This window comes from Mesoplodon mirus, assembly GCF_964341445.2.
Source record: "Mesoplodon mirus genome assembly, chromosome: 7".
Taxonomy (NCBI): domain Eukaryota; kingdom Metazoa; phylum Chordata; class Mammalia; order Artiodactyla; family Ziphiidae; genus Mesoplodon; species Mesoplodon mirus.
Window position 1 is genome coordinate 29,330,981 of NC_138983.1, and position 72,089 is coordinate 29,403,069.

Sequence of the window (72,089 nt, forward strand, 5' to 3'; positions counted from 1 at the left end):
TTCTAAGTACAAGGCCTGATGTCTTTGACCTGCAGCTTCCTATCCCAGTTGCTGAGTGATTCAATCCAAAATGGATGGTATATTATCATCTTATCATACCTATGAAAGGGGCCCTAAGCTTGTCTTGCTGAATTAAACCTGTATTAAGCCTGATCATTTGAATCCCTCAGGTCAGCTTAGGAGTACTTTTATAGTCAATGAACTGCAACTTTCCCCTAACTACTGCATCTGCCATATTTGGACAGTCTGAATGAAATGTGTCTTCGTTTTTCTGATTATATTCCAGTTCATAAAATCTTGACTTTTCCCCTGAACAATGTGTTTGACTGGCACTTTGACAACTCCTCCAGCCATGGTCAGCTTTTTCCTGATTGCTGTGTAGAACGGTGTTATTGTTATTATTATTTTAAAGTGTAGGCCATAGGATAATACAGAATCTCCTAGACTGATTAATATAAGTGCACAATTCAGTACTCTGATGTACACTCATGAAATCATAATCTCTGTAGGTAGGACCCTGGACTTTGCAAGTAAACAAGCTTTCACAGTTTACAAAAGTTTGAGAAATAAAAAAAAAAAACTCTTTTCTTTTTTTGTTATCTGTATGAAATGATAGATGTTAACTAAACTTAACTGTGATAATCATTTCACAATATAGGTAAGTCAAATCATTATACTGTACACCTTAAACTTACACAGGGCTTTTTGTCATTTATATCTCAATAAACCTGGAAAAAAAGTTTGAGAAACACTACACTAAAGCTTGAGAAATACTACTATGGCTTGTACATCTGACACTGAGAGATGTACCCAAATCAAGATGTAATTATTTTAATAACAGCTTTATTGAGATATAATTCACTTACCATAAAGTGTACCCTTTTAAATAGTTTGATTCAGTGGTCTAATTATATTCAAGATATGATCTTGAGGGTTTTTTTTTTTAATGGTTCATTGTCCTGGAGACTTCTACAAGAGTATCTTCATATATAGTATAGACCCCTTTAAATCTAATGGATGAGTTTACCATATCTATGAACATTTAGATTGCTGATTATTCATGTTGCAGTCTAAGTTTACTGCTAGGAATATTTCCTTGGACACATGATCCATGATCACAGACTTTTTTTCTTCTAAACTAGGTTTCTTCTGAAGAACTACCAGGCCTGATAGTCAACCCCACTGAGAATATTTCACATTAGATTGTTTTGTGATAGCCTTTCTAGAATAACAGATAAATGTTGGAATGAATGCACGGTTAGCTTGGTAGAAAGGATGGGGTCATACTAATAAATGAGAAACTGACGTTTACATTGGGTTTGGTAGAAAATAGAAACCCACTGGGAAATCAATAAAATAATATGAAGGAATACATTGTGGATGTTTGTGTAAAATTGAACTGGTAGGGTTAACCAGGTGGGTCAGAGAGAAGCAAGCTTAATATCAAGAGATCTGAAAAGAAGGATATTGAACTGAACCAGGAGCTAGATGATGAGGGCATGGGTCTGAGTACTATCAGTGAGAATGGAAAGGCAATACTGCTAAGATTTGTTGAATAAATGGAGCTGAAAAGGTTAAACTGCATAATACCCTGGCTTGGTGGCTGAGACACTCATAATGCTGCTAAGAGTGGTAACAAAGTTGATGGAGGAGCTGATCAAGAGGAATGAAAGCTCTAAGCCCTGTACCTGACACCTGAGCCCAAGTTGCCATTGTCATTTTTCAACTACAAAGTGTGATTGATGCTAGGATGCAGAAGTAAAAGAGGGCGATTACTGGATGTTGGGGTGAGGTACATAATGCTATGTTGTTTGAGCAAATAATATCATTTCTGGAAAACAACAAGATGAATGGCGCTAGTGTGCATCCATCAAATGAGTCATATTAGGCGTTTATCCAGTATTTTGTACAGGGCATACTCTCTCCAAAGAGACTCAGTTTCATCTTCTACACCACATTTCACCCTAATACCTTTGTTTGCCAATCCTCTTTCCAGTATGGAGTTATGGGTAAAAATATTTCTAATTCAGGACACTTGGTTAAAAATATCCAAAAACAATTTTGTGGAAACTAATATTGCTCACAATACTTGATTCTCTCACATGTCTTCACAAAAAACATATGACTAGTTTTAGCCAATGAAGCATGAGCAGGCATACGTGTAACATTCTAGACCAAAGTACTTAAGAAGAATGTGTTACTTCATGCAGTTTCTTCCCCTTTGGCAGTGATTGTTCAGGCCACATGATGGATCAGCCTGGAGCCTTGAGTCACTGCATGGAGAAGAATTTCCTTTGAGAGTTGCCTGCTCCAAATCAGAGTTTGTGTGAGTGAGAAATAAATCTTTCTTCTGTTGGGCATTTACTCGTTACCACAGTCTTGCTTATATATTCTGCCTGATATACTAAATCAGGGTGGATTGTGGGGAAAAAAATGAATGCATAACCTAAAACTCCAGAGGTAAATGACTTTAGAAATAGCTGGACTGATGATACCTCATCTTGGTTTTACATTTCTCTATGTTGACTCCATTCCTAGACGGTCTCTCTCCCCAAAGTATCTCCAGTTTCTTACTCATAGTTTAGCAATCCAGTAAAAAAAAAAAAGAAAAAAGGATTTTGAAAAATTCCAATATCTCCCTCACTCTTAAACAAACAAATGAACAAACCTGGAATTGAATATCATTGTATTGGCTTGGCTCATGTATTTATATCTCTATCCATGAATATGAATCATGACCAGAGATTTAATGTGTTATGATTGACCTGTCCAGGGACCAGAAGGTATGGTTAGTCCCACTCAAATCATACAGACTAACAATGAGTGAGGAGTGGTTCCTTAAAATGAAATAGGATTGCTATTATTAAAGAAGGGTAAATTGATGCTGGGAAGCAAAAAAAGTTCACATTAATTTATATATTTTTCAGTACAGACATTATCTCCTTAATAGCTCTAAGCAGTATTGTACAGGTATGGCCTGTTGAGTGCCTCCTTAGTTAATATTTCCTGATGGAATAAGGTCCCTTAGTTTATTTATTTATTTATTTTATTAGTTTCTGCTTTATAACAAAGTGAATCAGTCATATATATACATCTGTTCCCACATCCCTTCCCTCATGCATCTCCCTCCCTCCCACCCTCCCTATCCCACCCTTCCAGGCGGTCACAAAGCACCGAGCTGATCTCCCTGTGCTCTGCGGCTGCTTCCCACTATCTATCTACCTTACGTTTGGTAGTGTATATATGTCCATGCCTCTCTTTGGCTTTGTCACAGCTTACCCTTCCCCCTCCCCATATCCTCAAGTCCATTCTCAAGTAGGTCTGTGTCTTTATTCCCGTTTTACCCCTAGGTTCTTCATGACATTTTTTTTTTAATTCCATATATATGTGTTAGCATACAGTATTTGTCTTTCTCTTTCTGACTTACTTCACTCTGTATGACAGACTCTAGGTCTATCCACCTCATTACAAATAGCTCAGTTTCGTTTCTTTTTATGGCTGAGTAATATTCCATTGTATATATGTGGCACATCTTCTTTATCCATTCATCCGATGATGGACACTTAGGTTGTTTCCAGCTCCAGGCTATTGTGAATAGAGCTGCAATGAACATTTTGGTACATGTCTCTTTTTGAATTACGGTTTTCTCAGGGTATATGCCTAGTAGTGGGATTGCTGGGTCATATGGTAGTTCTATTTTTAGTTTTTTAAGGAACCTCCATACTGTTCTCCATAGTGGCTGTACCAATTCACATTCCCACCAGCAGTGCAAGAGTGTACCCTTTTCTCCACACTCTCTCCAGCATTTATTGTTTCTAGATTTCTTGATGATGGCCATTCTGACTGGTGTGAGATGATATCTCATTGTAGTTTTGATTTGCATTTCTCTAATGATTAATGATGTTGAGCATTCTTTCATGTGTTTGTTGGCAGTCTGTATATCTTCTTTGGAGAAATGCCTATTTAAGTCTTCTGCCCATTTTTGGATTGGGTTGTTTGTTTTTTTGCTATTGAGCTGCATGAGCTGTTTATAAATTTTGGAGATTAATCCTTTGTCAGTTGCTTCATTTGCAAATATTTTCTCCCATTCTGAGGGTTGTCTTTTGGTCTTGTGTATGGTTTCCTTTGCTGTGCAAAAGCTTTGAAGTTTCATTAGGTCCCATTTGTTTATCTTTGTTTTTATTTCCATTTCTCTAGGAGGTGGGTCCAAAAGGATCTTGCTGTGATTTATGTCATAGAGTGTTCTGCCTATGTTTTCCTCTAAGAGTTTGATAGTTTCTGGCCTTACATTTAGGCCTTTAATCCATTTTGAGCTTATTTTTGTGTATGGTGTTAGGGAATGATCTAATCTCATACTTTTACATGTCCCTGTCCAGTTTTCCCAGCACCACTTATTGAAGAGGCTGTCCTTTCTCCATTGTACATTCCTGCCTCCTTTATCAAAGATAAGTTGACCATATGTGCGTGGGTTTATCTCTGGGCTTTCTATCCTGTACCATTGATCTATCTTTCTGTTTTTATGCCAGTACCACACTGTCTTGATTACTGTAGCTTTGTAGTATAGTCTGAAGTCAGGGAGCCTGATTCCTCCAGCTCCATTTTTCGTTCTCAAGATTGCTTTGGCTATTCGGGGTCTTTTGTTTTTCCAAACAAACTTTGAAATTTTTTGTTCTAGTTCTGTGAAAAATGCCAGTGGTAGTTTGATAGGGATTGCATTGAATCTGTAGATTGCTTTGGGTAGTAGAGTCATTTTCACAATATTGAATCTTCCAATCCAGGAGCATGGTATATCTCTCCATCTATTTGTATCATCTTTAATTTCTTTCATCAGTGTCTTATAATTTTCTGCGTACAGGTCTTTTGTCTCCTTAGGTAGCTTTATTCCTAGATATTTTATTCATTTTGTTGCAATGGTAAGTGGGAGTGATTTCTTGATTTCATTTTCAGATTTTTCATCATTAGTGTACAGGAATGCCAGAGATTTCTGTGCATTAATTTTGTATCCTGCTACTTTACCAAAGTCATTGATTAGCTCTAGTAGTTTTCTGGTAGCATCTTTAGGATTCTCTATGTATAGTATCATGTCATCTGCAAACAGTGACAGTTTTACTTCTTCTTTTCTGATTTGGATTCCTTTTATTTTCTTTTCTTCTCTGATTGCTGTGGCTAAAACTTCCAAAACTAGGTTGAATAAGAGTGGTGAGAGTGGGCAGCCTTGTCTTGTTCCTGATCTTAGTGGAAATGGTTTCAGTTTTTGACCATTGAGGACAATGTTGGCTGTGGGTTTGTCATATATGGCCTTTATTATGTTGAGGAAAGTTCCCTCTATGCCTACTTTCTGGAGGGTTTTTATCATAAATAGGTGTTGAATTTTGTTGAAAGCTTTCTCTGCATCTATTGAGATGATCATATGATTTTTCTCCTTCAACTTGTTAATATGGTGTATCACATTGATTGATTTGCATATATTGAAGAATCCTTGCATTCCTGGAATAAACCCCACTTGATCATGGTGTATGATCCTTTTAATGTGCTGTTGGATTCTGTTTGCTAGTATTTTGTTGAGAATTTTTGGATCTATGTTCATCAGTGATATTGGCCTGTAGTTTTCTTTCTTTGTGACATCCATGTCTGGTTTTGGTATGAGGGTGATGGTGGCCTCATAGAATGAGTTTGGGAGTGTTCCTCCCTCTGCTCTATTTTGGAAGAATTTGAGAAGGATAGGTGTTAGCTCTTCTGTAAATGTTTGACAGAATTGGCCTGTGAAGCCATCTGGTCCTGGGCTTTTGTTTGTTGGAAGATTTTTTTTTTTGCTGTACGCAGGCCTCTCACTGTTGTGGCCTCTCCCGTTGCGGAGCACAGGCTCCGGACGCACAGGCTCAGCGGCCATGGCTCATGGGCCCAGCCGCTCCGCGGCATATGGGATCCTCCCAGACCGGGGCACGAACCCGTATCCCCTGCATCGGCAGGCGGACTCTCAACCACTGCGCCACCAGGGAGGCCCTGTTGGAAGATTTTTAATCACAGTTTCAATTTCAGTGCTTGTGATTGGTCTGTTCATATTTTCTATTTCTTCCTGATTCAGTCTTGGCAGGTTGTGCATTTCTAAGAATTTGTCCATTTCTTCCATGTTGTCCATTTTATTGGCATAGAGTTGCTTGTAGTAATCTCTCATGATCTTTTGTATTTCTGCAGTGTCAGTTGCTACTTCTCCTTTTTCATTTCTAATTCTATTGATTTGAGTCTTCTCCCTTCTTTTCTTGATGAGTCTGGCTAATGGTTTGTCAATTTTGTTTATCTTCTCAAAGAACCAGCTTTTAGTTTGGTTGATCTTTGCTATTGTTTCCTTCATTTCTTTTTCATTTATTTCTGATCTGATCTTTATGATTTCTTTCCTTCTTCTAACTTTGGGGGATTTTTGTTCTTCTTTCTCTAATTGCTTTAGGTGCAAGGTCAGGTTGTTTACTGGAGATGTTTCCTGTTTCTTAAGGTGGGATTGTATTGCTATAAACTTCCCCCTTAGAACTGCTTTTGCTGTGTCCCATAGGTTTTGGTTCGTCGTGTCTCCATTGTCATTTGTTTCTAGGTATTTTTTAATTTCCTCTTTGATTTCTTCAGTGATCACTTCGTTATTGAGTGGTGTATTGTTTAGCCTCCATGTGTTTGTATTTTTTACAGATCTTTTCCTGTAATTGATGTCTAGTCTCATAGCATTGTGGTCGGAAAAGATACTTGATACAATTTCAATTTTCTTAAATTTACCAAGGCTTGATTTGTGACCAAAGATATGATCTATCCTGGAGAATGTTCCATGAGCACTTGAGAAAAATGTGTATTCTGTTGTTTTTGGATGGAATGTCCTATAAATATCAACTAAGTCCATCTTTTTTAATGTATCATTTAAAGCTTGTGTTTCCTTATTTATTTTCATTTTGGATGATCTGTCCATTGATGAAAGTGGGGTGTTAAAGTCCCCTACTATGATTGTGTTACTGTCGATTTCCCCTTTTATGGCTGTTAGTATTTGCCTTATGTATTGAAGTGCTCCTATGTTGGGTGCATAAATATTTACAATTGTTATATCTTCTTCTTGGATCGATCCCTTTATCATTATGTAGTGTCCTTCTTTGTCTCTTCTAATAGTCTTTATTTTAAAGTCTATTTTGTCTGATATAAGAATTGCTACTCCAGCTTTCTTTTGGTTTCCATTTGCATGGAATATCTTTTTCCATCCCCTTACTTTCAATCTGTATGTGTCTCTAGGTCTGAAGTGGGTCTCTTGTAGACAGCATATATATGGGTCTTGTTTTTGTATCCATTCAGCCAATCTGTGTCTTTTGGTGGGAGCATTTAGTCCATTTACATTTAAGGTAATTATTGATATGTATGTTCCTATTTCCATTTCCTTAATTGCTTTGGGTTCGTTATTGTAGGTCTTTTCCTTCTGTTGTGTTTCTTGCCTAGAGAAGTTCCTTTAGCATTTGTTGTAAAGCTGGTTTGGTGGTGCTGAACTCTCTCAGCTTTTGCTTGTCTGTAAACGTTTTAATTTCTCCATCAAATCTGAATGAGATCCTTGCTGGGTAGAGTAATCTTGGTTGCAGTTTTCTCTCCTTCATCACTTTAATTAAGTCCTGCCTGTCCCTTCTGGCTTGTAGAGTTTCTGCTGAGAGATCAGCTGTTAACCTGATGGGGATTCCCTTGTGTGTTATTTGTTGCTTTTCCCTTGCTGCTTTTAATATGATTTCTTTGTGTTTAATTTTTGACAGTTTGATTAATATGTGTCTTGGTGTATTTCTCCTTGGATTTATTCTGTATGGGACTCTCTGTGCCTCCTGGACTTGATTAACTATTTCCTTTCCCATATTAGAGAAGTTTTCAACTATAATCTCTTCAAATATTTTCTCAGTCCCTTTCTTTTTCTCTTCTTCTTCTGGAACCCCTATAATTCGAACGTAGGTGCGTTTAATGTTGTCCCAGAGGTCTGAGACTGTCCTCTGTTCTTTTCATTCTTTTTTCTTTATTTTGCTCTGCAGCAGTTATTTCCACTATTTTATCTTCCACCTCACTTATCCGTTCTTCTGCCTCAGTTATTCTGCTATTGATCCCATCTAGAGTATTTTTTATTTCATGTATTGTGTTTTTAATCGATGCTTGATTCATCTTTAGTTCTTCTAGGTCCTTGTTAACTGTTTCTTGCATTTTGTCTAATCTATTTCCAAGATTATGGATCTTGGAAATAGAATCTTGGATCATCTTTACTATCATTATTCTGAATTCTTTTTCAGGTAGACTGCCTATTACCTCTTCATTTGTTAGGTCTGGTAGGTTTTTATCTTGCTCCTTCACCTGCTGTGTGTTTTTCTGTCTTCTCATTTTGCTTATGTTACTGTGTTTGGGGTCTCCTTTTTGCAGGCTGCAGATTCGTAGTTCCCGTTGTTTTTGGTGTCTGTCCCCAGTGGCTAAGGTTGTTTCAGTAGGTTGTGTAGGCTTCCTGGTGGGGGAGACTAATGCCTGTGTTCTGGTGGTTGAGGCTCAATCTTGTCTTTCTGGTGGACAGGTCCACGTCTGGTGGTGTGTTTTGGGGTGCCTGTGGCCTTATTATGTTTTTAGGTAGCCTCTCTGCTAATGGGTGGGGTTGTGTTCCTGCCTTGCTAGTTGCTTGGCATAGGGTGACCAGCACTGTAGCTTGCTGGTCGTTGACTGAAGCTGGGTGCTGGTGTTGAGATGGAGATCTCTGGGAGATTTTCGCTGCTTGATATTATGTGGAGCTGGGAGGTCTCTTGTGGACCCGTGTCCTGAAGTTGGCTCTCCCACTTCAGAGGCACAGCACTGACTCCTGGCTGCAGCACCAAGAGCCTTTCATCCATCCGGCTCAGAATAACAGGGAGAAAAAGTAGAAAGAAAGAATTAGTAGAAGAAAGAAAGAGAGAGGGAAAGAAAGGAAGAAGGGAAGAAAGGAAGGAAGGAAGGAAGAAAGAAAGAAAAGGAGGGAGGGAGGAAGGAGGGAAAGAAAGAAAAAAAGGAGGGAGGGAGGAATGAAAGCAAAAGGAAGAGTGAATGGAAGAAGGGAGGGAGGGAGGGAGGAACGAAAGAAAGAAAGACAGGAGGGAGGGAGGGAGGAAGGAAAGAAAAAGTAAGTGGGAAGAAGAAGGGTACAGGGAGGGAGGGAGGGAGGAAAGAAAAAGAAAGAAGGAAAGGAGGAGCGGAGGGAGGGAGGGAGGAAGGGAAGGTAGGAAAAAAAGAAAGAGCAGGTAAAGTAAAATAGAATAAAGTATGAAATATAGTAGCGTTATTAAAATTAAAAAGTAATTATTGAAAAAAAAGGACAGATAGAACCCTGGGACATATGGTGGAAGCAAAGCTATACAGAGAGCATCTTACACAGAAGATTACACATACACATTCACAAAAAGAGAGCAGGGGGAAAAATCAAAAATCTTGCTCTCCAAGTCCACCTCCTCAATTTGGGATAATTCGTTGTAAAAAGAGGAAAAGGGCGAGAAGTCTGAAATCTTGCTCTCTAAGTCCACCTCCTTAATTTGGGATAATTCGTTATAAAAAGAGGAAAAGGGGGGAAGGTCTTAAATCTTGTCCTCAAAGTCCACTTCCTCAATGTGGGATGATTCGCTGTCCATTCATGCACTCCACAGACGCAGGGCACATCAAATGGACCGTGGAGCTTTAATCCGCTGCCTCTGAGCCTGCATAGAGAGATTTCCCTGTCTCTGCTCTGCTCTCACAGCTCCCGGGTCTCAGCCTTGGACCTGGCCCCGCCTCTGCGCGTAGGTCGCCGGAGGGCGTCCGTTCTTCGCTCAGACAGGACGGGTTTAAAGGAGCCGCTGATTCGGGGGCTCTGGCTCACTCAGGCAGAGGGGAGGGAGGGGCGCGCAGTGTGGGGCGGGCCTGCGGCGGCAGAGGCCGGCATGACGTTGCAGCAGCCCGAGGCGCTCCGTGCGCTTTCCTGGGAAAGCCGTCCCCGGGTCCCGGGACCCCAGCAGTGGCGGGGTGCACAGGGCCCCGGAAGGCGGGGCGGAGAGTGACCCGCGCTCGCACACAGGCCCCGCTGCGGCGGCGGCAGCAGCAGCCCCAGCGTCCCACGCCCGTCTCCGAGGTCCGCGCCTTTAGCCGCGGCTCGCGCCTGTCTCCGGCGCTTCCCCAAGCAGCCCTCTTAATGTCCTCTCCTCGCGCACCAGGAAACAAAAGGGAAAAAAGTCTCTTGCCTCTTCGTCAGCTCCAGACCCTTTCCCCGGAGTCCCTCCGGGCTAGCCGTGGTGCACTAACCCCTTCAGGCTCTCTTCCTGCCGCCAGCCCCAGTCCTCTCCCTGCGCTCCGACTGAAAGCCGATACCCGAGCCTCAGCTCCCAGCCCCGCCCGCCCCGGCGGCCAAGCAGACAAGCCTCTCGGGCTGGTGTGTGCCTGAGGGCACCGATCCTCTGTGCCGGAATCTCTCCGCTTTGCCCTCCACTCCCCTGTTGCTGTGCTCTCCTCCGCTACTCCGAAGGTTTCCCCCTCCACCACCTGCAGTCTCCGCCCGCGAAGGGGCTTGTAGTGTGTAGAAACCTTCCCTCCTTCACGGCTCCCTCCCACTGGTGCAGGTCCCGTCCCTATCCTATTGTCTCTGTTTATTCTTTTTTTCTTTTGCCCTACCCAGGTATGTGGGGAGTTTCTTGCCTTTTGGGGGGTCTGAGGTTTTCTGTCAGCGCTCAGTAGGTGTTCTGTAGGAGTTGTTCCACGTGTAGTTGAATTTCTGATGTATCTGTGGGGAGGAAGGTGATCTCCGCGTCTTACTCTTCCACCATCTTCCTCCGGGTCAGGAAGCTTTTCCTCTCTTCTCCTCACTGTTTCGTCATCTTTTCCTCCTGGGGTCGCCTGGGTCCTCGGGAAACATAGCTCCTGTCAGCCTGGATACAGTCCTGTGTGGTCCTGAAGCCGAAACCCCAGCAAGTCCTAAAGAGACTGAGCCGCGGCCTCCGACGCCCAAGCTTTGGCATTGCCTTGGTCCCTTAGTTTTTAATATCCAGACTTCATGGAGCTTACAAAACTCTTAACTGCAACGTTTTCACCCTATGTTTGCATCAGAAATTTTATATTTTTTCCCCAGAGTTCGATATAACACTTCAGACAAATGATATTTATGAAAAGCCTTGACCTGTACTCTGAAAACAGTTAGTAGAATGTCAAAGTCATGATAAATATTTTGAAAAGTATAAAGTATGATGAGTGTCGACAAAGGGACCTATAGGTTGGATGTGTCTGATGCTGAGAAAGGCATGCCAGTGTCACAGTCAAGGTGAGACATTCTCTGCCACTGGACATTTGTCCTGAATGTCTTTCCTATTGTTGCCAAGATTTGCCAAGAAATAATTGTACTGTGTGACCCCCCCAAACACAAGGAAGTATTCATAAAAACTGTAGAGAAGTAAGCAAAGAAAATGAGAAAGTGATTGCAACAAAACTGAAGTGTTACTATATTCAATATAATTTAAAAAATTACTGTGCTAAATATTTGATAACCACAGACCTATATTCCAAGTATTTTATATCCTGATATGATAGTTTGTTAATTCTCTAAAGGCATTTTTGTGTGTGTTTTAGTCATATTTAGAAATATGTTGAGAGATTTAGGTTGAGGCATAACAAGTATCTTTTTTTCCTACATAAAATAATGGGAAGACTTTCTAGGTATTGTTTTGTTTGGATTTTTTTTCCAAGGCACGTATGATTTTCAGGAGTGGATTACTATCCATAAACAAGGGATCCCTATGTTGTCTTGGCATTCTACTTGGCTGTGTGTTAGCCTCTCCCCTCTGGAGTCACCTCCTCTACTGTTCTTCATTTTCCAGGGCAATGGTGTGTCTAGAACTCTTATTCAATGGGAAGTGTGATATGAGTGAGTGGTCTGTCCAAACTTTCCAAAACTTAGAAACTGCATTAAATACTAGCATCTTCTAGGCCACCTCTTATGCTATAGAACATCATTAAATAACCCTGAGGCTCTCATGGATTCTGAGAATGTTTCTTAGACAGTGGACTCAAAGAAATTCAACTCCTTTATTTTACTTACGGATTATACATTTCATTAGATGGCATAACACAGGGTACATCTTAAATAACTAATGTGGTTAAATAGTACAATTTGTGAAAAAAATGTAAGGTGTTGAGAACACATTATAAAGCATAGAGCATCTGAAATGATTGTTGTTTCCATTTTGGGGTGAACATCAGCTGTGCCTTCTGGTTTGTTCATTTTTTCATTAATTCAACAAATATCCATTAACTTTCTACTGTTTACAGAGCTTAACCTGACCAAAATATTTCCACTTTGAAGGATAAACCTTAGTTCTTTGACAGATACTCTCTTCAGTGATCTATTAGAGCTGAGATTTGAAAGGATGGAAAGGAATTCATTCTCATCTTTGGGAACAGAGTCATGGATATGAGGAATTGCTCAGGTAAACAACATTGGAATGAATGAAGATGAAGTCTATTTAAATACTTGAAGAAGGTTTCAATAATAAATAGCCTTCACTAAATACTTGTGAGCCAGACATTGTGTTAAGCCCTTTACATGCAGTGTGACTTTTACTCTTTTTAATAATCCTGTGAGATAGTTATTATTACTATACATATTCTACAAATAAGGAGAGGGGTAGGGAAATGAAACAATTCATCCACAATTACTTAATTAGGGCATGGTAGCTAGAATGTGTAACCAGTTGTGCCTTGAAAGATGGATAGAATTTGCATAGGTGCATAGGCATGAAACCTGTTTCATGAACAAAGACATGGAGAATGCACAGGTGAAGTCAGATCAGAAACCCATTAATAGACCAATCCCACTGGAATTAAAAATTAGCATCAGGAATGTATTACAAATTCACATGCCATTTAAAGATAATGTGCTCTTTGGTCATCTTTTGTTGTGTAACGAATCACCCAAAACTTGGTGGCTTTAGAATGATAGCAATCATTTATTGCCACTCAAAATTCTGTAGATAGATTGGGCTCAATAGGGTTGTTTCTCTGCTCCATATGGTATCAGCTGCAGCTGTGATAGTCCAGAGGCTTGAATCAGTTGGCATATAAGATTACTTACCAATGTAGTTCACAGGAAGTGGTGGCTGCCAGCTAGGATATGGCTGGGATTTTGACTGGAGTGTGTTGGTTCTCTTGCACACGGCCTCTCCATATGGCTTGGGTTTCCTACAGAGTGACATCTGAAATCTAAAGGAAAATGTGTGAAAATAGAAGCTGCATATATCATAAGTTTATACAGCATCATTTTTCCATTGCATTTTATCAGTCAAAGCAAATCACAGAACTAACCCAGATTCAAGTGGGGAGGAAATAGACTCACCTTTGGTTGGTGGGCATGTCAAAGACTTTGTGACCATTTTTAATGAGTGAAGCAGGACAGGTATGAGATTGAAAAAAGGGTGGTAGGAAATATGCAGATCAGATGGCATTGTTCCCCTCCTACGCACTTTGGATTTCAGATATTTAAGAAGCACTGTTTATTTCATACAGAGTATATTTAGGGGTTTAATTTTCACTATTTCCCACCTGTTTGTAAGCCTTGATATTGGGAAATGTTGGGATATATAGACTATACAGGTAATCTAGAAATTGTCAAGAGCTAGAATAGCAGAAAAAAGGGTTTGAATGCATTCTGATAGAAATATAAATATGATGAAAATGAAATGGAATTTTGTTTTGATGAAATAGAATTTTTATTTTTACTTTCATGAAATAGACCAGTGGTCTAAAAAGTAGGGTATTCAAAATGATCTATGAGGGAGAGAATGAAAAATATTAGACTTTGCATTAATATTTATTATTTCATTCTTCTTTAAAGTACTATTTTGGCTTATGTATTATAAGCATAATATGTTCAACCAGTATAGTACCTGCACATAATTTATAAATAAACCAATGTATATTTTTTAGGAGATGGTGTTCAAAAATTTTTACTGATCACTATGTATGATGTTTGTTAGGGTTTGTAGATTATTCATCTAAGAAATGAAAATAACCAGTGTAACATCAAGTAATTAAACATATTGTCCACTTGTGGTGAAAAATTTCCTGGTGCTTGTGTGTGGTTCATATTGAAGTATAGAACTGAATATGGCAAAGACTAAAAGATAACCTCTCCCTTGCCCCAGAAGAAAGAAAGATATTTTGTTCATTACTGTTTATAGGAAAAAAGTAACATTTTGAAGATAAATGATCCAATTTTATTGTTAGGGAAAAAATAACATCCATTAACTTAAATTATATTCTCCTTACCTAGAAGACCAATGTGGCTAAATTTGCTTGTGGTGGTTATCAGAACACACATCATTATATTTGAACCCGTAGCTAAATGTCCAAGCAAGAACCCTTGATTACTAAAATTGATTTATTAAGTACTTGACTGTCTAGGACATTATTCTGAATCATAGTTTTATTAACAGTTTTTTTTTATTTTGCTCTGCACCAAACTCCTTAAAAGCATGCACTCTTTCCTCCTCTAGAACTCTTGTCTCCACATGTCATCTTCAAATATCTTTCCATTTCTTTCATTTCTGGGGGCTGGAGATCTTCATAGAGTTGCTGCATGTGCTACGGATGCTCCTTATTTCTTTAGGGACACAGTACTCCTTTTTATCTCATCTTTGTTCCTTGTATGACCTTGAGAAAGTCACTTGGTATCTTTATCCTTAGACTCCACATCTGGGAAAAAGAAATTTCTAAGATTCTTCTTAAATCTAGAAATACAGGATTTGTCTCTCTAGGTCTCCTTTTTAATACATACCATTAAGAAATCAGGTAGATCCTGACTGTTACCTCACTTACACAAACCATTTTCAAAAGTCACCATGAGGTCAAGAGAGACTTCCTAGAGAGCCTTGGCAGTCACTGGGCAGTCAGCCAAGAGGGAAGCACCAGTGCTCACAGTGGACTGTTTTGGGCCTGGGTGAAGGGAAATGGTATTGCTGATAAAAGTTGTAGAAGCACAGACTTGAGGAAAGGAGATCATATCATAGCTGGGAATTAGAGCAGAATTGAGTGGCTTGAAAAATCTGTATCATATGTCTAATAGATTGGGTTTATATTGAATAATCAATAGAACAAGGTTGAAAAATAGAACCAGGAGTGAAGGTAAGGTAGGTAAATCCTAACAGGTCAGGATCTGTATAAATAAATTCTGGGTGTCTGTGTCAGTTTGGGTCTTTCAAGAAGCAGCTGTTAAGATGGGATGAAACTGCAGAGCATTTATTGGGGGAAAACTCTGTGAAGGATAAAAAGGGAGGGAAAGCCAATGGAGAAAGGGAGCCTCACACTACTATGCAGGTCTGTCACCTGAGAATGAGAGAGTGAGAAAGGAGGACAAAGAAAGAGGAGTCTCAGTTTGGAGGAAATTGTAAGAAAATTTAGGCCAGATTGGTGGGGAATCTTTGAGCCAGAGACACGTGCTAAATAAAATAACACTGGGCCTTGTAGGATGGAGCTGCATTAGTATTCCCATCATGCTCAGCTGTTGACTGGGAACAGCCCACAGGAAGTGGGGCCTTGGCATGAATATGGGGATAAATCCATAAGGGCAGCTGCTGGGGTTGTCAATCAGTTATACTCCCCACAGCAGGAGATTTGCGATGCACATTTCAAGGCTGCCACAGTATCCAATGGACCCCCATATGCCTCCTTTAGTACTTCAAGTGGTTTGAATAATGTAGAAAATAACCCTTTGTGACAAAGACTCTGGATAGCAGATTTTTCTGAATACTTGAGGAAGATAGGATAATGATAAACACTGCGTTTTGAGTTTATTCTATGAACTAGCCCCATGCTAGGCAGTTTACACACACTGTCTCATTAACATTTTATAAGAATGTGATGAGGTAGCCATTATTATTTTAATACTTATTTTACAAATGAGAAAACCAACTTACTGAGATTGAGGTTTATTCAAGGTTGCACATGTTGTAAATGACATAATTCTTTTTTATTTTAGCATTTAGAAACCTCTTTTTTTATTGAAGTATAGTGGATTTAACAATACTGTGTTAGTTTCAGGTGTACAGCAGAGCAATTCAGTTATATATATATATATATTTTTTTCATATTATTTTCAATTATAGGTTATTATAAGTTATTGAATATAATTCCCTGTGTTATATAGTAAATCCTTATTGCTTATCTCTTCCATGTATAATATTTTGTTAATCTCATAGTCCTATTTTATCCCTCCCTCCACCCTATCTCTTTGGTAACCATAGGTTTATTTTCTATGTCTGTGAGTCTGTTTCTGTTTTGGATATAGATTCATTTGTATTATTTTTTAGGTTCCACATATAAGCGATATCATATAATATTTGTCTTTCTCTGTCTGGCTTACTTCAATTAGTGTGATATTCTCTAGGTCCATCTATGTTGCTGCAAATGGCAATATTTCATTCTTTTTTATGGCTGAGTAATATTCCATTGTGTTTGTGAGTATACACACACACACACACCAGATCTTCTGAAACCAATCATTTGTTGATGGACACTTGGGTTGTTTCCATGTTTTAACTATTATAAATAGTGCTGCTGTGAACATTGGGGTGCATGTATCTTTTTGAATACAGTTTTCATCTTTTCCAGACATATGCCCAGGAGTGGGATTGCTGGGGCCTATGGTAGCTCTATTTTTAGTTTTTTAAGGAAATTCCAGACTGTTTTCCATAGTGGCTGTACCAGTTTACATTCCCATCAACAATGTAGGAGGGTTCCCTTTTCTCCACACCCTCTCCAGTATTTATTATTTATAGAGTTTTTGATGATAGCCATACATGACATAATTCTTAAGCACCATCACAAATAAAAACTTTTAAATACTACTAGATTCCACTTCCACCTGGGTGAAATCTCACTTAGAATCTCACTTAGAATATAATTCAACAGAATTTGACCTATTGAGAATTATGAGGCTATCACACTGTCACAATCTTCACTGCAGTCCAAGAAAATCATTATTTTGTATTGTAGTTCCCCAATATTTGGTCTGCTACCTTTTATTTTCATATTTCACTCTAGAGTCATCATATTCTAGTCCTTACTCCACTTAAGATATACCTTCTTATGTTTTGCTCACTATATTTTGGAAGTATATACATAAGGCTTTTGAAAGATGCCTGTGGTATATAAGAAGGAAAGGAAACAGAATTAAGGCAACTATGCTTACAATATTTTAATGTAATAGGAGCATCATTTCTTAAAACTTCCTTGAAATAGCTCAAAGTTTTAATGACTACTAGACTTTAAGCTCCTTGAAAGCTGGGACTGTGTCTCATTGACAATAACACTCAAGAAAGACCCTTGTCACATGGAGACAGCCTAAATGTCCATTGACAGAGGAATGGATAAAGAAGATGTGGCCTATATATATATATATATATATATATATATACACACACATACATACACATACACACACACAATGGAATACTACTCAGCCATAAAAAGGGAATCAAATAAGGCCATTTGCCAAAACATGGATGTACCTAAGAGACTATCATACTAAGTGAAGTAAGTCAGACAAAGACAAGTACCATATAATATCACTTATATGTGGAATCTAAAATATGACACAAATGAACTTATCTACAACACAGAAACAGACTCAGACATAGAGAACAAACGTGGTTGCCAAGGGATAGAGGGGGTGGGGGAGGGATGAATTGGGAGGTTGGGATTAGTAGATGCAAACTATTATATATAGAATGGATAAACAAAAAGATCCTAGTGTATAGCACAGGGAACTATATTCAATATCCTCTGATAAACCATAATGGAAAAGAATATGAAAGATAATGTGTGTGTGTGTGTGTATAACTGAATCATTTGCTGTACAGTAGAAATTAACACAACATTGTAAATCAACTATACTTCTGTAAAATAAATTTTTAAAAAAAGAAGGACCCTTGTCTAAGATATGAAATCAATCCATAGTTCCTTAATTTTGTTTAGTTCCTTAAAAAAAAAGACAAAATCAAGAACGCTTTTCTCTATGGTCTTTAACAAAAATAGCTAATATTTCTTGAGTATTTGTTCTCTAACAGGTGCTTTTCCAAGCATGTAACATGCATGCATTAACTCACTTAAACCTTACCAAGCTATATGAGTTTAATCATTGTCCTTGTGTTATAGACGTGTATGTAAACTGAGACACAGGAAAGTGAGTTAATTTGCCCAAGGTCATATAGTTAGCAAGTGCCAGAGCCAGGATTTGAAACCAGGTGGTCTGGCTCTGGTATCCATTCACTGAACGATAGAGTTTCTCCCCTTAGTACTGACTAATTACTTACAAGGAGGTGGTACCCTGTAATAGATAGTGATCAATTCATTATTCAGTAGTTCTGGTACAACCACTGACAGTGAGTTGAAAGAGTTTGTCAGAATTGTTTTTACCCTCCTGTTGGGATGATCGTAAGGATTTCAGTTTAAAAGAACATTTATTCGCTTATTTTCCCTTCCTTTGTTCACAAAAAAAATGTGAAAGAGTAAACAGACAGGTGATGGAGCAAATGCATTCACTCTGTCCCAGCTTTGTCCAGGCTGAAAGTCTGCTGGTTACTGGTTAATATTCTATTGGTTCCATATGGAGCAAGAGTAAACTTTACAGCTTCTTCCTTTAGGAAGAATTGCCTTCATTGCCTCAGGCCAAAGGAGAAGTCTGGCAAGAGAGTGGGGGAGACAGAACCTTCATGTATGAATGAAACCCATTTAGTGTCAAATTCATGAGAAATTGCTGGTCACTTTGAAGAATGAAGCTCAGTGTACTGGTTGTATTGACCACGAGCTGGCTAAATAAATCAAGTTTTATTTACAGCCAAGCTCATTATGTATGTATTGTCTGTGATTTCTTTTGCCCTATAACAGTGGAGGTGACTAGTTTCAACAGAGACATCTTTGCCTAAAATATTCACTCTGTGGCCCTTTACAGAAAAAGCTCATTGACTCTTCTTCTTGAGCATTATGGAAGCTTATTCTATGGCTCTCGAGCTAGATTCTCAGTGTTGAGGTCCTGGCTCTCTCACCCACTAGCTGTGAGACATTTGACATGGTGCTCAACCTTTCAGCATCACAGTTTCCCCCTTTTATAAAGTGGGATGATAATTTTTACCTCTTAAGTTTTCTCCAAATTAAGTGTATTAGTACACGTTAATTGCTTAACATTATGGGTGATTCATTGTGAGTATTTAGTAAATGTAAGCTGCAATTATTTTTTATCAACGTTATTTGTACTTTACCATTATTGTCAAATTATTTCTTTTCTTAGTCAAAGAAATTATTTCTTTTCTTAAGTTATTTCTTTTCCTTACTGTTAGGGGGAAATAATAGAAGCAGCTCCCTTTTGAATTAGACTTTGTATCAGGGACAAATATTAGTATTTACTCAATATTATGCAAGTTATCCATGCTTGCCTGGGCTGTCACCTGTCTCTCTGCTTAGTTGGAGGAATCAAAACATTTCCCAACCAGTATAAATTGTTTTTCAGTATATTTGTTTATAAGCTTCTTATAACAAGTCACTTCCTTGAAATGAATGAATGAATTAATAAATTATCATAAGCATGACCATGTCAGTTTCTGTGATTTCCTCCTATCTAGAAGGAGTGAATATGTGTGTGTGTATATATATATATATGTATATATATATATATATATATATATATATATATATACATATATATATTTATTAATGGGGTAGGAGATATAAAGGACAAAGAGAGCTGTAAGGGATGTGTGGTCTGATGTTTAGGAAGTGGAATGAAATTCAGCCCCTGTGGTCCTTTCGGGTGTCAAAGAGCAAGCTGAAGACACAGTGGTTCTGCTGAGCTGTTTGTGGCTTTCAGCAAAGCTGCTAATGGAATAATGACAGTTTCTGACATAAAGCAGAAGGTGTTCTATTTTTAGTCAAGAGGAACTATGCTCCAGAGACAATCCAGACACATTCTTATCTTAGAGGATACTGAAATGCCCACACTTTCTGAACACCCTGTTGCCATATATAAAACGATGGTCTCCTGGAAAGGAGCTATACTATACTGACAGTCCTAATAATACCACCATTTATCAAGCATTTACTATGTACCTGAAACTGTGCAAAACACATTATCCCCGTGAATTCCAACAACCATCCAATGAGGAGGCACTAGTATTGTTCTCATTTTACAGGTGAAATTGCTACTCAGAGGCGTACCTTTTTGGGTGTGAATAGCAGAGCTGTTTTCAAGTCCATTTTTGGCAGAATCAAAATTTCAAGCACGATTGAAAAGGAAAAAGGGGATGTAATTAGTTTAAACTCTCAGCTCTCAAATCAAATTAGAGAAATGATACCCTAGCAATTGCAAGGCATATTACTCTCTGGTTCATGGACTGGAAATGAATAAAAACAGCCAGTTAGAATGTGATGATATTCCATGTCACTGGAAGAATTGGGCCAACAAGAGGCCAGCATCTGAAACTGGACTATGAATGGTGGACGGAGTTAGGACATGGTATTCTGAGGAAATAAGAGTAGACAGTAGGATCAGGCCAGCAGTTACCTTCAGGAGAGACTGACGGGTAGGTCACAGATGTGGGCTATGTAAGAGTACACGCCATTTGGATGCTAGGAAGGAGGCTACAAGGGAATCATGTAGCAGTTCAAAGAAAGTCAGCACTGAACTGGGTATGTTTGGGTCAGGGGTCCTATCTGAAGATTTTGATAAAAAATTGACAAGTCCGCAGTGGAAACATTTTTAGGACAAAAGATTAACTAAAATCTCAGTTGTCGAAACAGAGGCCTAAGTACTCATATTAAACCAAGCAATAAGTAAGACCAGCAAAAATTTCAAGACAAAATCTTTCAACAGTTGTGTGTTAACCACCTATCATGTGCCAGGAACTGGGACCAGAGTGTTAGGCCATATACTATCAAAAAATGTCCCTGACTAGAGTTAGGCAGAGCTGGTGGCAGAATCTGGGAAGGAAGATCAGTGAACTTAGCGAGAATGAGGGCAAATGAATAAAGCTTCAGATATGTTCACGCCTGGTAGTTTTAAACCATATCTGGGTTTGGCTCCATTTAAAGTGGATATATAAATTGAATCAGTGATTGATAGGACATGGCATTGTTCAAATCTTAGAGCTATATATGTCATTTATTCATCATTTACTCTTTCAAACACTCATCTTTCCAAAAAATCATTAAGTCTCTGTATATATCAGGCACTATGCCAAGGGCTGGGGATAAAAGGGCAAATATGATTTTTTTTTTCCTTTTGTTTGAGGAGCTTAGAGCATAAGGCAGAGATTCTCAGGCATTGGTGACAGGGCACAAGTTAAAAAATCAGATGTAGGTGCCCACTCTGAAATGCAGATGAGGTAGATCAGTGTAAATAGACTAGGATTATGCATTTTCATCAGACACCACAGGAGATGCTGACCAGTCTAATTGAAGCCAGTGTATGGAGACCTCTGATTTAGAAAAATATGAAAGTCTCTGATGAGACTTTTTATGTGTGAACCATCAGATTTCAGTGCAAAAGAGGAAAAATCTAACATTTTGAATTTCATGAAAATGAAATATATCACTGATGGAGAAAGCCAATTATTCATTCCTGAATGTGTTCAACCAAGCATAGATACTCACTTGCCTGAGTTCTGTATAGGAAGTTAAACTCCATGTCTTTTAAAACATTTCCAACACTGATATCTGTGCTTCTGTGACACTGAAATTTAACTCAACCCAAACTTTGTAATTTAGTTTAAAACAAAAGCAATTTTTCTATTTATTTCAGTTAAGGCCTCTGTTTTTGTTGATAGTTTAATTTTAATTTTGTCCTTTTGTTTTCTTCCTCTTTTTTCCCTCCCTCCCTTTCTTCCTTCCTTCCCCTGCTCCTGAGTTACTTACCACTTCCTTAACTATTTTTTTAACATATTTATTGGAGTATAATTGCTTTACAATGGTGTGTTAGTTTCTGCTTTATAACAAAGTGAATCAGCTATACATATCTCCCTATATCCCGTCCGTCTTGTGTCTACCTCCCAACTCCCTATCCCACCTCTCTAGGTGGTCACAGAGCACCAAGCTGATCTCCCTGCACTATGCAGCTGCTTCCCACTAGCTGTCTATTTTACATTTGGTAGTGTATATATGTCCATGCCACTCTCTCACTTCTTCCCAACTTACCCTTCCCCCTCCCCAAGTCCTCAAGTCCATTCTCTACGTCTGAATCTTTATGCCTGTCCTGCCCCTAGGTTCTTCAGAACCATTTTATTTTATTTTTTTAGATTCCATATATATGTGTTAGCATACGGTATTTGTTTTTCTCTTTCTGACTTACTTCACTCTGTATGACAGACTCTAGGTCCATCCACCTCACTACAAATGACTCAATTTCATTTCTTTTTATGGCTGAGTAATATTCTATTGTATATTGTGCCACATCTTCTTTATCCATTCATCTGTTGATGGACACTTAGGTTGCCCCTGCATCACTTATTGAAGAAGCTGTCTTTTCTCCATTGTATATTCTTGCCTCCTTTATCAAAAATAAGGTGACCAGGGCCTCCCTGGTGGCGCAGTGGTTGAGAGTCCGCCTGCCGATGCAGGGGATACGGGTTCGTGCCCCGGTCTGGGAGGATCCCATATGCCGCGGAGTGGCTGGGCCCGTGAGCCATGGCCGCTGGGCCTGCGCATCCGGAGCCTGTGCTCCGCAACGGGGGAGGCCACAACAGTGAGAGGCCCGCATACCGCAAAAAAAAAAAAAAAAAAAAAAAAAAATAAGGTGACCATATGTGCATGGGTTTATCTCTGGGCTTTCTATCCTGTTCCATGGATCTATATTTCTGTTTTTGTGCCAGTATCATACTGTCTTGATTACTGTAGCTTTGTAGTATAGTCTGGAGTCTGGAAGCCTGATTCCTCCAGCTCTGTTTTTCATTCTCAAGATTGCTTTGGTTATTTGGGGTCTTTTTTATTTCATACAAATTGTGAAATTTTTTGTTCTTGTTCTGTGAAAAATGTCACTGGTAGTTTGATAGGGATTGTGTTGAATCTGTAGATTTCCTTGGGTAGTATAGGCATTTTCACAATGTTGATTATTCCAATACAAGAACATGGTTTATCTCTCCATCTCTTTGTATCATCTTTAATTTCTTTCCTCAGTGTCTTATAGTTTTATGCATACAGGTCCGTTGTCTCCTTAGGTAAGTTTATTCCTAGGTAGTTTATTCTTTTTGTTGCAGTGGTAAATGGGAGTGTTTACTTAATTTCTCTTTCTGATTTTTCATCATTAGTGTATAAGAATGCAAGAGATTTCTGTGCATTCATTTTGTATCCTGCTACTTTACCAAATTCATTGATTAGCTCTAGTAGTTTTCTGGTAGCATCTTTAGGATTCTCTATGTATAGTATCATGTCATCTGCAAACAGTGACAGTTTTACTTCTTCTTTTCCAATTTGGATTCCATGTATTTAGTTTTATTTTCTGATTGCTGTGGCAAAACTTCCAAAATTATGTTGAATAATAGTGGTGAGAGTGGGCAACCTTGTCTTGTTCCTGATCTTAGAGGAAATGGTTTCAGTTTTTTACCATTGAGAATGATGTTGGCTGTGGGTTTGTCATATATGGCCTTTATTATGTTGAGGTAAGTTCCCTCTATGCCTACTTTCTAGAGGGTTTTTTTCATAGATGGATGTTGAATTTTGTCAAAAGCTTTTTCTGCATCTCTTGAGATGATCATATGATTTTTCTGCTTCAATCTGTTAATATGTTTTATCACATTGATTGATTTGTGTATATTGAATTACCCTTGCAATCCTGGGATAAACCCCACTTGATCATGGTGTATGATCCTTTTAATGTACTGTTGGATTCTGTTCCCTAGTACTTTTTGAGGATTTTTGCATCTATGGTCATCAATGATATTGGCCTGTAGTTTTCTTTCTTTGTTACTTCTTTGTCTGGATTTGGTATCAGGGTGATGGTGGCCTCGTAGAATGAGTTTGGGAGTGTTCTTCCCTCTGCTATATTTTGGAAGAGTTTGAGAAGGATAGATGTTACCTCTCCTCTAAATGTTTGATAGAATTTGCCTGTGAAGCCATCTGGTCCTGCACTTTTGTTTCTTGGAAGATTTTTCATCACAGTCTCATTTTCAGTGCTTGTGATTGGTCTGTTTATATTTTCTATTTCTTCCTGGTTCAGTCTCAGAAAGTTGTGCTTTTCTAAGAATTTGTCCATTTCTTCCAGGTTGTCCATTTTATTGGCACATATTTGCTTGTAGCAATCACACATGATCCTTTGTATTTCTGCATTGTCAGTTGTTACTTCTCCTTTTTCATTTCTACTTGTATTGATTTGAGTCTTCTCTCCTTTTTGCTTCATGAGTCTGGCTAATGGTTTATCAATTTTGTTATCTTCTCAAAGAACCAACTTTTACTTTTATTGATCTTTGCTATTGTTTCCTTCATTTCTTTCTCATTAATTTCTGATCTGATCTTTATGGTTTCTTTCCTTCTGCTAATGTTGGGGTTTTTTTGTTCTTCTTTCTCTAATTGCTTTAGGTGTAAGACTATGTTGTTTATTTGAGATGTCTCTTGTTTCCTGAGGTAACATTGTATTGCTATAAACTTCCATATTAGACCTGCTTTTACTGCATCCCATAGGTTTTGGGTCACCATGTTTTCATTGTCATTTGTTTCAAGGTATTTTTTGATTTCCTCTTCGATTTCTTCAGTGATCTCTTGGTTATTTAGTAGTGTATTGTTTAGCCTCCATGCATTTGTATTTTTTAAAGATTTTTTTCCTATAATTGATATCTATTCTTATAGCTTTGTGGTCTAAAAAGATACTTGATATGATTTCAATTTTCTTAAATTTACCAAGGCTTCATTTGTGACCCAAGGTATGATCTATCCTGGAGAATGTTCCATGAGCACTTGAGAAGAAAGTGTATTCTGTTGTTTTTGGATGGAGTGTCCTATAAATATCATTTAAGTCCATCATGTTTAGTGAGTTATTTAAAGCTTGTGTTTCCTTATTTATTTTCATTTTGGATGATCTGTCCATTGGTGAAAGTGGGGTGTAAAAATCCCCTACTATGATTGCGTTACTGTTGATTTCCCCTTTTATGGCTGTTAGCAGTAGCCTTATGTATTGAGGTGCTCCTATGTTGGGTGCATAAATATTTACAATTGTTATATCTTCTCCTGGGATTGATCCCTTGATCATTATGTAGTGTCCTTCTTTGTCGCTTGTCATAGTCTTTATTTTAAAGTCTATTTTGTCTGATACAAGAATTGCTACTCCAACTTTCTTTGATTTCCATTTTCATGGAATATCTTTTTCCATCCCCTCACTTTCAGTCTGTATGTGTCCCTAGGTCTGAAGTGGGTCTCTTGTAGACAGCATATATATGGGTCTTGTTTTTGTATCCATTCAGCCAGTCTATGTCTTTTGGTTGGAGCATTTAATCCATTTACATTTAAGGTAGTTATCATTATGTATGTTCCTATTACCATTTTCTTAATTGTTTTGGGATTATTATTTTAGGTCTTTTCCTTTTCTTGTGTTTCCTGCCTAGAGAAGTTTCTTTAGCATTTGTTATAAAGCTGCTTTGGTGCTGCTGAATTCTCTTAGCTTTTGCTTGTCTGTAAAAGTTTTAATTTCTCTGTAGAATCTGAATGAGACCCTTGCCTGGTAGAGTAATCTTGGTGTAGGTTTTTCCCTTTCCTCACTTTAAAGATGTCCTGCTACTCCCGTCTGGCTTGCAGAGTTTCTGCTTCAAGTTCAGCTGTTAACCTTATGGGGATTCCCTTTTATGTTATTTGTTGCTTTTCTCTTGCTGCTTTAAATATTTGTTCTTTGTATTTAATTTTTGATAGTTTGATTAATATGTGTCCTAGAGTGTTTCTCCTTGGATTTATCCTGTATGGGACTCTCTGTGCTTCCTGTACTTGAATTACTATTTCCTTTCCCATATTAGGGAAGTTTTCAACTGTAATCTTTCCAATATTTTCTCAGTCCCTTTCTTTTTCTCTTCTTCTGAGACCATTAGTATTCGAATGTTGGTGCATTTAATGTTGTCTCAGAGGTCTCTGAGACTGTCCTCAATTCCTTTCATTGTTTTTTCTTTATTCTGCTCTGTGGTAGTTAGTTCCACTCTTTTATCTTCCAGGTCACTTCTCTATTCTTCTGCCTCAGTTATTCTGCTATTGATTACTTGTAGAGAATTTTTAATTTCATTTAATGTGTTGTTCATCATTGTTTGTTTGCTCTTTAGTTCTTCTATGTCCTTGTTAAACGTTTCTTGTATTTTCTCCATTGTATTTCCAAGATTTTGTATCATCTTTACTATCATTACTCTGAATTCTTTTTCAGGTTGACTGCCTATTTCCTCTCCATTTGTTTGGTCTGGTGGGTTTTTACCTTGCTCCTTCATCTGCTGTGTGTTTCTCTGTCTTCTCATTTTGCTTAACTTACTGTGTTTGGTGTCTCTTTTTCGCAGGCCGCACGTTTGTAGTTCTCATTATATTTGGTGTCTGTCCCCAGTGGCTAAGGTTGTTTCAGTGGGTTGTGTAGGCTTCCTGGTGGAGGCGACTATTGCCTGTGTTCTGGTGGATGATGCTGGATCTTGTCTTTCTGTTGGGCAGGACCATGACTGGTGGTGTGTTTGGGGGTGTCTGTGACCTTATTATGATTTTAGGCAGCCTCTCCTCTATTGGGTGGGGTTGTGTTCCTGTCTTGCTAGTTATTTGGCATAGGGTGTCCAGCACTGTAGCTTGCTGGTCATTGAATGAAGCTGGGTCTTAGAGTTGAGATGGAGATCTCTGGGAGAGCTTTCACCATTTGATATTACGTTGTGCCAGGAGGTCTCTGGTGGACCAATGTCCTGAACTCAGCTCTCTCACCTCAGAGGCATGGGCCTGATACCCATCCAGAGCATGCAGACCTTGTCAGCCACACAGCTTAGAAAAAAAGGGAGACAAAAGAAAGAAAGAAAAAAATCAAATAAAATAAAGTTATTAAAAACATTATTACAAATTAAAAAATTAATAAGTAATAAACCAAGAAAAAAGAAAGAAAGAAGAGAGCAACCAAACCAAAAAACAAATCCACCAATGATAACAAGTGCTAAAAACTATACTAAAACAAACAAACAAACAAAAAAGCAAACAGAACCCTAGGACAAATGGTAAAAGCAAAGCTATACAGACACAATCACACAAAGAAGCATACATATACTCACTCAAAAAAAGCAAAAAAGGAAAATATATATATAAAAAAAGAAAAGGATGGAAGCAACCAAATCAATAAAGAAATCTACCAATGATAATAAACTCTAAATAATAAACTAAGATAAACATAAGACCAGAAACAAATTAGATGCAGAAAGCAAACCCCAAGTCTAGAGTTGCTCCCAAAGTCTGCTGCCTCAATTTTGGGATGATTCGTTGTCTATTCAGGTATTCCAGAGGTACAGGGTACATCAAGTTGGTTGTGGAGATTTAATCCGCTGCTCCTGAGTCTGCTGGGAGAGATTTCCCTTTCTCTTCTTTGTTCACACAGCTCCTGGGGTTCAGCTTTGGATTTGGCCCTGCCTCTGCATGTAGGTCCCCTGAGGGCATCTGTTTTTCAGTCAAACAGGATGGGGTTCAAGGAGCAGCTGATTAGGGGACTCTGACTTACTTAGGCCAGGGGAGGGAAGGGTACGAAATGTGGGGCGAGGCTGCGGCGGCAGAGGCCAGCATGACATTGCAACAGCCTGAGGTGCGCCGTGTGTTCTCCTGGGGAAGTTGTCCCTGGATCCCGGGACCCTGGCCGTGGTGGGCTGCACAGTCTCCCAGGAGGGGAGGTGTGGATAGAGACCTGTGCTTGCATACAGGCTTCTTGGTGGCTGCAGCAGCAGCCTTAGCGTCTCATGCCCGTCTCTGGGGTCCGTGCTGTTAGCCGCGGCTCGCGCGCGTCTCTGGAGCTGCTTTAAGCAGCGCTGTTAATGCCCTCTCCTCACGCACCAGGAAACAAAGAGGCAAGAAAAAGTCTCTTGTCTCTTTGGCAGGTCCAGACTTTTTCCCGGACTCCCTCCCGGCTAGCCGTGGCGCACTAGCCCCCTTCAGGCTGTGTTCACACAGCCAACCACAGTCCTCTCCCTGGGATCTGACCTCCGAAGCCCGAGCCTCAGCTCCCAGCCCCCGCCCGCCCCGGCGTGTAAGCAGACAAGCCTCTCGGGCTGGTGAGTGCTGGTCGGCACTGATCCTCTGTGCGGAAATCTCTCCACTTCGCCCTCTGCACCCCTATTGCTCCTCTCTCCTCTGTGGCTCCGAACCTTCCCCCCAGCCACCCCCAGTCTCCACCAGTGAAGTGGCTTCCTAATGTTTGGAAACCTTTCCTCCTTCACGGCTCCCTCCCAGAGGAGCAGGTCCTGTTCCTATTCTTTTGTCTCTGTTTTTTCTTTTTTCTTTTGCCCTACCCAGGTACGTGGAAAATTTCTTGCCTTTTGGGAGGTCTGAGGTCTTCTGCCAGCGGTCAGTAGGTGTTCTGTAGGAGTTGTTCCACATGTAGATGTATTTCTGATATATTTGTGGGGAGGAAGGTGATCTCCATGTCTTACTCCTCTACCATCTTGAGGGTCTCTCCACTTCCTTAACTATTGATTTAGATATTTCTTCTGGGAAATTTGTAGCCAAAATTTTTTAATACAGTTGAATAAAATTCCTTGCATATAAACTAATAATATTCCTTGAATATAAAAGATATGAGGCAGCATAGTGAAAGCATTTTTATTCAGCTTTATTCAAATACTCAGGATGACCTTTAACTATCTCAATATCCCTGGAAAGAGGGTGAAATTGATATTATTGTTTCTCAATCACAAATGTTTTAGAGATAAAGGAAAGCTACATACTTTCACAATGTATCACATAATGTTTCAATTACCTCTAGATGTATAATAAACCACCAGACTAAGCCCCAAACCCTAGTGGCTTAAAAATAAGACCAATTTGTTATTTCTCATGGTTCTACAGGTTGACTGGGTAGTTTTTCTGCAGATATCATGCACTACAGTTATGTGATGGATCAGATGGGGGGGCTGGAACAGCCCAGAGGACCAACCTCCTTGTACCCCCATGGTCTTTCATCCTGCTCTTTGTCACAGCATGGTGGTCTCAGGTTATGAAAGGAAAGAAGCTACAATGCCTCATGAGGCTTTTGCTTAGAATGGCTTCCTCCACATTCTTTGGTGAAAGCTAGTCTCAAGTTCAGCCCAGATGCAAGAGGTCAAATGTAGACTCCACATATTTTTTTAAATTGAAGTATAGTTGCTTTATAATGTTTGTATTATTTTCTGCTGTACAGCAAAGTGATTCAGTTATACACGTATATAAATTCTTTTTTATATTCTTTTCCATTATGGTTTATCACTGGATATTGAATATATTTCCCTGTGCTATACAGTAGGACCTTGTTTATCCATCCTATATATAATAGTTTGCATCTGCTAATCCCATGCTCCCAATCCATCCTTCCTCCACCCCCTTCCCCTTGGCAACCATAAATCTGTTCTCTATTAGATTTTACATCTTGATGAGATAACTGACAAAGCTGTATTGCAAAGAGGCTTGTGTATTATGAATGGAAGTGGGTGGCCATCTTTTACAACTCATCACAATTTACTAGTAAATTTGGTACATTTCTGGCTGGCAGGCCACAAATCATTCACATTTCTCCCACATGCAAAATATACTCAGTTCCACTGCAGTGTCTGCCAAGTGTCTCATTCCAGTTGCAGCATCAAACTTGAGGGGCTCATGTTATCGGGTTCTTCTATTCATGGGAAAGAGCATATTCTTAGGTTAGTTTAGAATTAACTTCTGCTTCCTTGATTCTCTGTTCTCTTCTGCTCTTGACTCCGACCTTTGGGCTCCTGTCTATGCCCACTGAAATGTAATTAATATTCTGTATTTACAGCTAGGTGGCTTAATCATCCTACTTCCTGCTTATAGAATTTGGGGAACTATGGGCCTTTTTTCACTTCGAATTATCTCTTTTAGTCCAAACTGGTAAATGACATGCAAAATTTTTGTGGATTTTTTATAAATATGATTGAGCTTAACTCTATACCCCAAAAGTCATGTGTATAGTTCCTTGTGCAACAGGCATTTCTCTACCTTGAGCTGCATATATGGCTGCTATGGAAACACATCTTTTAAGATTCCAAGTGTGTCTGGTAGCCACCACCTCAAATCTTTCTGAGGTCTCAACCAAGTGTCTCAGAACAATATTCTCATTTTAATCTCTACCATGGGGTCATTGCTTACTTTCAGAAGATTTTATCACCTGGAGAGACCAGACATATAAAATAGTTTTATTTTCCAACCCAGAAAGTCTTGGCTTCTTTATACTTCTTTTAAATTCTGTTTGCATAAGGCAGAATTTCTTTCTTAGCTCATCATACTAGTATCATAATTTTAAATGGTTAGCTTAAAAATAAAAGCCAGTTGACATATTTAACACACTGCCCTGAAACTTTAGTCAGAGCCATATATTCTTTAGTTGCATTTTGTGTCTTCCAAGCTATCACAGGAGACAGATTTTTCAAACCTCCTACAACAAAATACAGTTTTCCCTTGTCTGAGTCTCTGAGAGCAGTTTCTTTGCATATATCAGGTATATTTTAGCCTCCACTAAATATCTCCTTTCTTCTAGTCCTGTCTCTCTGCCTGTTGCCTGATCTGAGAACCAATGCCACATTCGTTAGTTTTTAGTTATGTGAGCACCCCCCACTTCTGATACCAGTTTTTCTCTTAGTTATTATTGCTCCATATAGAAAAAAAAACCCACTAAAACTTAGTAGCTTTAAACAACAAAAATTTATTAATTATCATGATTCTGTGTGATGACTGGGTAGTTCTGCTGCTTTTTCTTGACCTCACTCATGCAACTTCAATATGCTGGTGACCAACTGGAGTGGCCAGAACATCTGGACTTTTCTCTCTCCATCGTATTTTTCAACCCAGGCTTCTTCACAGCATAATGGTTTCAAGATTCCAAGAGAACAAATGTAGAAGTATCAAGCCTCTTTAAGTCTCAGTTTGAAATTCACACCACATCACTTCTGTTACATGTAGTAGTCAAAGCAAGTTATAGGACCAGTAAAAATTCAAGGAGTAAAAAAAATTGATTCCCACTTTCTATGGGAGGAGTGGCAACATCACAATGTAGAAGGGGGCGTATTCAGACTGAGAGGAATTGTGGTCATATTTGCCCTATACTACACACAGGTCATTGGTAGCTTCAAACAGAACCCAGATATAGCGATTTCCAATATAAATAGTAACATATAAAAAGTGCCTAGAGGCTTCCCTGGTGGCACAGTGCTTGAGAGTCCGCCTGCCGATGCATGGGACACGGGTTCATGCCCCGGTCTGGGAAGATCCCACATGCTGTGGAGCGGCTAGGCCCGTGAGCCATGGCTGCTGAGCCTGCGTGTCCGGAGCCTGTGCTCCGCAACGGGAGAGGCCATACAGTGAGAGGCCTGCGTACCACAAAAAAAAAAAAAAAAGTGCCTAGAAATATGTATAGCATGTAAGAAATGTTATTAAATGTTATTTCTTACCACTTTTTGCTTCCTCAATATATTTCAAAGAGTACACATTTTGCAGGGAATATGCTAATTTGCTTTACATGTTTTATGATTTAAAATCAGTGAGTCCAGAACTAGAATAAAAAATTTCACAATATTTATGGAAACACAAAAGAGCCCGCATAACAAAAGCAATCTTGAGAAAGAAAAACGGGGCTAGAGGAATCAGGCTCCCAGACTTAGACTATACTCCAAAGCTACAGTAATCAAGATAGTATGGTACTGGCCCCAAAACAGAGATAAAGATCAATGGAACAGGATAGAAAGCCCAGAGATAAACCCATGCATATATGGTCACCTCATCTTTGATAAAGGAGTCAAGAATATACAATGGAAAAAAGACAGCTTCTTCAATAAGTGGTGCTGGAAAAACTGGACTGCTACATGTAAAAGAATGAAATTAGAACGCTCCCTAACACCATACACAAAAATAAACTCAACATGGATTAAAGACCTAAATGTAAGGCCAGACACTATAAAACTCTCAGAGGAAAACATAGGCAGAACACTCTATGACATTAATCACAGCAAGATCCTTTTTGACCCACCTCCTAGAGAAATGGAAATAAAAACAAAAATAGAAAAATGGGACCTAATGAAACTTAAAAGCTTTTGTGTAGCAAAGGAATACACACACAACACAAAAGGACAACCCACAGAAAGGGAGAAAATATTTGAAAACAAAGCAACCAACAAGGGATAGTCTCCAAAATATACAAATAGCTCATACAGCTCTATGTCAAAAAAACAAGCAACCTAATCAAAAAATGGGCAGAAGATCCAAATAGACATTTCTCCAAAGAAGACATACAGATGGCCAAAAAGCACATGAAAAGATGCTCAACATTACTAATTATCAGAGAAATGCAAAACAAAACTACAATGAGGTATCACCTCACACAGGTCAGAATGGCCATCATCAAAAAGACTGCAAACAATAAATGCTGGAGAGAGTGTGGAGAAAAGGGAACCCTTCTACACTGTTGGTGGGAATGTAAATTGGTACAACCACTATGGAAAACAATATGGAGGTTCCTTAAGAAACTAATAATAGAGCTACCATATGATCCAGCAATCCTGCTCCTGGGCATATATCCAGAGAAAACCATAATTAGAAAAGATACATGCACCCCAATGTTAACTGAAGCACAATAGCCAAGACATGGAAGCATCCTAAATGTCCATCGGCAGACTAATAGATAAAGAAGACGTGGTACATATATACAATGGAATATTACTCAGCCATAGAAAAGGAACAAAATAATGCCATTTACAGCAACATGGATGGATCTAGAGATTATCATACTAAGTGAAGTTAGTCAGACAAAGACAAATATCATGATATTACTCATATGTGGAATCTAATTTAAAAAATGATACAAATGAACTTATTTGCAAAACATAAACAGACTCACAGATTTCTAAAACAAACTTATGGTTACAAAAGTGGAAACATGGGAGGGGAGAGGGATAAATCAGGAGCTTGCATTGAACATACACACACTACTATACATAAAATAGATAACCAGCAAGGACCTACTGTATAGCATAGGGAACTTTACTCAATATTCTCTAATAGCCTATATGGGTAAAGAATCTGAAAAAGAATGAATATATGTATAAGTGAATCACTTTTCCGTACACCTGAAACCACACAACATTGTAAATCAACTACCCTCCAATAAATTCTTTTTAAAAAAATAAAAATAGACAATTGAAATTATGCTTAGTTATAAAGAAGTTTGTTAATCTTACCTTTTGAAGTATATACCTCCAGATTACTTGATATTGCTTCTCTCTGGCCTTGCTTAGAGAAAAATGACTTTTCCCTGTCCTTGAATGTAGCTATCAACGTTGTCTATGCCATGTGATGGATGATGAATAAACTTGGCAGGCAGCAGAATAGGAAGGATAGACAGGGACCAGAATGGGAAATAGATACCATTGTGAAGATGCTGCAGCTGCACAGTTAGAAAGAGTCCAGAAGGCAGAATATATGCTCTCCAGAGCAGTAAGCACCTGTGGTTTTGACCATTGGTAGATGTTAGGAAGGCACGTTCGAGGTCTATAGGGAAACAGGTTACCACAATAAGGATTCTCAACAGGGAGCAATGTGTAGTAATGCAAGCAAGAGGGAACTTGGCAGGAGTCAGATCAGAGATCATGTAGCATGATCCTATATGTTAGGAAGAACTGGAAATAATAATATAGAAAAATAGAGTAGTCAATATGGTGTTTATCAAAATATTATTCTGGTTAAAACACTGGCTTTAGGTTGCACACACCTGGATGTAAATCTCAGCCCCTCCATTTGTTAGCTCTTCAACTTAGGCAGGTTATTTATCTCCTGCTCCTTAGTTATCATGTGTAAAAAATAATTGGGAGTAAAAATAACTACCCTGAATATTTCTTGTGAGGATTAAATGACGAGTATATGTATAAAGCACATAATAAATGTCTGACGCATAAATATTACTACTACTCCTTCTACTAGTCACACAGCAGCAACAATACAATGGTGAAGCTCAGGCTTGGGGAGAAAGATGGGAAAAGATTCCTCAAAATGTGGCCTAAGAAGGGAATTGTAGCCAAAAATAAGAGTTTATTTCCTAGGGCTGAGATTCTGGGTCACAGTGGAAGGAAAGTGAAAGGGACTTACTGATAAGTCATCTAAGTTACTGAATTTGACTCCTATATTCCCTTGCCCTTGGACATAGTAGACCTCAGAGCAAGTTTTCAAGGGAACCTATGGAGGTGAGGAATGAGAGGAAGAAATCAAGAGGAAGAAAGTTCGGGGGCACTGTTAGGGGCCCAGCCAAAGTGTCACACTCAGGAGAAAGCCTTCTGTTGGTCTGTCTTGTTTGTATGCTTGAACTCTTTTCACAGGCATGCTAGTGCATGTTTGCAGCCAGCTCATTTATCTAGTGAAACACCAGATCCTTCTAACCCCCTTCCTCACCTCCATTCCTTAAGCTGAGGAGAAGATATTCTGGCTAGCAGATACCAGCAGGAGTCTCATCCAGATAAACAATCTACCCACCTCTCTGCTCTGTTCTTAACTCCCACTTGTGGGCAGAGATTTCATTCTAAAAACACACCTGGGTCCAGGGAACCAGTCTGTCAATTCTCTCTAGCTGTACAAATTCTATAGTAGGTGCAAATGGACCAGAAGGAAATTGCTTCTAGGAAGAAATGGAGGGTTGGTTGTTGTTATTATTGTTGTTCCTATTGGCACCAAAAGCTGTTGAAGGAGATGGGCCGTTCCTTTCTTTGGTAGGTTGCCATTTTGAATTCATCATCATGTAGATTTCTAAAACCTTGTATCTGAGGTTGCAAGATTGCAATTGCTAGCAGGTTTCTCACCTCAAATTTGGTGTATGTTTTGGAGTCTGTCAGTGTATGTGTACTCATTGTGATAATTGCGTCATTCAATTTTAGAGTGAATTATCTTTTTTCATAGAAAGCAAAATTATCCCAAAGAAAAATATGAAAGATTAAATCCCCCTATATCTACTCTTTGCTATAACTCTCTACCAAGCATGAAAGATTGTCCCTATAAGCATTCTGTCCTCTTGATTTTTTACAATTGTGGTTATATGTGCTGCGAAGTACTTCCTGGGCATGTCATGTTTCATTGTACAATTTGTTGTCATGCAGCTTTCCCATGCCCTATCAACTTCCCCATGCTTTGTCTTCTTAGTATTTACATACTCTGTAATATCGTTTTGGTTATTTATTATCTGTCTCTTAATCATAATCACCTTGCCACCACTGGTAGAATGTAAGGAATGTTTACCCCAATGTTTCTCCCCTAGTCTAAACTTCCTCTTAATGTTATTGTTGAGTTTGGTGGTGATTATCATTATTATTATTAATGTGTCAGACACTTTATTGTGTGCTTTACTCACAGACCTTACTTAACCCTTACAACAAATATTAAAAGTAGCTATTTCTACCTTCACTTCTTTTTTTTTAAATTAAGATTGATTTTTATTATGTGCTGGATATAAATTTTTGTTATTACCAAAGCACTTGTTACAATAGAAGTCAACAGGGAAATGTGTTTTTTTTCTTTATTGAAGTATAGTTGATTTACAGTATTATATTAGTTTCAGGTGTACAACATAGTGATTCAATATTTTTATAGATTATACTCCATTTAAACATATTATACAATTTTGGCTATGTTCTGTGTGCTGTAAATATATCCTTGTAGCTTATTTTACACATAGTAGTACATACCTCTTAATCCCCTATACCTACCTTGCCCCACCCCACTGGTAACCACTAGTTTGTTCTCCATATCTATGAGTCTGTTTCTGTTTTTTATATTCATTTGTTTGTTTATTTTTAGATTCCACTATAAGTGATAATATATAGTATTTTTATTTCTCTGTCTGAATTATTTCACTAAGCATAATACCCCCCAAGTCCATCCATGTTTTTGCAAATGACAAAATTTCATTTTTAGTGGCTGAGTAATATTCCATTTCATTTATATATATCATATCTTCCTCATCCACTTATCCGTTGATGGAAACCTAGCTTACTTCTGTATCTTGGCTATTATAAATAATGCTGATATGAACATCCTGGTGCATATATCTTTTTGAATCAGTAGTTTCATTTTCTTCAGGTATATACCCAGGAATGGAATTGCTGGATTATATGGAAATTCTATGTTTAGTTTTTTGAGGAACTTCCATACTGTTTCCCATAGTGGCTGCACCAATTTATATTCCCTCCAACAATGTACTGGGGCTCCCTTTTTCTATATTCTTGCCATCATTTGTTATTTGTGGTCTTTCTGGTGATAGCTATCTGATAGGTATGAGGTGATACTTGTTGTGGTTTTGATTTACATTTCTCTGATGATTAGCAAAGTTGAACATTTTTTTTTCATGTGTCTGTTGGCCATCTGTATATCTTCTTTGGAAATATGTCTCTTCAGGTCTTCTGCCCTTAATATCCAAAATAAATAAACAAGTCATACAACTAAATACCAAAAAGACAAACAACATGATTTAAAAATGGGCAGAATACCTTCTTTACAAATGAAAAAAACCCAAAAAACAAAAAAACCCCTAAGGCTCAGAGTAGGTAGTTTGCTTTGTTCCTAAAGTATCACCAGTGCCAAGAAATACACCTGGCACATAGCAGGTCCTCAGTCAACATTTGTCAAAAGAATTCATGAATAAGTTGGAAAATAAGAAGTTGTCTTCAGTTCCTCATATTACAAAAAGAAGAGATTAATAGAAAGGAGAAAGTGTTAGTTATAAATGTAGTTGTCTTTTAAGGGCAATAAGCTATATTATTTAAAAGACCTTTGTTCAAGTGAGTGCCTTGATACCAGGCTAACTTACTTGCTATTTCCTATGTGAGCTCTTCACCATGACCCTCGAATCTTCCTGGCAAGGAAAGGAAGTGTGGAGAGTTAGGTGGGTACAGAGGCAAGACTCAGACCAGGGAACCAACATACAGCAGACTCAAGAATCACAACCAAAAGGGAACTTTAGAATGTGAACTCCCTGGAAATTTTAATTCCCTTCAAGAAATACTCCAAGGAAGCCAATGTAATTTCAGTCTTAATGAAGTGGAAGACATGAGCTTAAATTAGTGTTATACGTACCTAGCACAAAGAGGGAATTCTCCTTTCTCAGAGACCAAAGACAACACAAAAAACAACATATGAACTGTGTATTCAGCATAGTTTAAAGAGAGAATGTAAGGGTTTTTTTTTTAGTTTAAAATTGAAAAATGCTAAAATTTAGAATAATGATCTAAAGTAGCATATAGTAGAGGCAACTATAATTCAAAAAGGTGTGTCAGTGAAGACAAGGCATTAGGAAATGCACAGAGAAGTAAAGAAATTATCCTGTTTTCATAATTATCCTCTTCCTCAGATGCCATACAGATTTTTTGAAAATCTTTATCAAAGTATAGATTGGAATAGAATTAAAACAAGCCCAAAGTGAGAACAATGAATTGTCAAGACCAAAGGCATGGTGATGTCAATGCTCTTATGGGAAGCACTTAGGGATGAAGCAACCGTTCACCTCCCAGAATATGCCTTTAAGGTGGTTGAGATGGGGACTCCACTCTAGGCCCTGGTTGCCACTTCGATTTATAAATCTCCACATGTCTTGCATATTTTAAGGGCTTGATAAATAATAGCTAATTTAATGATTACTTATCTGCCTTATGAACTTCTCTTCAATCTGTATAGTCCAACTGAAAGATGATTTTCTCTTTAAAACATTCTCAACTTCCCTTTCTCCCTTTATGGCAGGAATAATTTCCCCCCTTTTGTTGTGCATCCCTAGCATCTCTTACACACCTCTCTTATAACCTTAAACATTTTCTGTAGTGAGTATCCTATGCCCATTTGTCTTCTTTGTTGGGTTGTATGCTCTTTGAATGCCAGGGATACATTGTATTCATCTCTGCCATGTGCTTACCCCAATGTATGCAGATAATTAGCAAATTTTTAATAAATGAAAGAAAAAAAGAAACAATGAATAAGTGAATGAAGGAGTGGGGGGCAACCCTGAGTGATGGGCAGGTCTGTATCAACTTCAGTTTACTGGTAAACAAAAGTGAAGATGAAAGATGCTGAAGTTACAGCTAAAATTTATTGGATATATACCATGCTCCGGTTCTGATGGTCACTTTTCATGTATTATCATCATCCTTACAATAGTCATTCTATGTAGGTGATATTAGCCCCATTTCACACTCATCTTGGTAGCAACCATCAAACACATTCATTATTATCCCCATTTTGTAGATGAGTAAGTGGAGGCTTGTAGAGCTCTGAGACTTACCCAAAGTCTACATGACTATTAAGTGGCAAGGATTGGATTTTACCCCGAGTTAGCTACAAAGGTGCAGTTAATTATAAAATTATGAGGAGAACCTAGACTCTCTGACATTAGTCCAGTATTTCATTTTAACTCTCATTCTCACTTTTGCAGCCCAAAACTTTTAACAAAGCTTTTAATAATCTCAAAGATAATCATGTGAAGATAGATCAGGTATCTATATACATTGTGGAATTTGAGAGGAAAGTAAAGATCTACCGTACTCTTTATTATCTATCTCAATATTTTGCCAATGTATCTATAACTCATAGTGTCATGGAAGGTGACATTTCCCAAAGTGGGTTCTGTGGCTGCTCATAGGTGTTCTGGGTTCAAATAGTTCAGGGATTTGAGATTCAATGTGGGATTAAACACAGTATAATTTATTTTTAAGTATCTCGTGCAGGACTCCTTTGATGTGCTCATGTGTATTGTGAATTTACAACAGGTGAATAAGATATAGAACAATTCTCAATTTGAGATACAACACCATCCCCCTTCCTTTTTTTTGTTTTTCCTGAGTATCACAGAGAGTTTTGTTCCATAACACATACTTCTGAAAAGTGCTTGTTTAAAGCACTGTGCCTCTGGAAATCTCCAACAAAAATATCAGTGGTATTAGCTGAGGCAGTTTATACACAGATCCATGAGCTTTCACCCACAAGTGGTAGCAGGAGAAGGCTATTTTCTGCCATGCAGTTTTGTCTAAGTTGAAATTGGACTGCTCAGTAGATCTGTATCATCATTCCAGTCCTATCCATTAAGAGGAACTTGTTCAAGTTATTTTCCCTCTATAAGCTCCAGTTTCCTCTTCCATAGGGTGGAGCTAGTAAAAACTACTACATAGATGTTGTGATTAACTAATAATAACAATCATAAAACTATTGAAAGAGCAACACTTATTTGTCCTTACTACTGCCAAGCACAAGTTTAGGTATTTCTTTTATCATCTTTTTTAGCCTTTGTGGCAACCATGAGAATGGGTTATTATGCTCATTTTGTAGCTGAGCAGACTGCAACTCAGAATTGTTATGTAGGTTTCTCATGATCACACAGCTAGAAAGTGGAGGAACCAAATTTCAAATCCAGTCCATCTAATTCTTTTACCTGTAGTTTACTAACTTGAAATTCCAGATGTGATTATTACCTTGATAAATAATAATAAAGGGGATAGCAAACATCTTGATTCTCCTCATGTGCCAGGTCTTGTTTTAAGTAGCTTATGTGTATTTTTTAATCATCACAATAATCTTATTTATGTAAGTTTGCTGTGTAAATTTCATATGCTATGTAATTACAGCTTTCTATTATTACTACTATCATGAATAATGAATAAATCCTTATGCATTATTTTCCTGATTCTATTTTCCTCATTTTTTTCAAAACTTTTAATATAAACAATGTTATAGAATGTTAAAGCTGAATGAGATATTGGGGGTTATTTAATCTTATGATCTTCATTTTGGGACTGTCTCTTAATTTGCTAAACCACTGTGGGCATGGTGCTTAGACTGGATTGTTTGTGATTCTTGACTTTATGTTGGTCAAGCTATTTGGAAAGTGTAGCTTCAAAAGAAATGTTGAGAGACAATTACAAGATATCACCAAAAATCTAGAAGATACGTTTTAACATGAAATAAGACAGGCATCTTTTTGGTGCATATTTACCTTGCAGTAAATTTACTAGGACTCACACCTCTCAAAAGGCTCATCCTTGGTAGCAAACACCCAGTTATAAAACTTGGTATTGGAGAAGGTCATTGAGAGAACATGGCCACCGGTTGACCCAAGAGCTGGATCCTGTCAATCAGCGGCTATTAAATGTTCCACCCACCAATCTGGAGTGGTCTGCCTCTTTCTTTAGTCACTCCATGCCCTTCGTGTATGGGGGACATTTTCACCCGGGAAGCTCCTGAGTTTGCAAACCAACACTTGGGAATGGCTCTGTGGTACCATGAAATGCATCTAGGTCTGTGTGGCAGGAAAACTGGACTCTAAGACCACATGCTGCCATTGGCTTGCTCTGTAGCTTTGTCTTTAATTAACAGTTATTCATCCATGCCATACATCTTTATTGAGCAGCTACTAAGTGTCAGGTGCTATGCCACACAATGAGAATAAAAGAAAAGCAAAAATTCAGACAGTTCCTGACCTCAGGGGCTTAGCCTGATAAAGTTGATTTGGGACACAAAGCACCTATAGATAGTGTGTCTTTCACTTGGTAGAAGCTTGGTGCACTGTAGTTTCTTCTCCTTGATTCCTTGGGACAGTAACTTTACTTTCCTTGTTGTCATTTTCTTCATTCATGAAGTGGAGGACAGGATGGAGAGAGTGGCACGATGGAGAGGGCAAGTTCCAAGATTCCTTCTGGGGCTTCCCTGGTGGCGCAGTGGTTGAGAGTCTGCCTGCCGATGCGGGGCACATGGGTTCGTGCCCCGGTCTGGGAAGATCCCACATGCTGCAGAGCGGCTGGGCCCATTAGCCATGGCCACTGACTCTGCGCGTCCAGAGCCTGTGCTCTGCAACAGAAGAGGCCACAACAGTGAAAGGCCCATGTACCGCCAAAAAAAAAAAAAAAAAAAAAGATTCCTTCTTGTTCCAACTTCAAAGATTCATGTTTCAGGATAATTAGGTACAGATCCAACATATAATGTGTTTGTGATGGATGGTGTTGGGCAATAAGAGAGGAAGAAGTTGCTCTTTCTGTTTAATTTTCACTTCACTGTGATAATTTAATAGCATGAATGATAAATCCAATCAATATGCAATCGAGTTTACTAGTTCAATTTGTGAGAAATCTGGAGACCTAATCCACCTCTTCCTGCTTCTTACAAGTGTACTCATGCTATGCCCTTTATGAGTGCTAAGAGGTGAATTTCATTCTCAGTTGATAAAGTATGTTGTTTAAAAAACATTTCAGGGACTTCCCTGGTGGTGCAGTGGTTAAGAATCTGCCTGCCAATGCAGGGGACACAGGTTCGATCCCTGGTCCGGGAAGATCCCACATGCTGCCGAGCAACTAAGCCCATGTGCCACAACTACTGAGGCTGCACTCTAGAGCCCATGAGCCATAACTACTGAGCCTGCATGCTGCAACTACTGAAGTCTGCGTGCCTAGAGCCTGTGCTCCACAGCAAGAGAAGCCACTGCAATGAGAAGCCCGCACACCAGAACACTCGCCGCAACTAGAGAAAGCCCGTGCATAGCAACTAAGACCCAACTCAGCCAAGAAAAGAACATTTCTTTTCTTGGTGATGAGCTTTTGTGCATAAACTCTAAGAAGTTTTCCATACCAGCTACAACAGGAGTGCAACTCAGATTTGCAAGTCTCCTTCCCTTGAATATAATCAGAAGTGAAGTGTCCTCATCTGGAGCAAGATCATTCTATTATCTACCATTTTAAATAATTAGGTTTTAAGTGGTCAATTTTTTTTATTCTCTACACTGCCTGACACATTTTGAAGGGCTGGTTATCTATCATTGCTCAGAGAAAATTATCCGTCTGAAAAGTTTGGGGGCAGATTTAAATTCTAGTGAAATAATTTTCTCCTTTTAAAGTAGTCATTCAACTTCTATAATTGGAGAAAACTTTCTGAGATTTTGGACAATGAGTACTGCTTTCATTAATTCCTAGATCTGAAAGGATTTGCTAGTAGCCTATCTGAAATGTTGATACAATGATGCCATAAATCTCCAATGAATAGTAATAATAATAAAAGCATCTCATACTGGAGCATCTGAAGTTTTTAACTCAGAAGACTTTCACAACAATCCTACAATCTATGGAATAGTCAAGCACTATTATTGCCATCCTCTGACTGAAAAAAGAAAGTTACAAATTAAAGAGTTAGTATAAATGAACTCATTTTAAAACTTTACATAAGTCTTATTGCAACCTGAAAAAATGTCCACTTTTAACTCCTATCACAGTTTATAATTATTATTCAATAGCTGTCTCCCCAGACTGTAAACTTCTCAAGATTAAGATCCTTCTATATGTCTTTGTATCCATGACACCTAATACGTTGATTGGCACATAGTTGCTGCTCAAATGTATGTTAAGTGAATAGCTCATCATAACACATGGATAATCGTGACTTGGTTGAATAAAGTTGGACTTGAATGGATTGAGGCTTGTTATGTATATAATATTTTGGAAAAAATATGAATATAAAAGATTGAGGAAACATTGCTGTCACATCTAGAACTTTGTTCCAACAGCTCATTTGTTCATTGATTCAAGGGTGCATGTCCTTCTTTCATTAATTTATTTACCCCTTTATTTAATCATTTATGAGTTCACCTATATTGCATCCACGGGGTGCCTATTATTTACTGTATACCTTATTAGAACTCAAATAAGATCATGTTTTTGTTGTAGTTCTGCTTAGAGTTGTTTTTCTGCATTAATATCCTAGGTTATTATTTTAGCTTCTCCCTGAACTTCGAATGATAAGTAAATATCAGAGCTTCTCATACCTTCTTATTTCTTGCTGTAAAATAGAAATTATGATTCATGCACTTGTTCTTTGGGTTGAGAGATGACTAAGGAGCAATTATTTTGAGGTAAATATTTTGATGAGAGACAAGGGGAAAGCAGAATGAGTTCATAATAGATAACCTCATTTCCAAGAGAAGGACATGATTTGTGGAGCTGAGTGATCCAGATTGTCCCTCTGGACTTCTGAAACTAAAGGTCCTTCTGGTACTTTTGTCAAGGTCCCAAGACTCTTCGTCGTCCCTCCTCTGTCTTTTCCTTAGGGAACATCATTTATGCTTCTTCTTCCCAGTGGGCAATAACTCTCCTCTCATGGCTTTTCCCCCCTCTTCCTAACACTTGCTTACTGGTCTCTCCTACTCCTGCCTGTGCCCACTCTACCAAATACAGTAATACCCTGAGTATAGCCATGAGTCCTGCCCACATCTGTTCACAATGATTCAGTGGCTGTTACTGTCCACACCTATTAGTTGGGCATTCAATGCCTTCTACTTTCAGGCCACGCTTAGTTTAGGAAAATTTTTTCCCATAAATTTCTTCATGTAACTATCTCAAGTCGAACTGACCACTTGCCATTCCACATTCTACATCTCCCAAGGAGCTGCCTCAGTGCCCTTATTCATGCATTTTTTTTAAGCCTAGGGTAGCCTTTCCCTCTACCTTCCCAAATTCATATTCTACTTATTCTTGAAGAATCAGTTAATATATCAACTACTTCATTAAATTGTTGATCTCTCAAACTAGAAGTATTTTTTCTGTCCTTGAACTCTAAACTCCAAAGCACTTTATCTGCAACTGTCTTATGCCATAGTGAATAATATAGAATGTAGTAAAATTATAATCAGCTGTACAAGCTTTATTTTCATTTCTAAACTACATTTTCCTTTACATTGAGGTAAGAGTCTGATTCCTTACTATATTTGCAGTATACACCATCAGGGAGGTGAAAGGCAATATTTGTTGAATGAGTGAATGAATGAATGAACGAGGTATTTGCAGAGGAATGTCTAGGTGCCTCATCTTCTTTAATGCTACAGTCAGTGTATAGTATAATGCTACTTTTTATGAAATGATCAGATTACTGAAATCCTCAACTATCCAAATACAGCAAAGAATCTGAAAGTAAGTGAGAAATTCCTCTGAGCGGCAAGGAAAACAGATATGGCAAAGTTTATTTATGTGGTGCATACCCTCAAACTAGTTGGAGCTTATTCAGGTGTTAGGTGTTACGTTGGGTTACTGATTTAATGAGATTAGTTATTTAGTTGCCATAGAAACTGATAGCAATAAGGAGGGATAATCATGAGGGAGAAGGAAGCATGAAAGCAACTAGTGTGATATATCATAATAGCCTAGAGATCATCGCTCTTGCAGGGTAAGTGCTCTGAGAAATAATCCAATAATTTTATCAAATATAGTTTACAGGGGATATGTATTTTGCAAACATTTCCACCAAGAATAGTCCCCAACGTGGAGTTTGTTATTTGAAGGTGTCAGCTTCAGTAATCTGGACATGCTGATTGTAAGAATGCCTTACAGCTGTAAAATATTTTGACTTCTTTAAATGACTTTAATATAAGATCACATGAATGATAAATATTGATTCTAGTTTAATGAGTGGGAGGATAGACCCCCCCCAAACATGGTCAAAAAGTCATAAACAAGTAAACAACATAGCCAAGACTCAAGTACATATATTCTGTACCCCAAATTATTTCCATTTCATTATATTGTAATGACACTTATATTCAATACTTTGTCCCATATTGCTTTTGAAAAAAAATGATATAATTCTCTTTTGGGTCAATACATTTGCTAAGTGACAGATTGGCTGGAACACACCCAGTGTGATCATTTCAAAGGCCACTTACATTTTAGGGTTACAAGGAAATCACCTGCCATAGTTCAGAGCTGTATTTTGAAAGCTGTTGTCTTCGAGTCCCTGAGTTATTATTAACTTCAGATGTCCAAACAGTGCTCTGGACATCATCCAACTTCTAGAGTATGCATCTATTTTCCTGAGGGCTCTTTGCAGGAAGCTGTTCTGCTAATTAACAGCTGGCTAGAAGTGCTGGGGAATTAGAACCCTCAACCAATTACTGATGCAAGTGAATGTATAAATACGCCAACTCTCTCGACCTTCAAGTGATATACAAACATATCTCTGGGATTCCCTGCAGGATTAAGCTTTAGTCATCCAATGTGATGACTGGCTTAACTCAACTTGTACTGACAGTCTTCCCTCCTCAGACACTGTTTTGTTTCCCTATAGGTCATCCCTGTACCTTCCACATAAACCTCCTGTCCTCAAATCATTTCCTCAAGCTCCTTTTGGAGGAACTCATAAGAATAACATATCTGGAGGAATTACTGTGCTTTAACTACATCAGTTCATCTATTCACTCATAAAAAGAATAATTATTAATATAACCAAAACTGATACTTTAACACTGATAGCCATGATTCCAAGTGTTATAATGTTTTCCCTTATTTACCATCACAGACCTATGAGGTAATAATTATTATTGTCCCCATTTTACAGAATAGGAAACTGACATTTGGAAAGGATGAGTAAGTTGGCCAAGGTCACTCAGCTTGGCAATGATGGAGCCAGTAGTTGAACCTAGACTTTCCAATGCTAGAGCCTAGTTATTAATCTTCAAGAAATTAAATTGATTCAGGCTCATGTGGATAGATATTTATGCAGGAGGGGTCTGAATAGAAGGAAGTAGCTCTTTGGGGGGCAGGGAGATGAATTTCTTCTTTGAGGGACCCACCTGCAGCCACCTAAACTCTATTGCCCTGAACCCTTATCTTTTAGAGGTCCAAAAGGCAGCAACTACTTTTAGTGTCAGTTTGAATGTGTAAACATTTAACTGAAATGGAGAAGCTCAGGAAAGCATGATTTCTCTCTGTTCCCTTCACTGTAAGGCCATTGGTGATTAGAATAAATAATTGCTCTGAAAATAGCTCCATCCCATTTGTTCAAACAATTTAGCCCATCAATGAAGTTAATTTATGAGAGGAATGACACACGTTGGTAAATTGTTCTCTTCATCTTGTCAGCCTTCACATTTCTCACCTCTCTTTTTTACCTTCCTTTCTGCCTCTATTTGCTATTTATGCTGTCACTTCTCAGTGTCTTTTGGGAGCTAAAGTTTCCTGCAGCAAGTTTTTTTTTTTTTTTTTCCATCTCTAAGTTCACGCACAGACCTATTTTGTCTACTTGCTTATAAGAATATGTTTGCTATCTCCTCTCTTCTACATTTTGATGATGACCATTTGGTTTCTTATCTTTGGGATTTCATCCACTATAGTCATTTTTTATTAAACATCCCTCATCCTTCTTGCATTCTGGTATTGATATGGCATAATCAGATAGAGTTCAGTGAGTAAAATAGAAGCAAATGACTCCTGCACATGCAAAGGACAGAAAATAATTGTTACTTTAAAAGGCAACTGTGCTTTGAACTGTTGGGCTATGTGAGGAAGATTCCTTCTAGGAAGAGATTTGCCTCTTCGCTTAGGAAAAACCTCTCTCTGGGCTTGTTTTGTTATGAAAAACTAAGTCTTTCATCTTTTGCCCTGTTCTCCACTAAATGGAAGCAGGAATTTTGAGCCTCCTCTGATGGCTGGTGAGGGGAAGACAGGATCTTGGGGGCCGGGTTCCTGTGACTTGGGAGAAGATGGAAGAGAAAGATTGCAGTAGGAAAAAATATGTCATATCCAGACAGCAGTGAGAAAGCTGAAGGTAAAAGAAAGCCAGTGAGACAATCCTGGTAGAAATTCTCCAGGGAACTTTAAAAGCATAAAGTCTCATGTTCAATATTGTTTTTGCCTCTTCTGTATTCTGCCAAAATCCCTTCTGTAATCACTAAACATTAGTTGAAAACATACTACACACTGCCTTGTGGTGTCAGCAGTGTTTGGAGGACTAAGAAAGGCATGGCAGTGTCCAGTGTGGGGATCAAAGGATGAGAGAGAGAACTGTAACCACAGGATGCATGCTGTGAGGTGATAGAAATTCAATGAGAACAGAAATTCATGGCACAAGGTGGGCAGGAGAGCTTACCTGCACTTCCTACCACAGACACACACTCTGCAGAGAGAATCACTTCTTCACATCTAAGTAAAAGTCACATTTTAGAAACACAAACCTGATTATGTCATTTCCTACTTAGAATGCTTCTGAGGCTTTCAGGGAATACTCCTTACAATAATTTACATGTCCTTTTATGATCCTACTCATCTTTTTAGCCTCATCTTGCAAAAAACCTTTCCTCCATATCTATTGTATTTGTCCTTCGTCCACTCTGGGCATCAGTTCATTCCCTCCAACTTGCCATGATCCCCCTTGCCACAGGACCATTGCACATGCTGTCCCATCTGCCTGAAGCCTGTTCCTTACCTTCTTTGAAAGTTGATTCTTGCTTATCCGTTAGATTGCAACTTAAGTGTCCCTTCCTCAAGAAGCTGTCCTTGGTCTCTCTGACCAATGCCTCTCTCAAAGCCCTGTGCACCTCTTCTTCACTACACCTGCCACAGTTGTAACCCCACAGTGGTTTGTGGGATCACTGATTAATGCATATTTCCCCTGCTAGTTGCCAAAGTTTCACTCAACAGGTACATCTGACTTTGATGAGAGTTTTGTCCCCAGGGTCTTGTCTAGTACTTACCACTTTGTAGGCACTCAGTAAACATTTTCTGGAGGAAGCAAGATGAGAGAAGGAAGGAGGGAGGGAGGGAGGGATGAAGGAAGGAAGGAAGGAAGGAAGGAAGGAAGGAAGGAAGGAAGGAAGATAAACATTTATCAGGGGCCTCAAAAGTCTTCCCTGCCTGGTGATACTTGAAAAACCTTTGGAAGAGTCTAGTTCCCTTCTGGTTCTTAAAACGGACTGAGGGTCCTGTTTCAGAGAAAATTAAAACATTTGCCAAAATTGGTAGTTAAGGAAAGTTCTTATCCATTTAGTTAAGCTTTGTCCTAGGACAACAACGACTATGATGATGATGATGATGGTGATGAAAGTATATAATATTCATTTTGATTACCCTTCTCAAACTCTTTAAAATGTATATGTGTGCATACATTTGTTTGTATATAGAAAGAAGGAAGAACTTTCTCTCCAACTACCATCATTTAGCAACAAGCTAAAGACCATGTGAAGAAGAAATCTTCTCTCTTGGTCTATTTGACTGACAGTCACTTCTGCTCTGGACAGAGAACAATTTGGCAAGAGCAAGGAACAGACATGAGCAGCGGTCTAATGACCTCATCTTCTTTTCCAAGTTTTATTTTTTCAAAACAAACTCTTCCTCTCGGGGTATAGCTGACTGTTAAGGTATTTTATCCCCAGGTACTAACTATGGAGTTGGAGTTCTGAATTAAGACTGGCTAGAACATGAATGGACCTAGAGATTATCATACTAAATGAAGTAAACCAGAGAAAGACAAATATCATATATCGCTTAAATGTAGAATCTAAAAAAAGTGATACAAATGAACTTATATACAAAATAGAAATAGACCCACAGACATAGAAAAAAAGCTTATGGTTACCAAAGGGGAAAGGGGGGGGGCTAAATTAGGAACTTCGGATTAACAGATACACACTACTATATACAAAACAGGTAACCAACAAGGACCTACTGTAAAGCATGAAGAAATTTACTCAATATTTTGTAATAACCTATAAGGGAAAAAATCTGGAAAATAATATATATATATATATATATATGTATATGTATAAATGAATCACTGTGCTGTACATCTGAAACTAACAAGACATTGTAAATCAACTATACTTCAATTAAAAAACTAAAGGTTCTTCCATGTTGTAGTGTGAAAAAAAAAACAAAACTGGCTAGAAATCCTGACCTGACTTCATCACTTAGTAGCTGTGTGACCTTGGGCAAGTATTTAACCTGTTTGAGCCTCAGTTCTTTCACATTTAAAATGGATATACTACGCCCATGTCAGGGGGTTGTGGTGAGCTCTAAATGAGATGATGTATGGAAAACCAGCTGCCGGGTAGATGCTTCAATGTTCCTTTCTTGTTTCCTGTCTGAATCCTATTTTCTGAGCTTGTTTCCATTCTTCCCAGCTTCTGGCAGAAGTGAGTTGGCTCATCAATTATTACTTCACAGTGCAGGTTGGTTGCCTCTTTGTACCATGAAAAATAGGAAAAGAACAATAACATTAGTAATCTTTAATTGATCCTCCTGAGAGGGATCAAATGCCAGGAGTGAGTTTTAGGAGCACCTTCAAATATAAGGGGCTGAAGTTAGATATTAAATTCTTATGAATACAGAGAAAGGAGAACTCTCTGTGACCCAGCACATCTTTTGGCTAGTGAGCTAATGCATCATCTCTGAGAGCAACTGTGTCATTTAGGTTCCTGTTTTACTCGTTTTAATAAAGGGAACAAAGAGCTCCTCTGGCTTCTCCCCCCAGCCATACTTTCTTCCTCTCCTTTCTGGAAGCTGCCAGAGGCGGGGGCTCACTAGTGCCAGTCAGAATCTACAGAGTACTTACTTCCCTTCTTTTCCAATTTTTTATTCTCCTACTAGGCTTCCTACTAGAGAAATCTCTGAGCAGGCTCTTCTTTTCTAGTATTTGCAGTGACTTGTCCAATGTGTAAGAAGGACAAATGTCGTTTAGTGGTGATTTCATCTCTGCTTCTCTTTCTCTCATTCAGAAGCACCATAATTCCCCAAATTGAATTTGGAATGAGACATTGTTCACTGACCACGGGGACAGTAAATATATGCATAAATGGAGTTAAACCTCTTTTCTCAAGCAATTTGTCTTCACTCTAGCCTGAAATCATCTTTTAAAACTGGAGAACAGCCTTAATTCAGACTCCAACTCAACAGTTAGTGCTTGGTGATTAAATATCTTAATGATTCACCAGAGAAGAAGTTTGTTTTGTAAAAATGAGACTATGAGGGGAGATGAGGTCATTATATCATTGTCCACTAGTGGTCAGGAGAGGAGCGACTGAGTTCAGAGCAGGAGTTCATGGGCAATTTCAGGTGGGTCAAAATGAGATCTGCAAAATACTATCATATTTAATTCTCTGCACCAAGAACTTGTTAAGTTAGTGACTATAATTACCCCTGTCCATTTTACAGATGAGTTCTGAATGGAGTTCAAAGTGATTAAGTAATGTGTTGGAGGTCTTATAGTTATTAAGTGATAGAGACACCATTTGAACAAGAACCATCTGACTTAGACAAAGCTAGAGTCTAAGCTTCTAGCTAACCACTACACTGTATTGTGAGCAAGCATTCCTTAAATTGGTAGAGACATACATAAAATGATAGCTAAGAATACCAGAGATTTGGTATGAATGTGAAACAGGCAGAGCAATCCACAAACACCGAGGGCATCTCTGAGGAGGTTGTATTCGGGACGGCAGCCTAAGGCACCAGGCACTGGAAACTTGTCCCAAGATCACCAGGAAAATTAAAGCCTGTCTCCTGTTTTAATTTGCCATACCAGCAAAGGTTGATGAAGTTGCATATCAGATAGAAACTTTGGATCCCACTCATACTTTTATCCTCGTGCCAGAAGTGTCCCATTCACTTTATCCCAGTGGAAAGAGTATATTAATTGGGAAGATGCTAGGATTTTTCTTACAGAGTTCTTTTGTCATCAGGGAAGGTTTTAAGATGGCATATTTGGAATTGCATGAAAAGTCTTCAAGTATTTCTGCTTCTACTTTAAAAATTTTCTTCATTCATTCACACATCCATTCATTCATCCAGCATCTCTTTATTGAGGGCCTTCTATATCCAGGCACTATGCATTGTGCTCATCAGTTGGTCTTCTCATCAGGACACCATCTACTTTGTAGTAGATATCAGAATATCCCTAACATCCTTCTGAAATCGGCCACGACAGCTACCTCCACATTTTGTGGAAAAGTAGATACTGTAATTCATAGACCAGTTGCTTAAGCTTCTTAGTGCCTATATTTGTAGAAGAGAGGTAGGTAGTAATGAGTGGATTAGACTAGATGGATTATCAGGTGTTTTCTAGTTCTCAGGTTCTTTGATCTTGCAGCTTTGGTCTTAGTTACACTCAGCAAAGAATCTTCTGAGTCCACTTAGGTTTGAAGGTGTTGGGGGTTTCATTTATGACATGAAGAGTTTGGGTGCATTTTCTTCCATCTCTGAACTTCTGGCTTTTAATGAAACTTCTGCTCCACTTAGCTCCAGGGCTAACCTCCCTGGGGGAGAAAAGAGTAGCTGCATCTCTGAAATCTCCACTGATTCTGAGGAGGTCCTAGTTGTCTCATTGGAGGATACTGTAGCTTGAGGAGAAGACTCTGCTTTCAGAGTTTGAACCAAGCATGTGTCATGACCCTCTTTTCCCTCCTGGGAGGCAGTTTTGAGGGAAATGAGGTAGGAGCAGGAGTTCCAGCTTCAGAATGCCTGGGGTTGAATCATGATTTCTTACTTGTTGGTGTGCCCTGAGACAAGTTATTTCACCTCAGTTTCTTCCTCACAGAATTGAGCTGACAGTAATTTACATGGAGGTAATGACAACTAGAGGCAAGAATACTTATAGAGCACTTGGAACAGAGCCTGGGTCTAGGGAGCAGTCAATAGCTAATAGCTGTGATTTTGTCAAGTAAAAGCCATTGGTCAAATATTGTCTCCAAGTTCGGGAGCCTGTGAACCTTAGGGAGTATAGTGAGGGCGTGGCTGGGAAGGCAGGTCAGATTAGAAGGACACGGGAGGGCATGTGGAGGGATCAGGAAAGGGCTTCTGGTTCAAGCCAGTGGGAGGAATAAGCATATGTGAGCGTATTTCTAGAATAGATATACACTTCTTTTTGTCTTTCTTTCTGTGTTTATTCAACAAATAATTACTTCCTTTTTGCCCTTTGCCCCTCCCCCATCTCTCTTTCCTCCTTCCCATTTTTCTTCTTTTTTCTTTCCTCCTTTCTCTGCTCCCTTTGATAAAAATTCTAGCCTGGGAATGGGAAAGAGCCTGGGCACAGTGGAGGGGCTGGGAATACATGGGAGAGAAAAGCTAGGTAAAGGTGGGAGTCTATTTTGGCCTTCTTTCCTTTTAACTTCAAGCCGTGCTTCTCTCCAGGCTGGGGAAAGGCCGGATAGGCCTGTGACTTATTGATCAAGAATGGAATTAAAAATCATGTGGCAGGTGGCAGGCTGTGCTGCATGCAAATGAGTCTGGGCCTTATGGTGGGGGGCCTGGAAGGGAAATGCCAGCTGTACCAGTGGAAGCTACAGAGCAGGCCCGGGGGTTGGAACTGAGCAGGGAGAGAAATGCTGTGCAGTCGGGACCCAGCCCCAAAGGCAGTCATGACATGTGGTCTCCTTCTATTCTGTAGTGGTGGTAGATGGGGTGCTATGCTGGGGTGGGGAAGGGAATCATGGTGCTTCTGGAGAAGAAATGGGACAGGCTTCCAGAGAGAGCTCAGAGGCTCAGCTATTAAGAGGTGCACTGGGGTTTATAAGCTTTGTCTCTGCCTGTTGTTTTTTTACAGTGAAAAACACAAAATGTAGCTTCGCCAACTAATCTCAAGCCTTGCTCTTAATCGATACCCAGGGTCAGACTGTCATTAAAAGAAGCACTGCCCTTGTGGATTGGGTGCAGCTATTTGATAGGATGGCTGTGCCTGATAACAAGGACAAAAATAGGATAAAAGCTCTGACTGAATACATCAGGCAGTGTGCTCATCATGTTTATCTCTCCCTGTTTCATCTTCCTATATATTATCACTTTGATTTTCAAAACAACCATGGGTTTACAGAACTTGGAATAATAAGAGGACACACACACACACACACACACACACACACACACAGACACTACCTGGCATAACTAAACCCCATAAGAAACAGACTCTGCAATTCAACAGATGTTAGAAGGGACTTTCGCTGTCCTCTACAATTTCTCAGTCAAAGCAGGAAGTTTTCTACAGTAACCTGGGTGGGTGGTCATTCTTCCCTTTCTTAAGTACTTGCATTAACAGTAATCTCAATACTTCTCATGGCAACTCATTCTATTGCTGGTAGCTCAAGGAGCATTCAACCATACCTCTGGGCTCCTGCTTTTCAGTAAGCCCTAGGAATAACAGTGATGGGAGAAATCAACTCTTTATCATTGACATACAACTAACTTCATCTCAGTTTGGATCCTAGGTGCCCAAATCCAGCAGCAACCCTTCTCTTTACTCTCTTATTGTTCTGCAATGCTGCCAACATCACCACCATTGACTCCCAACGGACTGGTGGGACTAGTTCTAGATGAACATAAGTATTGCTGCTGCCTTCCTTATTCCTACTTTCCCCTGAGGGCCACAGTTCTTTCTGTGCCAATTAGAGGTGTTTTGCTTTCCCCATGATAATTTTTTACCCCACAAGAGATACCTTTTTGTTTTCTCCTTTGGAACTCTCTGTAGGAATTTATTATCCCATGTTCCCAAGGAGCAGACTAGAAGTCTTCTGGTGAAGGTAACATCATAGGCTGGATGATCAGTTTCTTTTACTTATAACAAAATTGTGTATCTAGACAAGGACATGGTCCTTAATCTCCATACCCTGAGTGACCTCCATTTGCCTTCTTGAGGCTTCTTTGTTTTCTCAGATCTTTTAGTTAAAATTACTCAGTAAGCCCAGCTATTCCTTACTCCTTCAGATGGTCTTACTCTACACATGCAGTTTGAAGAAATAAAAACCCTAGCTGTAACTGCTAGCCCATCAGAGCGATTTATCCAGATTCCCCTATTCTGACCTTGATATCCTCCTGACTCTTCAACTGTCCTCTGATTCTCTTGCTTAGAAGATCATTGTTGTTTTTCTCTAACACTGTCCTCAGGTAAGAGCCTGAGATTCACCTAACTTTATACCAGAGCAGAATGGAAGGCAAGCTCTCTTCCCCTGGCCCTATTCTGAGGATCCTGATATCCAGATTAAACCCTCTTGCCATTTGCCTAGGAAAGAAGAAGCCTAATCTGCAACCCAGAGTTCCCTTCCTTATTTCTCTACTATGAATAAGAACATAGATTAGGCCCAATGCAGACTTTTTCCACTAAGATAAAGACAAACCCATTACCTAGTGATTTCCATTGGTCTTAGGTCTGCCTCATGGAACAGCACAGACGTGCCATTTCTCATTCCTCAAGTATTAATTTGGCAAAGGACAAGAGCCAGGGCAAATTCAGCCAAGCCTAAGGTGATTCATGGTTGCCATAATGAGTTGTTCAATAGCGTTTTATCATACACTGTAGTCCTCCAGTGGAATTAAAGACAATATGAAAGAGTGTTAAATGGTTTTGCATTGGATGGAGGTATATTTCCACCTGTGTGTCAGCGGGCACGTCTTGGGCACACACATTTACTACTGACTGAATTTCCACCTGTTCTACCCCCCACCCTTTACCTTTGCAATAAAAAGAGGTCTGGGTGATGGGCTATAAGTGTAAATGATGCATATCACTTCTGGACCAAGGCATCCAAGAGCTTGTGTGGAAACTGCCTGGTTTCTGAGTCACTGCTGGAGTGCAGCTTTTCCAGTCACCCAACTTGCATGGGAGTTTATAAGAGCAGAAAACAACATCTTTGTTCTATTACATCACTGGAATTTCAGGCCTAATTTATTGGCTCAGCACAGTCTAGCTCACCATGACTGGTACAATATCTTTGTCTCAGTGTTAATAAAAATGACCACTTGGCTTGTGTCATTGTAGTTGAGTTCTTTGGGGCCCACTGGATCCTGGTTAGCTAGGAATGTTGAACCCTGAAAAGTCTTCTCTGAAAAAGGAAAGAGCAAAGGGATACTATAAGGGCAGCTGTATTTGGGGGCTTAGATAGAACTGTTTAGTAATCAGGGTCCTCACTGCAGATGTCTCCTTTTCTGGCAGTGACCTTGTCATATACTCTGGTTCATTTCTGGGCTGCTGGGACCAAATGCAAGCTTAGGAGAGAAACTTCATATAGTTAATGCCTCGGCATACTGAACAGATGTCGCTGAAAGTAATGAGAATGCTACAAACCTGAGATGGGATCTGGAACTGAAAATTTAATGGACGTGTATTCTCTGCGGAACCTTCATGGATGCAGCCAGGCTTTGGGTCTCAAGCCCTATTTTGTTGCCTATCAGAAACTACTCTTACATGAGAGCTAGAAACTACTGAATTTTCTACTCAGGGCTATTGATATTATCTGATAGCTTTCTTCCCCCTTCTCTTCTCTCCTCAGGAAGATTTATCAGGCAATCTTTCTGGAACTGCCATTAACAAGCCTTGGATTGCCTCTCTAGGGAAGGAAAGAAAACCAACACTTATTTAGTGCCTAATAAAAGCCACAAAATGTGCTAGTCAGTTTTTGCATGTTCTCTCATTCCTAACAGGAAGTATGGCAAGAGCCAGATATTGAAACTGAGCAGGACCCTGCAGGGCCTTCCCAGGGACAGCCTCCATTTCTGTGTCCCCCATCTCTAGTTTGTAGAAAAGTTTTAGCCTCCTGGGCTCTCCCCAAGTTCCAAAGAACAAATTTATTCAGAGAAGTGAAAAATGCAGAAACAAAGGAAAATAGTCAAGCAAGACAAAATAATAATAGTTTAGCCATAAAACAAAGTCAAGGGCCTTTAGTTCCTCCTCAAGGGCTACAGATAATATCCTGAGACATATCCTTGAGTTATTTTCCAGATGCTAAAACCCCCACCAGGTAGAAGAAGTTAACTGCATGGTGACCACCAGCATGTAGACCCCAGACTGCTTGGAACAAGAAGGTTGATGATTGAGATTCCTGAAACATCACCCTGTTACCTGTTACCTCACCATCAACCAAACAGAGAACTGTGCATGAACTGATAACACACCCTGTGAACCTCCCCCTCACATTGCCTTACTGTCTTTAAAAACACTTCCCTGAAAGCCATCCGGGAGTTCAGATCTCTTGAGCATTAGCTGCCCATACTCCTTGCTTGGTGCCTTGCAATAAATGCTGTACTTTCCTTCAGCACAACTAGGTGTCAGTAGATTGGCTTTGCTGGGCATTGGGTGAGCAGACCCAAGTTTGGTTCAGTAACCATATCACAGATTAGAAGAAACAAAGGACTTTGGCATCTGAGAAACTTTGGTTCAGAATCCCAGCTCTGAATTGCTAGCTGTGTGACCCAGAACTAATTTCACTGAATCTCTTCCCATGACTCTCCTAACAGCTAATAATACCTCCCAGGACACTGTTGGGTGGATGACACACTGTGTAGAATTGTGTGGTACTGTCTTTGGAATATACTAGGCACTCAGTAGTCTTCCCAGACAGCCTTTGAGAAATTCTATTTTACAGATGAATTTATGACTTAGAGATATTAAATATCTTACCCTAGGTCACCTAATGCAGAGGTAGACATCAAACTTTGGTCAGACTGTTTCCAATTTAAACACCATTAGAATGGCACAGTTGAATAGATATGACATAGACCATGTACAGTGCAAAGCCTAAAATATTTACTGTACAGCCCTTTAAAGAAATAGTTTGCCATATCTTGATTTGAAAGTAAGAATATGGGATCATTGCATATTGAAGAACTCTGAAACAGAGAAAGCATCCATCAAGGATTCTATACTAGTAAAATAAGTTTAGTTTGTGGTAGAGAGGTTAAATTTGGTTTGAGGTGGAGAGAAAATCTATTATTTTTAATTTGTCTTTGATATTAAGAGTGAAAAACATAAAGCTATTCTACAAATGTTGCAATTAATAGACGTGTAGTTCAACTCTCTATCATTTCTGGGTAGGCTAGAGAAAGAAGGAACTGTATCTTATGGACTGATTGTTTTTCCCTGTGGGAAAATGGTAATAGAAGTGTCACTTGACAGCCTGATAAACTGTAGCAGTCCAACTGTGATCCCTAGGGAGGGGTACCCCATCAACCCCAGGAGGCCCAAAAGACTGTGTTTGTTTGATCATCAAAGACTGAAACATTCTTAGAGGACACATTGTGCCTTACTCAGTATTGAAGGAGGTAATAAATTCCAGGATCTTCAAATTCTTTCTGGGTAACCACAAACAATTTGGTGCCTTACTATTAAAAGCAGAGCATTCTATTTCGATTAAATCAAAATGTTTTACACAGCATCTTGTGGAGTCTTTTACTTCCTCTGTCTTTAATGTTTGCTTAATAAAATCACACATTCAATTATTTAAAAGAACCAAGAACCAATAGGGGATTTGGTGACCTGGTGCTTAAAGCTTAGAAATCCAATTTGCCTTTCCTTTATTGCTAGCAGATCTGACCTAGGTTGAAGGTGATGAAAACTATTGGGCTTTTAGAATCATTTTAAAGAGCTGAGAGACTTGGCTCACCAAGTCTCATCTATACGTGAATAGAATGAATTTCATTATTGATGTTATCACAATTGACATTTCCCCAGGTTTTCATTTCTTCTATCTTCAGATTCATTACATTTTTTCAAATTGTTAATGTGCTAATGTACTGAGTTCTGGCAGTTTCCACTGTGATTTTTGTCTATATAAGACTTCAGACATGCTGTACATTAACCCATTACCAGCTCTTAAACTAGCCTGGAAGGACAGTAAATGAGACTTGTCAGTATTTGCACCTTTTTTAGACATGTCTAGCTTTCCTAAAACAATCACATGCATTTCACTTAAAGAAAATGCGGGGCTTCCCTGGTGGCGCAGTGGTTGAGAGTCCGCCTGCCGATGCAGGGGACACGGGTTCGTGCCTCGGTCTGGGAAGATCCCACATGCCGCGGAGCGGCTGGGCCCGTGAGCCATGGCCACTGAGCCTGCGCGTCCGGAGCCTGTGCTCCACAACGGGAGAGGCCACAACAGTGAGAGGCCCGCGTACCGCAAAAAAAAAAAAAAAAAGAAAGAAAGAAAATGGGCACGTAATTATTGAAGACACCTAATTTTTCCAAACAAAGACTGAAGAATATGAAGCTGGAAACTTTTTCCCATAATTGAACTTCTATTCAATACTTAAAATGAATGTAACCTTTTCTTCACAGAAGCAGTATGTTGATTATTTGTAAGTTTACCTCAATTTTAATTTTATCGCAAAGCAGTATTTCCTTTTAAACTTTCCAGAAACATAAATGTAATGTTTTAAATATCAACTTGACTTTTTCTAAGTTGACATTCTTTTTTCTTTTGAACAGAGAAAGATTTATTTCAGGGTCATGCAAGGAGTTGGGTGGCTCATGCTCCCCCCAAAAACCTGAACTCCCCAAAGGGCTTCAGCAAAGCATTTTTAAAGGTCAGGAAAGGGAGGGGATGTCACAGGGTATGTGATCAGCTCATGTACAATTCTCTGATTGGTTGATGCTGAGGTAACAGGGTGGTTAACTTTATCAATCCTTAGGTGCCAGTAGGTCTGGGGGTTACGTGCTCATGATCTTCAAGTAGTTAATTTCTTCTATTTGGTTTTTAGCATCTGAAAAACTCAAGAAATGTGCATGAGATACTATTATCTGGGTACTTTGGAGAGGAGCTAAAGCAGAGGATATGGGGCAGAGGTCTGTCCCTGGTAGGCCCCATAAGGTCCTGCTGGATTAAAATTCCTTCCTTTTCTTTGATACTGCTCAATCTTGAGGAGAACAGGTATTGGACAAGAAAAGGTTAAATAGGTTAATCATAAACTTGATAGAGGAACTCACAGGGTCCTGCTCAGTTTCACCAGCAGACACTGCTTTGAGAATGCCTGGTAGTATCCAAGTGTGACACAACACGGAAGATTCCAGTTCTTGGCAGTACAGGAACGTATCTGAAATCACATCCACAATGGCCACTGAGTTTTATCTTGGATGTCTGAACCAGAGCTATTCCATTTTGCCTTTCAATAAGTTGGCACTTTTATTAAATAATTTCCTCTGATATTAAGGAAATTTGTTTCACCTAGATTCATTCCATCATAAGTGATGGTTCAACTAAACTCTATCCCAGGAATGCAGTTCATGGAAAATGATAGTCATATGGTATGTGATTAAAACAAAATGCTGTATAGTAATTTTGTTTCTTACAGTTATTAGTATATTCAATTATCATGGAGTGCTACTAACAGCTCTTAAACTAATCAGGCTGAATTTTAGTAGACATATTAGATAGAGAAACTACACTATTTACAAAGTTATGGAGATAGCAGGATGCTGGCTCAGGAAAATGATTTACAAAGTAATTATACTCCTTACTAGCTGCATGGCCATCACATTTCTTAGTCAGTTAGAAAATTTTTTCATAATCCTGGGTCCAAATTACTTATGATCTCACATGCCAGAACTCTGTATTTATGTCCAGTGCTTCAGCCAGATGAGACACATTTCAATTCTTTGAAGCAAGTATTTTTTAAATTATTATTCAACACTACCTCTCTATTAGCTGCTATTAACACATTCTTTTACAATGCTTTTAGTAGTTACTCTCTTCTAGTGGTTCTCAAATTGTGGTTCCCAAACCAGCAGCATCAGCTGCATGGGCATACCTAGGAACTTGTTAGAAATGCAAATTATCTGGTCCTCCTGGAGGTGGAGCCCAGAAATCTGCATTTTAAGCCCTTTGAGTGAGTCTAGTTTATGCTGAAATTTGAGAACCACTACCTTATATCATACTTTTTGCTTCCTCTCTTTATTTTATCCTATGTGCTCCATATTTCCTCCTTTTTGCCTTGTAAAAAACACAAACATAAAACAAAACAAAAAAACTATTTTTCTTGTCCCATCTAAAATGCCTTTCTTGGTTTTTCCCTTCTCTGAATTACCTTAGAATTAAAAATATAAAAACCATTATAAGGCATATGTCTATTAAATTTTGCTTTATAGTTAATTTGTAACATCTATTATCTTCGCTTCAATGATACAAACTCCCAGAAGCCAGGCACTGTGTCCTTATATTCAACTAGCATGTAGCCCAGTATTTGGTCCTCTATCAGTAATTGATTGCCTGCCAGATCTTATCTCTAACACATACCCTCTACTACCACAGACTCATTTTTGCCCCTGAAACTTTCCTAATATTGTTCTACCTCTCTGCAATATTTATTCCTCCCTCTATGCTATATAATTCTTATTAAGCTCCTATTCAATTTAACCTCCTCTTAACATCTCCTCAATTAAAATTTGTATGGATTTCTGCTTCTAGCTATAATGGGCTACCTTATAGGCTACAACCCAACCCATCAAAAACAACTAAAAAAGCTAGATAGAGTGATTAATATAACTGATTTCAAGGTAGCAGAGAGCTACAAAGGCATGTAGAGGGGTTAAGATCTCAGAAAAAGGAAACATTGTGTTGAGTGAATTTGATACACTATGCTGTTTTTTTTTCTGGAGACATTCACTGATTCCTAAGAATCATGAATGAAGAGAGTGAGATGCTGAGATGTAAACTGCTACTAGGAAGCTAATACATTCAGCAGAGCTTTTTGACAGTCTCATGGGCCTACAGAGATAAAAAATTGAAGGTCAAGGCTGCCACCATGATTCACTCTGATGAATCAAGATCTTTACCTATTACTATACATCTTGCTATGCAACGTGGACTGAATTGTATCCCCTCAAAATTCATATGTTGAAGCCTTAGCCTCCATGTGACTATATTTGGAGATAGGACCTTTAAGGAGGTAATTAAGGTTAAATAAAGTCATAAGAGAAGGACCCTAATTCGATAGGATTAGTGTCTTTATAAAATGAGGAAGAGACAGTAGAGACTGTCCTCTCCATGAACACAGAGGAAAGGCTATGTGAGGACACAGTGAGAAGTTGGCTATCTGCAAACCAGGAGACAAGATCTCACCAGAAACCAACCCTGCTGGCATCTTGATCTTGGACTTCTAGCCTCTAGAACTATGACAAAATAAACTTCTGTTGTGTAAACTACACAGTCCATGATATTCTGTTATGGTAGCCTGAGCAGACTAATAACATTGAAAATCTAAAATTCTCTAATTCTAAATTCAGTAAAATTGCATGACAATGGGTCAATATACAAAAAGTCTGTGCTTTGATACACCAGCATCTGACACTAAAGAACGTTTAAAAATGATAACGTTTATAATAGAACCTAAAACACAAAATACCTAGGGATACATCTCTGATTAAGGATTTGTAAGTTGTGTAAGCCCAAAAAACTATGAAATGTTAAAGAAGTCCTGGGACTTCCCTGGTGGCACAGTGGATAAGACTCTGCACTCCCAATGCAGGGAACCCGGGTTCGATCCCTGGTCAGGGAACTAGATCCCACATGCATGCCGCAACTAAGAGTTCACATGCTGCAACTAAGAGTTTGCATGCCACAACTAAGGAGCAAGAGAGCCGCAACTAAGGAGCCCATGAGCTGCAACTAAGACACAGTGCAACCAAATAAATAAATAAATAAAAGAATCTCCCCCCCCAAAAAATGTTAAAGAAGTCCCAAATTTATGGGGAATATACCATATCCAGGTACCGGGTGTCTCAATATCATAAAAATAAAAATTCTCCTCAAATGTGTCTAAAGATTCAATATAATTATAATAAAAAATACTTGCCATATTTTGGTGGAAACTTAAAAGATGGTTATAAAATATATTTGGAAATGCAAAAGGCCAATATTTGTTAAAACAATCTTGAAGAGTTTGAGTCAATACTTCTTATAAAGGTGCAGTAATTACAACAGGTAACTTAGCCAAATGGACCAGTGGATCAGAATAGAAAGCTTTAGAAGAGGCTGACATGTATACAGTCACTTGAACTATTACAAAGATGACATTTCTGTGCAATAAGTAAAAAGATGGTCTTTTCAATAAATGGTTCTGGACCAATTTAATATCCATAAGAAAAGCCTAAATCTTGACCTTTACTTCATATCATACACAAAGAAAATTTCTTTAGAATATATTTCTTTATAATAGAGAAACAATCAAGTTTCTAGAAGTTAACATAGGAGGATATTTTAATGTTACTGGAGAAAGAAAATATTTCTTAAAGAGGCCATACAAGTAAACTATAAAGAAAAAAATTGATAAATGAGACAACATTGGAATAAAAACTTTTGATCTTCAGAAAACACTATGGAGAAAGTTAGAAGACAAGTCATGGTAGGAAAAGATATTTGCAGTTCATATATCTGAAAAGGACTTTTCTCATCTGAGTGATTAAATGGATGTATTAACTTTGTTAAAATTTGAGCCTGTATATTTAAAATTTGTGCATTTTTTATATGTATGTTATACTTCAATGTAAAATGATGGCTTCATCCTTCTTAGGACATCTGATACACTTTGGGATTCATTAATTTGTCAAGCATTTACTGGGCGCCTGCAGTACACCAGAACGCTGAACTAGGCTCAGGATTTACAGTTGTGAATAAAATGTAGTCTCCACCTTCATGGAGCTTACATAGCCTTGATTCATTGTAGCTTTCTATGGTAGACCTGTGTAAGACTGTCATGGTTAAGCAAAAGCCACTATACAGCTGAAGAAAATACTCCAATATGTTCAATCCATATATAGTTAAAATGGTATCCATAATAGGAGCAAGCATAACAAAAGCTAAAACAGCTAGCATTGTTTGAGCTGGAGATCCTCTATCTGCCCCTCCTCATCCATTTTTCAATCTTCTCTCTGCATCAGGAATCTGATTTGTATGACCTACATCAGGTGTCCAAAAAGCTGTAGCCTGATTACCTAAAGTTTTATTGAAACAGGGTTACACTCATTGTTTACATAGTGTCTATGTTTTCAAGAGAGCCTGTGACTTGTATGCTTAAAATAATTACTATCTGACTCTTAGAAAAAACAAAAAGTTGCTGAATTCTAGACTACATCAATGGGCTTCTTTGCCTTCTAAGTTCCAGTTGGGTTGGTGAATAGAGCACAGAGTTAGGGATTGGAGAGAGTGAAAAGAGTGAGTTCTACACGAGACCTCCTGGGGCTAGAGAGTCCCTCTGTCAAAGCTTTTAATTCTTCTCAAGGCTGCTCTCTCTTCCTCACTCTTTTCTGTGTCAAATAACTCTGTACCTTCTTCCCTCCCCATATATTGGGCTGGCCAAAAGGTTTGTTCGGGGTTTTCCGTAAATTATTTGGCCAACCCAATAACAATGGGAACAGCCCTGCATTATGTCCTGTGATTTCCTTCTGCACACCTTTGAAAATTGTCCCTTTATTGAACTTTCCTCAAATTATTATAACCTGTGTGAGCCATATTTTTCCAAATGGGACCCTGGCTGATAATTTATTAAGCACTTATTCCTTTTCAGACACTGTGTTAAGAGCTTCACATTCATCACATAATTTAAACCTGAGAAAAGAACTCTGTGAGGTAGATTTTATTATTATCAGTCACTTTTTACAACTGAGGCAGCCAGTGCTCAAGTTTGACAGAGTTTGCACAGCTAAAAAGTAGCAGACCTGGGACTGAATCTCTATTGATTACAGAGCCCACAGAGCTGAAGATCTTAACCATAATTCTCAATAATTTTTATCATCTTATGGTTTTCTTGGTAATAGATTATTGAATTGGCGCTTAGCATTAAAGAAGCTTTCTTATTCATGATTTAATTTAATCAGTTCCAAGCCAAGACTCTGGCCAAGAGGGCTGCTGGAGATACACAGATTCTACATTCCATGTTTAACTGGCCTTCTGAAAAGATAAACCGGTAGCAAGCTTCAAACAGGTCCTAGCTTCTTTCTTTAGCCCTAAGGCAGGGAGCGCTATGGATTGCAATAAAAGTCCTCCTGTTGGTCTATGGAATATTTTTTTTTTTTTTTTTTTTTTTGTGGTACGCGGGCCTCTCTCTGTTGTGGCCTCTCCCATTGCAGAGCACAGGCTCTGGACGCGCAGGCTCAGCAGCCATGGCTCACGGGCCCAGCTGCTCCTCAGCACGTGGGATCTTCCCGGACCGGGACACGAGCCCATGTCCCCTGCATCAGCAGGCGGACTCTCAACCACTGTGCCACCAGGGAAGCCCTGGAATACATTTTATGTTGCCAGTTTCCTGTTGTGGGCACAAATGCTCCTAGTTGACTCTCTCACATTCAAAGAATGCATATTTTAGGAAAATTTGTTTAAAGGTAAAGATACAAATATCTAATCCTATTTGTTTTGTTCAGTCTAAAGAAGATGCCTTTAAAAAACAGCTGACTTTCTCTTGAGATAAGAGCTCAGGGTGTGTGTGTGTGTGTGTGTGTGTGTGTGTGTGTATTTATGTATATGTATTTAAATCCCTTGTCTTTGATGATATCCTCCTATCAGATCCTCTTTCTCTGGGTTTTGGCTAGAGTTGGGGGAGAAGGGTGAGAAAAGCTTCTGATTTGAGCTGTCATTTGCAGGGATGACATTGTCCTATCCAACAGCAGGACAATCAGCTCTTTGTCATGTGTACACACCTGTAGCAAATGGGGAAGATATTTTTGGTGAGTTAAAGTCCTGAAATGCATGTGTTCACTCGCCATTGATTGCTATGATAACAGTGCTCCAGCTCTCATGTGTCACAGAAGCAAATGAGTGTCAATTGTGGGTTCTAAGAAAGACAATAAGATTCTGCTTTAGTCTCTCCTAAGGAGGACTGTTCTTTCTAGGACTTATTAAACATAGCATATATGTATATATTTCTACTGGGCTTATATTTTTCCAGTGGAACTTGTCAGATCTGCCAAACATTAAGTCCAATATTCTGTCTGTCTGCCAGCTGATCAGTCAGGCAAAAGATGAAGGTAGTTCAGCGTTCCCTGCCTGATGCAGGAGGCTCGGTCCCTATCTGGATGAAGCATACTAAATATGGTTGGACAGAGCTGAACAGAGGCTATTAAAGAATCTGGGTCACTGGGTCCCCATATGTGTAGAACAAACACTGACATTCTATAGGCTATACTGGGATATCCCATACTTGAAATCTCTTACTGTTGACATTTTTCCCATTTCCAAGAAAAAAAATATCACAAGTCACAAAGATCTTTTCATTAGCTTAAGCTTTTCTTCCCTGCATTTAAAAAAAAAAAAAACCATGAATACCTATACCTCCTCTCTGCTAACAAGTGCTCACTAAAGACAAAACAAACCAGTAACCATATGTTTAATGGAAAAAACTATAAATGGCTAATTTTGGACTTGAGGATATGGGGAGGGGGAAGGGTAGTCTGTGACGAAGTGGGGGAGCGGCATGGACATATGTACACTACCAAACGTAAGGTAGATAGCTAGTGGGAGGCAGCCGCATAGCGCAGGGAGATCAGCTCGGTGCTTTGGTGCTTTGTGACCGCCTGGAGGGGTGGGATGGGGAGGGTGGGAGGGAGACGCAAAAGGGAGGGGATATGGAAACATATGTATATGTATAACTGATTAAATTTGTTATAAAGCAAAAAAAAAAAAATTTAACCATTGCTTAGCTTTGTAATTGATAAGAGATATGTGGGGAGATGTTTTGAAATTCTGTAAGTATCCTGCTCCTCTTTAAACTTTCACCAAATAGCTTTGTCATCTACTGATGATACATGAGCAGGCTATTTCTTTGCTTTAAAAATTCCGAGCGGTGGCAGGATTCTTTGGAAATTTCTATGTGAATAATCATGTTATTTTTATAAAATGTATTTAAATCAAAAAAAAAAGAATTTGAAATAAATGGCTAATTTTATTTGAAAGATTATTTGTGAATATATATTATGATGGTTACCTTTTTCTATGTATTAGCTGTATCTTCCAGGGTCTGGTTCAGAAGGTTTCCTGCTAGGCCTATCAACTGGATTAAGGGAGTCCTGAGGAAGGCAATTACTCCACTCCAGGGTAGAGTAATCCAGGCCTCTTCCATAGATGAGGTGTCTCTGGAACTAGATCTGAAAGGATTGATAGGATTTTTGACAACTAGAGAGGAGGGGTGACCAGCAAGAGTCAAGGATGGAAGGTAAGACTATGCACGTCATATGTGGAGGTCTGCTCAGGCTAAAATGACTGGAATGGAAGACTCATTAGAAGTGGTGAGAGAAAAGACTAAAGTGTTTGCTTAATTGTTATGTGAGATATCTTTACTTGATTTGGAATCTTATTCCTGCTGTGGAGTTTAGCTATCTGCCTCCTGACATTAAAACGTATTAAGATTTTAAATACCTTTGGTGCACAGTTTTGGCTAAGAGGCCAAAACTCAAACGCTCTTCATTAATGCAAGAGCCAGCTGTCATCCAGTGTGTGGCCCTGCCAGTCCTCTGAGCTCTGGAACCATGCTCACTGTTGTCTGAGCCTGGGATAAACTTTCCAGCCAATATTGCCAACATACTTGGCCAACTGTGCTTTCAGAATGACAGAAGTCTGGAGAAAAAGTCTAGAGATGGTGCCTTCTGTCCTTCAGCATCTCAAGGGCTCTCAGAAATTCTCGACCTATCACAAACAATTATCTCCATTTGCTCATCAGTGGAAACAAGTAATCAACTCTAATTTCTCCTTTGAGATTGTTGCAATCTACATCTGCTTGCTTGCTTATTTCTGCCCAGCGTACCATTAATGGATTTGAGTATCCTTCTAACCTGTCATGATATGAGAGGTTGTAAAGCTCTGAGCCTTTCAACAGCAGGGACTTTGTGGCAAGAGATGTGTTGGTGAGAAAGCTGGAGGAACCAACAGGTACACTGACATACTCTTTAGTGGCATGGATATAATCCAAATTTGCTGTTCACTACAATAGTGAACCAGATTATCAGTGTTTTGTATGCAATAAGAATGGAAAAATCTCCTAATAAGATGTGGATAAAAGCAAGGCCTCTTTTCTTTCTTTTTATGAAAATTGAGTCTTCGTATATGCGCCTTCTCTTTTTTCAAAGCATGGAAGGCTCCTTGAAGGCTGAGTGACATTTTCCTTCTCTTTGCTCCAAAAGCCATGTTCTAATTTCTGCCACAGCATTACACTACACTGACATATCTATTTACTTGCCTGCCTGCCCCACTGGGAAATGAACATCACTTATTGATATTTGTGCTGCCCTTGGAATAAAATTGAATGTTGTAGAATTGCAAGGCCTGCCTGATCAGATCCCTGCTATGTCTACAACCCCATCTCAGCACTTTCTCATTTGTGCGGTACATTAAGTTACACTGACCTTATTCAAGATCTTTGAACTTTTTAGATGTATTATTTTTTTGTCTCTTGAATTTCTATCTTATTTATCAAAATTATGTACTCTGAAGATCTACCTTGATAAGCACAGAATACAGATATAAGTATGGCAATGATGATGACAATGATGATGAGGAGGAATTATATTAGGTATTTCATTGGATTTCCCCATTTATTCTTTATATCAGTGTTATAATGTAGATATTAAAATATTATTATCCTTAATTTATAGATGAGGAAACTGAAGCAAAAAGAAGATGAACTAAGTGCTGTAGGAACACAGTTAGTGTCGAAGTTGTGTGTCAAACTTAAGACATCAGCTTCTAGAGACTTTGTTTTCAACCATTCTCCTCTACTGCCTCTTACATTATATGGGACTTTCTAGACTCTAGAAAATGTCCTGGCATACCCAAGATTCTAATCTACTAGGAAGGGGCTTCCATGATATAGAAGTGAATCATAAACCTTTCTATCAATCCATCGCATGTAAATCTCCTGCATATGACTGAAGGATGAGTCCAAACCAACTCATGTTTTCTATAAAGGGGGCCTGGATCTATGTGTGGGTGATTGTCTACAGAATATCTCTCTGCCTTCCCAACTATAAGAACTTGCTCAGGGTATCTTGCTGATACCAATTGCTTCATTTTTAATTTGAACTAAAATTTTGTCTTTTTGTTTAGTCTCTCTTTTGATTAGGTACTTTTTCATTTTGAGTTTTTTTTTTTCCTAACATCTCTCATTCTGAAGATACAAGATAAATAATATCCCATCCCTATAGCACACATATACACTCTTAATTCTGATTCCTAAAATCCCCATCTAAAAGTCTGAGTTTCCAGGTCCTTGCCTGCTCAGGTGGGAAATGCAGAGATTAACAATTGCATATATTTTAAATTTTCAATAGAGTTGACCTACTAAGTTTTAGAGCACATTCACATTTGAGCTCAAAAAGGACTGGCATTAAAATTGACAGATTTCTGCACTGGTTTCCTCCATCCCCAGGTAGGAGAGTTAGCACTGTGACATTTCTCACATCCGTCTATGAAAAAGGAGGCAGCATTGAATTGTGATTTAAAGCACATGCTTTGCAATAGAACAGATCTGGGGTTTGAAGACAAGCTTGCCGCTTGCTAACTTCATGTCCTCGGGAAGCTACTTAACTTCATTAAATCTGTGTCCACTAATCTAAAAAAATAGCAATAATACTAGTACCAACCTCAGAAAATTATCATGAAGTTAAATGAGATGATGTCCAGGAAATATTTATAATAGTGCCTGAAACCCTTAAAAATGAGTAATATACATTATTATATGGGGTTCTATTTTAAAAGAGTAAGGCCATCAAAAATTTTGGTCCAGAAGGGCTAAGGGCTTTCTTTTCTTTTGCTATTTTGAGCACTGTTCTTGTCTATAAACAACAACAATGTGAGCCAGTGGTCCGTTTAGAATCAGAATTAACTAAATGAAGAGTTTGGATTTTTAAATAGAGCACTTGATCATCTGTGCTCTGATGACAGCCCAAGTCACTGTTATTGTGTATTATATTTTCGTAATAAAGAGTAAGAGCACCCAGCTGCTTCTATGATGGTATCATCTTGAGGAAATTGCCTCAGCTTCAAAGGTTCAGAAAGTTAATCTTATTAGCTCATGCTGGGTGACTAAAGGTATTCATCAGTTTATCTCAGGGAAATAATATGTGCCATTCAAAGTAACATGGCACAGAGGTAAATCAAAGCTCTCTTCTAAAATGCAGATATGATCATGTCATTTCCTTCCTTGGCACCCATCAATGGTTCCCCATGGGTTTCAGGAAAAGGCTCAAACTTAATATAAGCCTAGAAGGCTCTCTTGTGCTACCTTCCATGAATCTTGCTCCCTCATCTCTTTCCACTTTCCCTTTGTAAATGATCCTCCAAGCATATTAAACTTTGACATTTTATAAAAATTTATCAGGCTTTCAGTAGACTCTGGGTCTTTCTAGATGATATTCCTTCATCCCAGAGCACTCTACTCCCTGCTTCTGTTCTCCAGAATCACTCCTACTTACGCCATGGACCCACATGAAGTGCAGTTTTCTCTGGGAAGCCATCGCCAACCCCCTAGTTCTGGTTTAGGTCCCCTTGTACCCTGCACCCATCCCATTTGTCTGGCACTGACTGTTCATTTTCTTGTTTTTTCCAGCTGACTGTAAGTTTAGTGAGGGTAGGAACCCTGTCTATCATGTTCACCATTATATTTTCAGAACCCAAAATATACATGAAAATTATTTACCACTGAATAAGTAGGAATGAATAAGCTTGTACAATGGGAGAAATCTGTGTCAATCAGACCCTGGTGTCTGCAAGTGGTACCTTGCTTACACCCTTTCCAACTCCCTCACTCCCAACCTGGGTGGGCTTACTCAACAGGCAGTTTCCAGCAGACAGTTGCTTGCTTGCAGAATGGGCTTTAATAGTGGTATCTATGAAGTTTTATAAACCTGATTATTTGCCCTTCTGTACTCTAGGTATTTGAGCCCAAATCTGGGCTTGACCAATTTAGAATCCCAGTTTTCTTTTTTTAATTTATTTTGTTGAAGTATAGTTAATTTAAAATGTTGTGTTAAGAATCCCATTTTTCTTAGTTATATATTGCAAGGGTCTTTATAAATGTTTTTTCATCAGACTGTGAAGTCTGTCTATTCCTTCTTTACCAGCTGTGATCCAGCTCACCTTTTCAGATATCGAGTCATACCTCAGTGAGTAGGTGGGACCCAAGCTCTTCAAAAACAGTCCTGAACCCACAAGGCTATCTTTTGATTTTATGTTAAACAACTCTGTAATTCCTCAATAAGTACCAGTTCCTAGCTACTTTAAAAAAAAAAAAAGCTGTCATTGCTAATTGATGATTTCATGAGTTCTTTCTTCACTTGGCATGTTTCCTTTGGATACCTAGTAAGCGATCTTGCCTTTGGTCCTCAATCCAGGCTTTGACTCTGGGACTGGACTTGAAATTAAATCACTGCATCTGTCCTCATATTCTCTTTGGTCTTGCGTCATTGCCATTATCCATTCTATTTTGGTACATCCACATGTGTCTCCCACTATTAAAATTCAGTCTAAGAAAGTGGCCTTCTCAAATAAAAAGAAACTCTCTCCAGTAAAGGATAAAGGATGAGCATGGCAACTTTGTTAGAATTTCTAAACAAGATTTTATTTCATTCATATTTTAGGCAAGCTGATTCTCAGTGGGTATTATTATCTCCATAATGAGAAGATCAAGAGCATAGGCCTTGAAGGCAGGCAGGCCTATACTATTATCTATATGACTCTGGGGAAATTACTCCTTCTCTCCAAGCCTCACCATCTCCAAATATAAAATAAAGCTGATAATAATAGTACCTATCACATAAGATTGCCATGCTTATAAATGTGGTCCAGTGTATAGACCTCTTATCTCGATACGTGGCACAGATGAAATAAATAGTATAGGTATTACTATTTTTACTGTTATCAGTAGTCAGCTGTCTCCAAATACTACAGTGAGATGACACAGTCTCTAACTCGTAGTTCCTAGTTTGGTAGTAGGTCCTGAAAACTAATTTGGGTGATAAAAATATCAGTAATATTAGAGCTGACACAGCAGTTATAATGAATAAGGAACTGCTTGCTGTATGGGAATTGATTGGTTGCTCAAGTCCAAAGACAACATGGCTTCTATAGTGATACCTGGAGCCCCAGGGAAAATCCTGGAATTCAACAATAGTGACCTTTCTCATACTTGGGTCCAAAGCCTGCCCCCATGGAATGTCCTGCTGTTACGAGATGACATTGAGAAAAATATAACACTTTGGCATTTCCATTTTGAAATCAAAGGACCAGATGTCATCCTAAGTGATTTGTGCTTATTTGTGTGTGTATGTCCCTGAATACAGGACATGTACTATTGATTTTCAACAAGCAGTTACACAACAGCTTCTGAAGACTGACCTTAAATTATCTGGGTTGCACATAAAAAGTTCCTTGGACTTTTAATCAGAACATGACTCTATCCAGGGACATAGAGGAGGGGGATGAGGTGGATGTGAGAACAACTTCAAAGCTCCGTGGATAGTTAACAGCTTTTTTTTTTTTTTTGGTGATACGCGGGCCTCTCACCGTTGTGGCCTCTCACTGTTGTGGCCTCTCCCGTTGCGGAGCACAGGCTCCGGATGTGCAGGCTCAGCGGCCATGTCTCACGGGCCCAGCCACCCCGCAGCATGTGGGATCCTCCCGGACCGGGGCATGAACCCGTGTCCCCTGCATCGGCAGACGGACTCTCAACCACTGCACCACCAGGGAAGCCCAGTTAATAGCTTTTTTACACATTTCCTTCTTAACAAGATGGATAGGAGGAGAGGCTTCTAATTAGCTGGAACTGTGGAATGGCATAGCTGTAGAGGACCTTGACTCTTAGTTGATCCAACCCCTCATTTTACAGAGGAGAAATCTTGGGCTCAGAAAGATGAGTCACTGGCTTAAGTTCATGTGATAGAGAGAAGCCAGATCTGCAAATTAGCTCTTCAGACTTTAGGTTTGTAGGTATCAATTTAAAATCATATTACTTATTACAATATACTACTTCTGGTAAGTCTTTAAAGTACAGTGCCACTGAAATATATTAATGTAACTCTATCAGTCAGTAACCTTTATAGGACAATGGTTAAAAGCATAAGCATTGGGTATCAAGCAAACCTGGGTTCCAGTCTTTGGTCTAGCATTTGCTAGCTATGTGGCCTTGGACAACTTAATCCCACTCAGCTTAATTTTCTTCATCTGTAATGAGGATAATCATAGTTAGCATCTCTTTTTATTTTTGTGACTTTTAAATGAGATAATGAAGGTAAATAATACAGTGCCTAGAACAAACTAAATACTAATAAATAGTACCCAAGATTAATGGTTTTCAACCAGTGATCATTGTTACAAATATCAGAAAACTATCCAAACTTGTTTAAGCAAAAAAATAGATTTACTG